The sequence below is a fragment of the Psammomys obesus genome, unplaced genomic scaffold (genome assembly GCF_907164565.1).
Source record: "Psammomys obesus unplaced genomic scaffold, mPsaObe1.curated_primary_1811, whole genome shotgun sequence".
In the NCBI taxonomy this organism is placed as follows: domain Eukaryota; kingdom Metazoa; phylum Chordata; class Mammalia; order Rodentia; family Muridae; genus Psammomys; species Psammomys obesus.
The window spans coordinates 2,269,351-2,341,439 of NW_026594263.1; positions in this window are offsets into that span (position 1 = coordinate 2,269,351).

Here is a 72,089-nt window from a genome sequence, read left to right on the forward strand (position 1 = left end):
CCAACAGCACAGGCACTAGGATCAACAATCAATAAATAGGACCTCATGAAATTTAAAAGCTTCTATAGGGTAAAGCACATTGTCATCCAAAAAAAAGGACAGCCAACAGACTGGAAAAGAATCTTCATCACTCCTGTATCTGAGAGAGGGTTAATGTCCAGAATAGATAAAGAACTCCAGAATCTAAAAAGCAACAAATCAAGTAATCCAATTAAAAAAGTATACAGAGGTAAATAGAGAATTCTCAGTAGAGGAATATAGAATGACAGAGAAACAATTAAAGAAATGTTCAAGGTTCTTAGTCATCAGGGAAATGCAAATCAAAATGATCCTGAGATTTTCTCTTACACCCATCAGAATGGCTAAGATCAAAGAGTCAAGTGACCATACATGCTGGAGAAGTTGTGGAGAATGGGAAAGCCTCTTCCATTTTTGGTGGGAATGTAAACTTGTACAAGCACTTTATTTATCAATCTATCACTTTCTCAGAAAACTTGGAATAGTGCTTCCTCAAGACCCAGCTATACTACTTCTGGGCATATAATGCTCAGATGCTCAAGTATACAATGAGATTTGCTTAACCATGTACATAAAAGCTGTATTCATAATAGCCAATATCTGGAATCAACCCAAATGTCGCTCAGTGGAAGAATGGATATAGAAATTGTGGTACATTTACACAATGGAATACTGCTCAGTAATTAAAAACAAGGAAATCATAAAAATGGCAGGCAAATGGTGGGAAACCAGAGAAATCATCCTGAGTAAGGTATCCCAGAAGCAGAAAGATACAAATGGTATATACTCACTTATAAGTGGATATTAGAAATATAATATAGGATAAACATACCAAAATCTGTACACCTAAAGAAGCTAAGCAAGAAGGAGGTCCCTGGATAAGATGATCAATCCTCATTCAAAAAGGCAAACAGGATGGACATCAGAAGAGGGAGATAACAGGTAACAGTACAGTAGCCTGCCATAGAGGACCTTTGAAAGACTCTACCCCACAGGGTATTAAAGCAGATGCTGAGACTCATAACCAAACTCTGGGCAGGGCTCAGGGAATCACATGAAAGACGGGTTGATGAAAGACCTGGAGGGGACAGGTGTTCCACCAAGAGAGCAACAGAACCAAAAAATCTGGACCCAGGGATCTTTTCTGAGACTGATACTCAAACCAAGGGCCATGCATGGAGATAACCTAGAACCCCTGCACAGATGTAGCCCTTGGCAGCTCGGTATCCAAGTAAGGGGAACAGGGGCTATCTCTGATATGAACTCAGTGGCTGGCTCTTTGATCACCTCCCCCCTGGGGGGGGTAGCAGCCTTACTAGGCCACAAAGGAAGACAACGCAGTCCTGATGAGACCTGATAAGGTAGGATCAGATGGAAGGGGAATAGGAATAGGACCGCCCATATCAGTGGATATGGGGTGGGTCATGGGAGGAGAAGAGGGATGAAGAGTGGGATTGGGAGTGGATGATGGAGAGGGTTACAGCTGTGGTATGAAATGAATAAATTGTAATTAATTTAAATAATTTTAAAAATTAATATTCATTGGTCATTAATATTTCTAAATATCAGTGGACTTATTTCCCAATAGAAAGACACAGACTAAGAAATGGATGTGAAAAGAGGATCTATCCTGATGCATACAAGAAATACTCCTCAACATCAATGATAAATATTACCTCAGAGTAAAGGATTGGAAAAAGATTTTAGAAACAAATGGATCCTAGGGGCAAGCTGGCATAACAATTTTAATATTGAACAAATAGACTTTCAACCAAAATTACACAAAAATTAGGGTAGGGATCCTTCATACTCATAAAAGATAAAATGCACCAAGATGATGTCTCAATTCTGAATATCTATGACCAAAACCCAATGATGTTCACATTTGTAAAACAAAACACAACAAAAACAAAACCCCAAACCAATGAAACAAAAAGTTCACACATTGCAACCCACACATTAGTAGTTGGGGGTTGGTATGGTGCTGCTGTGTATTCAGATGCTGAATTCTGGCCCTCAAGATCTGGTTGACTAATGCATTCTCATGTACACAACTTTTTGTTGTGTAATCTTTGCTCCCTAATTATCTTCGATTTGTTAATAAGTTAGGCTGGACATCCTGTATTATGGCAGATGAGAAGAGAGATAAGGAAGAAGAAAGATGGAGCATAAGGAAGGGGCCTGATGGATCAGATCTAGCCTTGACAGGACAAATATTGGCAAGTAACTTCGTAACTTGAGAGGTAGCCAGACTAGTTTTAAAAATTAAGTAGAAATTGTACCTGTCAAGTTATAGGCTTAAAGCTTGTTAAATAAATCAGTAGATCTCTGTAGCAATTATTTGGGAGCTAGACAAGTTATAGAAGAACCTTCTAGAATTAAGACTCAACAACATAGAAAGTAAACATAAAATAATGGAACTAACAGATACCATTTTCACCCAAACAGAAAAAAAATATACATTTTTTTCTCAGCACCTCATTGAACCTTCTCCAAAACTGACCACATCCTTGCTCACAAAGCAAGTCTCAACGTATACAAGAAAGCTTAAATAACTCACTGCATCTTACCAGACTACGTGGATTAAAACTGGATTTCAACTAGAACAGAAAAAAAAGACAAAGCCTGTAAACTCAGGGAAACTGAACAACTCTCTACTGAATGACCACTGGGTCAAGGCAGAAATTAAAAAAAAAAAGGAATTATAGAATTTAATGAAGATGAAGGTACAGCGTACCTAAACTTATGGGAAACAATGGAAATAATGCAAAGAGGAAAGTTCATAGCACTAAGTGCCTTCATAAAGAACTTGGAGAGATCTGATACTAGCAATTTAACAGCACACCTGAAAATTCTAGAACACGCTCAAGAGGAGTAGATGATAGGAAATAATCGAACTCAGGGCTGAAGTCAATAAATTAGAAACAAAGAGAACAATACGAAAAAATCAACAAAATCAAGAGTTGGTTCTTTGAGAAAACCATCAAGTAGACAAACCCTTAGCCAAACTAACCAAAACACAGAGACAATATACAAATTGACAAGATCAAAAATGAAAAGGGTGATATAACAACAGACACTGAGAAATTCCAAAGAATCATTAAGTCTCAGTTCAAAAGCCTGTACTCTACAAAATTGGAAAACAAAATGATTTTTTTCTATATAAATACAAGTTAGCAAAGCTAAATTGAGATCAGTCAAACAATCTGAATAGACCTATAAAACCTAAGGAAAAAGAGCCATTAAAAGTCTCCCAACCAAAAATAAAACAAAACAAACAAAAAACCAGGGCCAGAAGGTTTTAGTGAAGAATTATACCAAACATTCAAAGAACGTTTACCTATACTTTTAAAATTATTTCACAAAGTAAAAATTGAATAAACACTGATAAATTATTTTATGAAGCCACAATCACCCTGATGCCCAAACCACCCGAAGACTCAACAAAGAAAGAATGACAGACTATTTTCCCTCATGACATTTGATGCAACAATACCTAATAAAATGCCATCAGGATGTAAAGTGAATATATAAATTAAAAATAAATTATTGAAAAAATAGAAGCAAACCAAATCCAAGAACACATCCAAAAGATTATCCACCATTATCAAGTAGGCTTCATTCTAGAGCTGCAAAAATGTTCAACATACGAAAATCTGTCAATTTAATCTACCATATAAACAAATTGAAAGAAAAAAATGCATGATTATCTCAGGACATACTGAAAAAGCCTTGGCCAAATCCTAACTCTCCTTCATGATAAAAATCTTAGAGAGCCAGGTGCTGTAACACACAGCTGTAATAATCCCAGGACTCAGGGAGGCAGAGGCAGGCGAATTTCTCTGACTTCAAGGCCAGCCTGGTCTAAAAATTGAGTACAGGGCAGCCAAGACTACACAGAGAAACCCTGTCTCTAAAATCAACACCAAAACCAAAAATGTCTTGGAGAGATCAGGGATATAAGGAACATACCTAAACATTTTAAATGCAATGTACAGAAAGCCTGTAACCAAAAGCAAATTAAATGGAGCAAATTAAATTAAAGCAATTCCACTAGGAAAACTCTTTCCCGCACCACCCAGGGACCAGTCAACATAACCCCTCCTGGCAGAGGGAAAGGGCAAAGAGGCAGCATGCAGGAAAGGTGGACACCGAGTCCTGTGGCCACAGTGTCACAGAGCTGACTGTTAGCCTACCCGTGCACTTCCGCAGCAGGACCAAAACAGAGAGTAGTGAGCAAGGGGAACCCCTGTGCATTCCAACTGGTCCTGCAAGAGAGTGAGTGAGCCTTCTAGGGAGAGATTGCCCCAGACCCAGGGCCTCTCCACAGAAGCAACCAGATCCCTGCCACCCACACTCCTAGTGTGGGCACCATAGGGATTCTTGGGATAGCGACCCCAACATTGAAGCCTCTGCCTTGCAGGTCCATCAGGGTAATCCAGGCAAACAATCCCTGGATCTCAGTCAGAACTGCGTAATAGTGGCTTGCAGGCCACTGCAATAGTCAGAGAATCCGCTCATGCACACTGCGCCCGCTAAAAGCGCATGCGAATAGCGCCAGCGTCACTTTCTTTACTTAGGCAAAACTGAAAACACAGTGCACACTCCCAAAGCAGTGAACCGCTCTCATCTCCCAAAAAAAAACATTCCAGAAAACAGAAAGAGAGGATCATAGTCCAAACTATAATCTCGAGGAACAACCAGTGAGGATTATAAATAACCAGATGGCTAGAGGCAGACGTAAGAACACTTCCAACAAAAATCAGGACATAATGACCTCACCAGCAACCCCACAAAACAATGGACACCTCAATTCACTAGATATACAAGAAAACAACCTCAAAACTATGTTTCTCCAGCTATTAGAGGCCCATAGAGATGAAATGAACAAAGCCCTCAGAGAAATAACCAAAGAAATCGAGACGAACCAAGAGGAAACAAATCGTGCTCTCAGAGAAATGACCACGAAAATTGAGGCAAACAGAGAAGAAATTCACAAAGCTCTCAAAGAAATGTCCACACAAATGAAGGCAAATAAAGAAGAAATAAACAAAGCTCTCATAGAAATACAGGCAATTATACCCAAAGAAGTAGAGGCACAATTAGTGATACATAGAAAGGAAACGGACAAAAAAATAGAAGCTATCATTGAAAAGCAGGAGTCCACATTCAAACAGATGAAGGAAATGGTGCAAGACATGAAAACAGAATTAGAATCAATAAAGAGAACACAAATAGAGAAAAACCAGGAGCTGGAGAACAAGAGAAAAGATCAGGCACTACAAAGGTAAGCATCACCAAAAGAACACAGGACATGGAAGAAAGAATCTCAGGAGCCGAAGATACACTTGCGGAAATTGACACGTCTCTCAAAGAAAAAAAAAAAATCAGAAAAGTTCCAAACACAAAACATCCAAGAAATCAAGGACACCATGAAAAGACAAAACCTAAGAATAATAGGAGTAGAAGAAAAAGAAGACATCAGGCTCAAAGGTCAGGAAAATATTTTCAAGAAAATTACAGAAGAAAACTTTCCCAACTTAAAGAAGGAGATGGTCATAAACATACAAGAGGCCGACAGAACACCAAGTAGACTAGACCAGAAAAGAAATTCTTCACGTCACATCATAGTCAAAACACTGAACCTACAAAACAAAGAAAAAATTCTAAAAGCAGCAAGGGAAAAAGGCCAAGTAACATATGAAGGTAGACCTATCAGAAACACACCAGATTTCTCAACAGAAACTATGAAAGCCAGAAGGGCCTGGACAGAAATCATACAGTCCTTAAGGGACCACAGATTCCAACCCAGACTACTATACCCAGCAAAACTTTCAATCAACATAGATGGAGAATTCAAGATATTCCAAGACAAAACCAAATTTAAACAATATCTACATAGTAACCCAGCTCTACAGAAGTTACTAGAAGGGAAACTCCAAACCAAAGAAAACAACTACATCGAAGGAAACAGAGGAAATAGATAACTACAAAAAAAAAAAAAGAAGACAAGCAATGAAACTCAGTGACACCACCAACACCACATCTAAAGTAAGTAACAATTGTTGGTCACTAGTTTCTATCAACATCAACGACTCAACTCCCCAATTAAAAGACACATTCTAACAGAATGGTTGCAGAAACAGGATCCATCATTCTGTTGCATCCAAGAAACACACCTATGCAACAAAGATAAACACTACCTCAGAGTAAAGGGCTAGAAAAATGTCTTTCAAGCAAATGGTTCCAGAAAACAAGCGGGAGTAGCCATCCTAATATCTAATAAAACAGACTTTCAACCCAAGTTAATCAAAAAAGAGAAGGACGGCCACTATATTCTCATCAAAGGAAAAATCCACCAAGAGGACATCACAATTTTGAATATCTATGCCCCAAATACAAGAGCACCTACATTCGTAAATGAAACAATATTAAAGCTTAAATCACACATTGATCCTAAAACCCTAATAGTGGGAGACTTCAACACTCCACTCTCACCAAGGGACAGATCAACTAGACAGAAAACAAATAGGGAAATAAAAACACTTACAGAGACCCTAAATCAAATGGACCTAATAGACGTCTACAGAACTTTTCATCCAAACTCAAAAGAGTATACCTTCTTTTCAGCACCGCATGGAACCTTCTCCAAAATAGACCATGTAGTTGGTCATAAAGAAAGCCTCAACAGATACAAAAAGATTGAAATAATCCCTTGTATTCTATCTGACCACCATGGACTTAAGCTGGACCTCAACAACAACAGAAATAACAAACAGCCTACACGCACATGGAAACTGAACAACCTGTTACTCAACGACAGCTGGGTTAAGGAAGAAATAAAGAAAGAAATTAAAGACTTCCTAGAATTCAATGAAAATGAAGGCACAACATACCCAAATTTATGGGACACATTGAAAGCGTTGCTCAGGGGAAAATTTGTAGCACTAAGTGCCTGCAAGAAGAAATTCGTAACATCACATATAAACAACTTAATGGCCCAACTGAAAACCCTAGATCAAAAAGAAGCAGATACACCTAAGAGGAGCAGAAGGCTGGAAATAATCAAACTCAGGGCTGAAATCAATCAATTAGAAACAAATAAAACTATTCAAAGAATCAATGAAACAAAAAGCTGGTTCTTTAAGAAAATCAATAAGATAGACAAACCCTTAGCCAAACTAACTGAAAAAGCAGAGAGAATCTATACAAATCAACAAAATCAGAGATGAAAAGCGTGACATAACTACAGACACAGAGGAAATTCAAACAATCATTAGGTCATACTACAAAAGCCTATATGCCACAAAATTTGAAAACCTAAATGAAATGGATAACTTTCTTGATAGATTCCATCTTCCAACATTAAGTCAAGATCAGGTAGAAAGACTGAATAGTCCTATATCTCCCAAGGAAATTGAAGCAGTCATTAACAGTCTCCCCTCCAAAAAAAGCCCTGGACCAGATGGCTTCAGTGCAGAATTCTACAAGACCTTCAAAGAAGTGCTCACATCAATTCTCCTCAAACTATTGCACAAAATAGAAACAGAAGGTACATTAACAAACTCATTCTATGAAGCAACAGTCACCCTGATACCTAAACCACACAAAGACCCAACAAAAAAAGAGAACTTCAAACCTATCTCTCTTATGAACATTGACGCAAAAATACTCAATAAAATACTTGCAAACCGAATCCAAGAGCACATCAAAGCTATCATCCACCATGACCAAGTAGGCTTCATCCCAGTCATGCAAGGGTGGTTCAACATACGGAAATCCATCAATGTAATCCACCACATAAACAAACTGAAGGAGAAAAACCACATGATCATCTCCTTAGATGCTGAAAAAGCATTTGACAAAGTCCAACACCCATTCATGTTTAAAGTCTTGGAGAGATCAGGAATACAAGGCACATACCTAAAAATAGTAAAGGCAATATACAGCAAGCCTATAGCCAACATCAAACTCAATGGAGAGAAACTTAAATCAATCCCACAGAAATCAGGGACAAGACAAGGCTACCCACTCTCTCCCTACCTCTTCAACATAGTACTTGAAGTCCTAGCCAGAGCAATAAGACAACTAAAGGAGATCAAGGGGATACAAATCGGAAAAGAAGAGGTCAAAGTGTCACTATTCGCAAATGATATGATAGTATATATGAGCGACCCCAAGAATTCAACCAGAGAGCTCCTCAAGTTAATAAACACCTTCAGCAAAGTGGCAGGATACAAAATCAATTCAAAAAAATCAGAAGCCCTCCTGTATACCAAAGACAAAATGGCCGAGAAAGAAATTAGGGAAACAACACCCATCACAATAGCCACTAACCACATAAAGTACCTTGGGGTGACACTAACCAAGCAAGTGAAAGACTTGTTTGAGAAAATCTTCAAGTCTCTGAAGAAAGAAATTGAAGAAGATCTCAGAAGATGGAAAGATCTCCCATGCTCATGGATTGGTAGGAATAACATTGTGAAATTGGCCATCCTGCCAAAAGCAATCTACAGATTCAATGCAATTCCCATCAAAACACCTACTCAATTCTTTACAGACCTTGAAAAAAAGATTCTCAGCTTCATATGGAGAAACAAAACACCCAGAATCTCCAAAACGATCCTGTACAACAACAGATCATCTGGAGGTATCTCCATCCCTGATCTCAAGTTGTACTACAGAGCAATAGTAATAAAAACTGCATGGTATTGGCATAAAAACAGAAAGGAGGATCAATGGAACCGCATAGAAGACCCAGAAATAAACCCACACACCTATGAATACTCGATTTTTGACAAAGAAGCCAAAACCATTCAATGGAAAAAAGACAGCATCTTCAACAAATGGTGCTGGTCCAACTGGATGTCTACATGCAGAAAAATGAAAATAGATCTATATTTATCACCCTACACAAATCTAAAGTCCAAGTGGATCAAGGACCTCAACATAAAACCAGATACTCTAAATCTGTTAGAAGAAAAAGTAGGGAACAGCCTAGAAGTCATTGGCACAGGAGACAACTTCCTGAACAGAACACCAACAGCACAGGCTCTAAGAGCAACAATCAATAAATGGGACCTCATGACACTGAAAAGCTTTTGTAAAGCAAAGGACACTGTCATCAAAACAAAACGCCTGCCTACAGATTGGGAAAGAATCCTCACTAACCCTTTATCTGACAGAGGACTAATATCGAGTATATACAAAGAACTAAAGAAGCTGAAAAGCAGCAAACCAAGTAATCCAATTAAAAAATGGGGAACAGAGCTAAACAGAGAATTCTCTACAGAGGAATATCGAATGGCAGAGAAACACTTAAAGAAATGCTCATCCTCATTAGCCATTAGGGAAATGCAAATCAAAACGACCCTGAGATATCACCTTACACCCATCAGAATGGCCAAGATGAAAAACTCAAGGGACAACACATGCTGGAGAGGTTGTGGAGAAAGGGGAACCCTCCTCCACTGCTGGTGGGAATGTAAGCTGGTACAACCACTCTGGAAATCTATCTGGCACTTTCTAAGACAATTAGGAATAGTGTTTCCTCAAGACCCAGCTCTACCACTGCTAGGTATATACCCAAAGTTTGCTCAAGTACACAAAAGGGATATTTGCTCAACCATGTATATAGCAGCTTTATTTGTAATAGCCAGAACCTGGAGACAACCCAAATGTCCATCAACGGAGGAATGGGTACAGAAATTGTGGTATTTTTACACAATGGAATACTACTCAGCAATCAAAAGGGAGGAAATCATGAAATTTGCAGGCAAATGGTGGGATCTAGAAAAGATCATCCTGAGTGAAATATCCCAGAAGGAGAAAGACAAACACGGTATATACTCACTTTATAGATCTATAAGATATGATAAACATAATGAATTCTATACACCTAAAAAAGATAATCAAGAGAGCGGACATGGGGTAAGATTATCAATTCTCGTGTTGAAAGACAGAGGGGATGCACATTGAACATTGACAGGAGTCTACTGAAGGCATCTGAAAGACTCTACCTAGCAGTGTTTTCAAAGCAAAGACTCATGACCAAACCTTTGGCAGAGTACAGGGAATCATAAAAAAGAAGGGGAGTTAGTCTGATTAGGAAAGAATAGGAGCTCCACACGGATCAAATATATCTGGGCACAGGGTCTTTTCTGAGACTGACATGCAACCAAGGACCATGTATGAATGTAACCTAGAACCCCTGCTCAGATGTAACCTGTGGTATCTCAGTAACCAATTAGTTTCCCATAGTGAGGGGAACAAGGACTATTTCTAACAGGAACTCAAGGACTGGCTCTTTGGCCTCTCCACCTCCCAAGGGAGGAGCAGTCCTGTTAGGCCACAGAGGAGAGCTTTGCAGCCAGTCCTGAAGATACCTGATAAAACAGGATCAGATAAATGGGGAGGAGGTCCCCCCTATCAGTGGACTTGGCAAGGGGCACAGTGGAGATGAGGGAGGGAGGGAGGGACTGGGAGGGAATGAGGGATGGGGACATGGCTGGGATACAGAGTTAATAAAATGTAACTGATAAGAAAAAAATAAAATTCAAAAAAAAAAAGAAAAGAAAGTAGGGAATAGCCTTGAATTCATTGGCATAGGAGACAACTTCCTGAACAGAACACCAATAGAGCAAGCAGTAAGATCAACAATTAATAAATGGGAAACTGAAAATCTTCCATAAGGCAAAGGACATCATTAATAGGACAAAATGACAGCCTACAGAATGGGAAAACTTATCCACCAACCCCACATCTGCCAGAGGGCTAATATCCAAAATATATTTAAAAACTCAAGAAAATAGACATCAACAAACTAAATACTCCAATTTAAAATTGGGTTACAGAGCTAAACAGAATTCTCAGTGGAGGAGTCCCAAATGGCCAATAATAACTTAAGGAAAAGTTCAACATCCTTAGCTATCAGGGCAATGCAAATCAAAATGACTCTGAGATTCTATCTTAAACTTGTGAGAATGGCTAAGATCAAATCACAAGTGACTGCAAATGTTGATGAAGATGTGGAGCAAGATCAATACTCCTCTATTGCTGCTGATACCAGCAATGTACAAATTGGTACCAACTTGTACAATTATTTTGGAAGTCAAACTAGTTGTTTCTCAAAATATAGGGAATCAATGTAGTCCAGACTCAGCTATGTCACTTCTGTACATATACCCAAAGGAGACTTCATCATACCACAAGGACACTTGCTCAACTATGTTCATAGCAGCTTTATTCGTGATAATCAGAAAGTGGAAACAACCCAGATGTCCCTCAACTGAAAGATAAATTTAAAAAAATGTGGCACATTTACAGAATGGAAAATTCCTCAGCTGTTACAAACAATGACACCATGAAAATTGCAGGCAAATGGAACTAAGAAAGAATCATCCTGAATGAGGTTACTCATATCGAGAAAGACAAACATGGTATGTACTCACTTATAAATGGATATTAGCTGTAAAGTAAAAGATAGCCATGCTACAATCCACAGATGCAGTGAGGCTAAAAAAATTAGGAAATACTCTAGGGAGAAATGCATGAATCTTCCAAGGAAGGGGAAATAGAGCATCATAGTTCTGGGTATAGAGGGAGGGGTTGGGAACAGGAAAGATCAGGTCAGGAGAGGATGTAGAAAGAGTACTGGGAGGAACAACTGGTATTAGGGGGCTTCTCGAGAATGAGCTATAAACCTAGTGCAATGGAAAATCCTAGGAATCTATGAGGGTGACCCTATCTAAGACTCCTAGCAATGGGGGATTTGGAGCCTGAACTGGCCATCTTCTATAACCAGGCAAGACTTCCAGTAGAGGAAACAACACCAACCCAGCCACATAACCTTCAACCTACAATTCATCCTGCCTACAAGTTGCGGTAACGATGGCACAGAAATTTTTGGGAATGGCCAACAAATGAGTGGTCTATCTTGAGACCCATGCTATGAGAGGGGGCCCACCCCTGACATTGCCTGGAGAGTCAGGACCCAGGGTCTGGATGAACCAGAGACCTAGGATAGAATTAAACAAGACTGGCAAAAAAGTCAATAAAATGATGCTTAATTATATTTTCATATAATCATCAATTGTCTAGCCCAATTATTATCAGAGAGGCTTTAACCAGCAACTGACAGGAGCAGATGCAAAGACCCACAGTTGGAGAATCCTTCAGAAGAAGGAAAGGCTTGTAGGACCCCAAGAGGTCAAGATAACATTAAAAAACTCACAGAATCCACTAACTTTGGTTCATAGGGACTCACAGAGACTGAAAGGACAGTCAGGAAGCCTGCATGGATCTGACAAATGCCCTTTGCACATATGTTATAGTTGTGTAGCTTGATGTTTTTGTAGGACTGCTAACAATAGCAGCAGGGGCTGTCTCTGACTGTTTTGCCTGCTTTAGGAACTCTTTTACTGGCTTACATTTTACAGGTTTAACAAGAGGTTGGGGAGGGGTGTGCCTAGTCTGACTGCAACTTGATATGCCATATTTGGTTGATATCCCCGGAATGTCTTCCTTTTCTGAATAGAGACAGAGGAGTGGACAGAAGTGGGGGAGGACAGAGGGAAAGTGGAGGGGATTGGGAGGATAGAAGGTGAAAGCATGGTTGACACTTCAAAAAATAACATTTTAATTATTCAATGATCGATTATTTTTTTAAATTTACTTATTTTTATTAATTGGTTTATTCAATTTGTATCCCAGTTGTAGGCCCCTCCCTCATTTCCTCCTAATCCCACCTTCTCTCCCTCATCTCCTCCCATACCCCTCCTCAAGCCCAGTGATAGGGGTGGTCCTCCTCCCTTTCCCTCTGACCCTAGTCTTTCAGGTTTAATCAGGACTGGCTGGACTGTCTTCCTCTGTGGCCTGTTAAGGCTGCTCCCCTATCAGGGGGAGGTGATCAAAGAGCCAGCCACTGAGTTCATATCAGAGACAGCCTCTGTTCCCCGTACTAGAAACCCATTTGGAAACTGAGCTTCCATGGGCTACATCTGTGAGGGGGTTCTAAGTTTACTCTATGCATGAACATTGGTTGGAGTATCAGTCTCAGAAATAACCCTGGGCCCAGAATTTTGGTTCTGTTGCTCTCCTTGTGGAGCTCCTGTCCTCTCAAGTTTTGCTATCTTCCCTTTTTTTTTTTCATGAAATTCCCAGCACCCTGCCCAAAGTTTGGTTATGAGTCTCAGCATCTGCTTTGATACCTTGTTGGGTACAGTCTTTCAGAGAAGTAGTAAGGGGCAAATGATGCCCAAGTGGCCTCTCTTCAGTGCCTACACACTTGGTCGACTTGCTACTGTATCTGTATCTGTGGTAAGCTCCTGTCCTGTTCCCTGTTTTCTAAACCCTCTTCTGATGTCAATCCTATTTGCCTTTCTGAATGAGAATTGATCATCTTACTCAGGGTCCTCCTTCTTGCTTAGCTTCTTTAGGTGTACAGATTTTTCCTATGATTATCCTATATTATTATATATCTAATATATATTAGATATATAATATATATTAGATATATAAGATATAATATTTATTATATTATATATCTAATATATAATTATTATATATCCACTTATAAGTGAGTATATCCCATATGTGTCTTTCTGCTTCTGGGATACCTCACTCAGGATAATCTTTTCTAGTTCCCACCATTTGCCTACAAATGTCACGATTTCCTTGTTTTTAATTGCTGAGTAGTATTCCATTGTGTAAATGTACCACAATTTCTGCATCCATTCCTCAACTGAGGAACATCTGGGTTGTTTCCAGACTGGGAAAGGATCTTCAACAACTGTATATCCGACAGAGGGCTAATTTCCAGAATATATAAAGAACTCAAGAAGTTAAAAAGCAACAAATCAAGTAATCCAATTAAAAAGGTGTAAAGAGGTAAATAGAGAATTCTCAGTAGAGGAATATAAAATAGAAGAGAAACACTTAAAGAAATGCTCAAGGTTCTTAGTCATTAGGGAAATGTAAATGAAATCTACCCTGAGATTTCACCTTACATCCATCAGAATGGCTAATATCAAAGACTCAAGTGACAATACCTGCTGGAGCAGATGTGGAGAAAGGGGAACTCTCCTCCATTGCTGGTAATGTAAACTTGTACAACCACTTTGGAAATCAATCTAACACTTTTTCAGACACCTAGAAATAGTGCTACCTCAAGATCCAGCTATACCTCTCCTAGGCATATACCCAAAAGATGCTCAAGAATACAAGGACATTTGCTCAACCATGTTCATAGCAGCTTTATTCATAACAGCCAGAACTATGACCAATTATTTTTAAGGGATAGGAAATTCAGGCTTGGCTATTGTATGACTTTCTCAACACAGTAAGTCAAATACCAGAGTTGGGAAAGCCCCAGATTGCTTTCCAGAGTGGTTGTACAAGTTTACATTCCCACCAGCAGTGGAGGAGGGTTCCCCTTTCTCCACAACCTCTCCAGCATGTGTTGTCTCTTGAGTTTTTTATCTTAACCATTCTGATGGGTATAAGGTGAAATCTTAGGGTCGTTTTTGATTTGCATTTTCCTGATGGCTAATGAGGTTGAGCATTTGTCAATCTGGCGCTTTCTCAGACAACTAGGAATAGCGCTTCCTCAAGATCCAGCTATACCACTCCTAGGCATATATCCAAAAGACTCTCAAGTACACAATAAGGACATTTGCTCAACCATATTTGTAGCAGCCTTATTTGTAATAGCCAGAAGCTGGAAACAGCCCAGATGCCCCTCAGTGGAGGAATGGTTGCACAAATTGTGGTATACAAATTATCGAAGATTACTCAGCAATAAAAAACAAGGAAATCATGAAATTTGCAGGTAAATGGTGGGATATGGAAAAGATCATCATGAATGAGCTATCCCAGAAGCAGAAAGATAAACACGGTATATACTCACTCATATAGACATATAATATAGGATAAACCTAATAAAATCTGTACACCTAAAGAAACTAATTAAGAGGGAGGACTCTTGCTAAAATGCTCAATTCCTATCCAGAAAGGTAAAGAGGATGGACATCAGAAGAAGAAGAAAAGAGGAAACAAGTCAGGAGCCTGACACAGAGGACCTCTGTAAAGCTCTGCCCTGCAGACTATCAATGCAGACGCTGAGATTTATGGGCAACCTTTGGGCAGAGTGCAGGGAATCTTAGGAAAGAAGTGGGAAACAGTAAGATCTGGAGAGGACAGGAACTCCACAAGGAGAGCAACAGAACCAAAAAATCTGAGCACAGGGGTCTTTCCTGAGACTGATACTCCAACCAAGGACTATGCATGGAGATAACCTAAGACCCCTGCACAGATGTAGTCCATGGCAGTGCAGTATCCAAGTGGGTTCCATTGTAATAGGAACAGGGACTGTCTCTGACATTAACTGATTGGCCTGCTCTTTAATTACCTCCCCCTGAGGGGGAAGCAGCATTACCAGGCCACAGAAGAAGACAATGCAGCCACTCCTGATGAGACCTAATTGACTAGGATCAGAAGGAAGGAAAAGAAGTCCTCCCTTATCAGTGGACTTGGGGAGGGGCATGCATGCAGAGGGTGGAGGAAGGAAGGGATTGGGATGGGAGGAGGAAGGAAACCACAGGGGGGATACAAAGTGAATAAAGTGTAATTAATAAAGAAAAAATGAAATAAATAAATAACCATGGATTAAAGCTGGAACTCAGAAACAACAGAAAGCATACAGACTCATGGAAACTAAACAACTCCCTACTCAATGACAGCTAGGTCAGGGTAGAAATAAAGAACGAAATTAAAGACTTTCTAGTATGTCACAAAAATGAAAGCACAACATAATCAAACTTATGGGACACAATGGAAGGATAGCCAACAGGAAAGTTCATAGCACGAAGTACCTTCATAAAGAAATTGGAGAGATCCCATACTAGTAATTTAGCAGAACACCTGAAAGCTCCAGCACAGAGGGAAACAGACACACCAAAGAGGAGCAGATGACAGGAAATAATCAAACTCAGGGCTGAAATAAAAAAAAAATGGAAACAAAGAGAACAATACAAATAATCAATGAAACCAAGAATTGGTTCTTTGAGAAAAATCAACAAGATAGACAAACCCTTAGCCAAACTGACTAAAAGGCAGAGGGAGAGTACCCAAATGAACAAAATCAGAAATGAAAAGGGAGACATAACAACAGACACTTTAGAAATCCAAAAAAAAAAAATCATTAGGTCTTACTTCAAAAGCCTACATTCCACAAAACTGGAAAATGTAAAGGAAATGGATGATTTTATGGATATATTTCACTAAAGCTAAATCAAGATCAGTCCTATAACCCCTAAGGAAATAAAAGCAGTCATCAAAAGTCTCCTAACCAAAAAATGCTCAGGTCCAGATAGTTTTAATGCAGAATTCTACCAAATACTCAAAGAAAAGGGAATACCAATACTCCTCAAACTATCCCACAAAACAGAAACTGAAGGAACATTGTTGAATTCATTCTATGAAGCCATAGTCACCTTGATACCTAAACCACACAAATACTTAACAAAGAAAGAACATTTCAGACCAATCTCCTGTATGAACATTGATGTAAAAATACTCAATAAAATACTTACAAACTGAATCCAAGAACACATTAAATATATTATCCAACATGATCAATTTGGCTTTATTCCAAGGATGCAGAAATGGTTCAACATATGAAAAGCCATCAAGGTAATCAACCATATAAACAAACTCAAAGAAAAAAAATCTCATGATCATCTCATTAGATGCAGAAAAGCCTTTGACAAAATCCAACATTCCTTCACTCCTTCTGTGCCCAATTTAAAAAATGGAGCACAGAACTAAACAGAGAATTCTCAAAAGAGGAATCTCAAATGGCTGAGAAACACTTAAAGAAGTGCTCAACATCCTTAGTCATCAGGAAATAGTGGAAGGAAAGAGAAAAGGACCCAGGAAAGGATCCAAAAGCAAAACAACTTATCAGGGCCCAGAGGGGTTTGTTGAGATTAAAGCATCATCCAAGGACCATGCATGAACTGGACCTAGGTCTCCTACAAAGATGTAGCATATGGAAAGCTTACAGTGGGTTCTCTAGTAAGGAAATGGGGATTATGTTGGACATGGACCCACTTGCCAGCTTTTAGGAAAACAGGGAGGGGGAGGGGTGGATGGTGGGATTGGAATGGGAGGAGGGAATGGGCTACAAGAATGTAAAGTGAATAAAATAAATAAATGAGAAAAATTGGGGTACAGAGCTCTAAATTAATTAATTAATTAATTAATTAATTAATTAATCAATTAATTAATTAATTAATAAAATATCAGAGTTGGCATAAGACACCAGGTATTTCTTTCAACAGTCCCTCTCTTTTTTTCTCTTGGTCTTTTTTTGCCATTAACTCCACGATTAATGTGAAAATGAACAGCCAGGGAAAACAAGGGAGATTGATAGATATATTTTTATGCTGTTATCAACATTACATTAGATATTTCACATTATCACCTTACCATTATTGCATTTGCTAGAAAACCTTTATATATGAGTTGTGAAACTACTTTTGGAACGAAATAATTTCTTTTTTATGGTTAAGATTATGTTTATTTTTTAATTACATTTTATTCATTTTATATCCCACCATCAGCCCCTCTCTCCTCCCCTCCCGGTCCCACCCTTTCTACCCCTTCTTCATGCATGCCTCTCCCTCCACTGATAGGGGAGGTCCTCTTCTCCTTCTTTCTGATCTTAGTCTATCAGTTCATATCAGGAGTGGCTGCATTGTCATCTTCTGTGGCCTGGTAAGGCTGTTCCCCCCTCAGGGGGAGGTGATCAAAGAGCAGGCCAATCAGATTATGTCAGAAGCAGTCCCTCTTCCCATTATTTTGTGACCCACTTAGACACTAAACTGCTATGGACTACATCTGTGCAGGGGTTCTAGGTTATCTCCATACCTGGTATTTGGTTGGAGTATGAGTCTCTGGGAAGACCCCTGTGTTCAAGTTTTCTGATTCTGTTGCTCTCCTTGTGGGGTTCCTGTCCCCTCCAGATCTTACTATTTCCCACTTCTTACATAAGATTCCATGCACTCTGCCCAACAGTTGGCCATAAGTCTCAGCGTCTGCTTTGATAGTTTGCAGGGCAGAGCCATTCAGAGGCCCTCTGTGGCAGGTTTCTAGGTTGTTTCCTGTTTTCTTCTTCTTCTGATGTCCATTCTTTTTACCTTTCAGGACGGGGATTGTGCATTTTAGTCAGGGTCCTTTCTCTTGATTAGTTTCTTTAGATGTACAGATTTTAGTCGGTTTGCCCAAGTACACAATAAGGACATTTGCTCAACCATGTTTGTAGCAGCCTTATTTGTAATAGCCAGAAGCTGGAAACAGCCCAAATGCCCCTCAACTGAAGAACGGATGCAGAAATTGTGGTACATCTACTTAATGGAGTATTACTCTGCAATGAAAAATAAAGAGATCATGAAATTTGCAGGTAAATGATGGTAAACCTGAAAAGGATCATCCTGAGTGAGCTGTCCCAGAAGCAAAAAGACACACACGCTCTATACTCACTCATACAGACATATAACATAGGATAAACCTACTAAAATCTTTACATCTAAAGAATTTCTATTTGGCCATTTTCTAAAATTAAAAAACATGAACACTTAAGTTTCAAAGATGGTGCCTTTTGTCACATAGGGGACAAATAAAGACTTAAAGTTAGACCTTCTCATTCCAATACACAGCTAAGTGTGTAGAAGAGGAAGATTCAATATCAAGACAGTAAGATACTCTTTAATAATATCCATTCTCTGATGATGGGCCCACAGTCCAAGAATCAAGAGAAGCTTCTCTGAGTTCATTGACATATTTCTGGGGCCACATTTATCAGCATTGCTGGCATCTGCAATGCACAAAAGTAAATAGTTCATTTTTTTTATCACATTAAACTGTCCTACCTACACTATGGGGCACATACACTTACTATCATTTTTCACAGAAGAGAAAACTGAGGAGGAGGAGGAGTTAAGCTGGTCACAAGGTTTCAATTCCAAGTATGGTTCCAAATCTCAGAGCTTTTCCTCTAAATCAGATCCCCTTTAACATCACACTACAGTTTCTCAACATTGTACTAAGCATACAGAGAAGTCCAAAATGACTTTTAACAGCTCTAAAGCAAATTCTGCTCAATGAAACATAAACAAAAACACAAGTTAAACCACACTGAGTTCTGTCCCAGGTTTAATGTGCGTTTTCCTTTGAAAAAAAGTTCCCCATGATTTTACGAATGAAAGACTGAGAAGAGAATGAAGCAAGCTTTGGGAGCTGGCTCCCACCAGAAGGACTTGTCACCTGCATTTTGTCTTAAAGAAGGAGCTGACACTTGACACTGCTGAGAGATTCTGAAAGGTACTTCCCTCTAACATCAGCTCAAGTGTATTTATATCATACGCAAACATAATAGGCAGGGACAGGGATTTGGAGAGAACTGAGCATTCTGTATAGAATAGGAAAAGCTCTCCATATCCAGAATGAAGTAGGACCTGTAGGGATATAGCATTCCCACCAGCAGTGGAGGAGGGTTCCCCTTTCTCCACAACCTCTCCAGCATGTGTTGTCCCTTGAGTTTTTCATCTTGGCCATTCTCATGGATGTAAGGTGAAATCTCAGGGTCGTTTTGATTTGTGTTTCCCTAATGACTAAGGACGTTGAGCATTTCTTAAAGTGTTTCTCTGACATTCTATATTCCTCTACAGAGAGTTCTCTGTTTAGCTCTGTTCCCCATTTTTTAATTGGATTATTTTATTTGTTGGTGTCTAACTTCGTGAGTTCTTTATATATTCTTGATATTATCCCTCTGTCAGATGTAGGGTTGGTGAAAATTCTTTCCCAGTCTGTAGGCTGTTGTTTTGTTCTGTTGACAGTGTCCTTTGCTTTACAGAAGCTTTTCAGTTTCACAAGGTCCCATTTATTGATTGCTGATCTTAGAGCTTGTGCTGTTGGTGTTCTGTTCAGGAAGTTGTCTACTGTGCCAATGAGTTCAAGGCTTTTCCCCACTTTTTCTTTTAACTGATCTAGTGTGTCTGGTTTTATCTTGATATCATTGATCCGTTTGGACTTTAGTTTTGTGCAGGGTGATAAATATGGATCTATTTGCATTTTCTGCAAGTAGACATCCAATTAGACCAGAACCATTTGTTGTAGATGTTGTCTTTTTTCCATTGTATGGTCTTGGATTCTTTGTAAAAAATCAAGTATCTGTAGGTGTATGGGTTTATTTCTGGGTCTTCTGTTCTGTTCCTTTGATTCACCATTCTATTTCTATGCCAATACCATGCAGTTTTTATTACTATTGCTCTGTAGTTCAGCTTGAGATCAGGGTTGGAGATACCTCCAGACGATCTGTTGTTGTACAGAATTGTTTGTAACAATTCTGGGTTTTCTTGTTTTTCCATATGAAGTTGACAATTGTTCTCTCAATGTCTGTAAAGAATTGTGTTGGTATTATGATAGGAATTGCATTGAATCTGTAGATTGTTCTTGGCAAGATGGGCATTTTCACTATTTTAATCCTACCGATCCAAGAGCATAGGAGATCTTTCCATCTTCTGATGTCTTCTTCAATTTCTTTCTTTAGAAACTTGAATTTTTTTTCAAACAGTGTTTCACTTGCTTGGTTAGAGTCACCCCAAGGTACTTTTTGTTATTAGTGGCTATTGTGAATGGTGTTGTTTCCCTAATTTCTATCTCGAGCCTTTTGTCTTTGGTATACAGGAGGGTTACTGATTTTTTTTTTTTTTTAGTTAATTTTATATCCAACCACTTTGCTGAAGGTGTTTATCAGTTGAAGGAGTTCTCTTGCTGAATTTTTGGGGTCGCTCATGTATGCTATCATATCATCTGTGAAAAATGACACTTTGACTTCTTTCTTTCCAATTTGTGTCCCCTTGATCTACTTTAGTTGTCTTATTGCTCTAGCTCGAACTTCAAGTACTATATTGAAGAGGTATGGAGAGAGTGGGCAGCCTTGCCTTTTCTTGATTTCTGTTTGATTGATTTAATTTTCTCTCCATTGAGTTTGATGTTGGCTATAGACTTGCTATATATTGCCTTTACTATGTTTAGTTAAGTGCCTTGTATCCTGATCTCTCCAAGACTTTAAACATGAATGGATGTTGGATTTTGTCGAATGCTTTGTTGGCATCTAAGGAGATGATCATATGGTTTTTCTCCTTCAACTTGTTTATATGGTGGATTACATTGATGGATTTCAGTACATTGAACCACCTTTGCATGTCTGGAATGAAACCCTCTTGGTCATGGTGTACGATATCTTTAATGTGTTCTTGGATTCAGTTTGTAAGTATTTGATTGAGTATTTTTGCATCAATGTTCATGAGGGAGATAGTTCTGAAGTTCTCTTTTTTTGGGGGGGGGTCTTTGTGTGGTTTAGTTATCAATGTGACTGTAGCTTCATAGAATGAGTTTGGTAATGTTCCTTCTGTTGTGTGTGTGTGTGTGTGTGTGTGTGTGTGTGTGTGTGTGTGTGTGTAATAATTTGAAGAGAATTGGAATTAGCTCTTCTTTGAAGATCTGGTAGAATTCTGTGCTGAAAACATCTGGCCCTGGGGTTTTTTTTTTGGAAGGGAGACTTTTGATGTTTTTCCAGAGGACCTGAATCCACTCTCCAGTACCCACATGGCAGTTCCCAATTGTCTGTAAGTTTAAGATCTGACACCCCCTCACACAGAGGGTGCCATCAAAAACCCCAATTCACAGAAAATAAAATTAAATCATTTCCAGAAAAAAAAGAACACCACCCAGGAACTATAATACCAATAAGCGAATTAATTATCATGAAAATAAGAAAGTGAGAAACATCAGTGAAGAAGGTAAACTCATATTTCTAAAACTTAGATGTGTTCATGTCTTTTCTTCTCTCAAAAATATCTGATTAGTACCTGCTTCCTTCAAAGTTTGAAACCAAAGTTTGAAGACCTCTAAACTAGGTTTGACTTAATATTGCAGACCCATCTCTGACCTCCTATGTTCTGGTCCTAGGGGTCTGTGGTTCTTTGATTTAGAAATGACCCTGTTGGCCTTTGTATTTAAATACTTAGTTGGTGGTGCTGTTTAGGAGGAGTATTCTTGCTGGAGAAAGGACTTCACTGGGGATGGGATTTGAGAGTGTATATCCTTGTCTCACTTCTAGTTTGCTCTTTCCTTTGTTGTTATGATTAAAAAATATGGTCTCCACGTAGTATTTCATTGTGCAAATGTGCTACAATTTTGAATCCGTTCTTTGGTGAGGAACATCTAGGTTGTTTCCAGATTCTGGCTATTACAAATAAAGCTACTTTGAACATAGTAGAGCAAATGTCCTTGTTGAATAGTGGAACATCTTTTGGATATATTCCCAGGAGTGATATAGAGGGATCTTGAGGTAATGCTATTCCAAATTTTCTGAGAAAGTGCCAGGTTGACATTCAAAGTGGTTGTACAAGTTTGCACACCCACCAACAATGGAGGAGGGTTCCACTTTCTCCACATCCTCTCTAGCATGTATTGTCACTCGAGTTTTTTTTTTTTTAATCTTAGCCATTCTGATGGGATTAATACTACTCAGCTATTAAAAACACGTAAATCATGAAATTTGTAGGCAAATGCATGGCCTTAGGAAAGGTCATCATGAGTGAGGTAACCCAGAACCAGAAAGACATGCATGGTATATAGTTACTTGTTAGCCGTATAATATAGGATAAACATACTAAAATCTATAGAGCTAAAGAAGCTAAACAATAGGAGAAACCCTAGGGTGGTTGTTTAATTCTCATTCTGAAGGGCAAACAGGTTAGACACCAGAAGCGGTGGGGTAGAAGAGAGGGAATAGGACAGGAACCTACCATAGAGATCCTCTGAAAGGCTACACCCAGTAGGGGAATGAAGCATATGAAGAGAGACTCACAGTCAAATTTTAGGGTAAGTACCAGGGAGTCTTATGAAAGAAGTGGGTGGATAAGAGGACCCTGAGGAGACAGGATCTCCACAAGGAGACCAACAAAACCCCCCAAAAAAACCTGGGCCCAGGGGTTGAAGGTGGACTTCAGAGACTGATGCACCAACCAAGGACCATGCATGGAGAGGACCTAAACTCCCTTGCTCAGATGTAGCTGATTGGCAGCTCAGTCTCCATGTGGGTTCCCTAGTAAACAGAGCAGGGGATGTCTCTGACATGAACTTGGTTGCCTGCTCTTTGATCAGTTGCCTCTGGTGGGGTGAACTTGGCAGCCCATAGAGGAAGCAGAACCAGACAATCCTGATGAGACTTGATAGGCTAGGGTCAGGTAGTAGGGGAGGAGGATTCCCCCTTTCAGAGAAGTATGAAAGAGGGATAGGGGAGGAAGAGGGACAGAGAGTGAGACTGGGAGAAAATGAGGGAGGGGTTACAGTCAGGATATAAAATGAATAAATTGAAAAAATAGATTAAAATAAAAAAGTGAGATCTTTGCTTCTAGCTCCACCTACCTGCCACCATGCCTCCTGCACCATTATTGACTCTCCTTCTGAACCATAAGCTGGAAGATGCCCTTCCTTCTTTAAATTACATAGCTTATGTGGTTTTAGCATTGCAACAGAAAAGTAATAAAAATTACCTATTGACCAGCTATTAATTTTCCTAGAATACTTTTCATATCCAGTCACTGCTTGGGAAATCTTAGTCATGTTTTCCCCTTTTCAATTTTTTGGTAATAATTTTATTATAACAGTTTTATTGAGATATAAAAAATATACTACAGTTCTCACATTCTTTTTCATAGATTTAAAAATTTTTTCATTTATTATTTTATTATGATTTATTCACTTTGTATCCCAGCTATACCTCCTACTTTGTGCCTTCCCAATACCACCCTCCATCCTTCTCCCATGCCCTTCCCCCAGTCCACTGATAGGTGAGATGCTCCACCTCTTACATCTGGATCTAGCCTATCAGGTCTCATTAAGACTGTCTGCATTGTCTTCCACTGTGGCCTAACAAAACTGCACTCTCCTCAGGGGGAGGTGATCAAAGAGCCACCATCAAAGAGTTCATGTCAGCGACAGCCCCTGTTCCCCTCACTAGGGAATTCACTTGGACACTGAGCTGCCATGGACTACATCTGTACAGGGGATCTAGGTTATCTCCATGAATGGTCCTTGGTTGGAGTATCAGTCTCAGAAAAGACCCTGTGCCCAGTTTTTGGTTCTGTTGCTCTCCTTGTGGAGCTCCCGTCCCCTCCAAGTCTTTATTTCTCCCCCTTCTTTCCATAAGATTTTCTGCACTCTACCCAAAATTTGGCTATAAGTCTCAGCATCTGCTTTAATACCCTGCTGGATAGAGTCTTTCAGAAGCCCTCTGTGGTTGGCTCCTGTCCTGTTCCCTGTTTTCTCTCTATTTAGATATCTATCCCATTTGCTTTCTGAGAGAGCAACTACTGTAGGGTGCTCCTTCTTGTTTAGCTTCTTTAGGAGTATAGATTTAGTATGTTTATCCTATATTATATGACTAATATCCACTTATAAGTGAGTATATACCATGTATGTCTTTATGCTTCTGGGTTACCACACTCAGGATGATTTTTTTCTAGTTCCCACCATTTTCCTGCAAATTTCATGATTTCCTTGCTTTTAATTGCTGAGTAGTGTTCCATTGTGCAAATGTACCATAATTTCTGGATCTATTCCTCCGTTGAGGGACATACAGGTTGTTTCCATATTCTGGCTATTACAAATAAAGCTGCTACAAACATGATTGAGCAAATGTCCCTATTGTTTACTTGCATGAATTTTGGATATATGCCTAGGAGTGGTATAGCTGGATCTTGAGGAAGCGCTATTCCTAATTGTCTGAGAAAGTGCCATGTGATTTACAAAGTGGTTGTACATGTTTATATTTCCACCAGCAATGGATGAGGGTTCCCCTTTCTCCACATACCTTCCAGCATGTGTTGTCACTTGAGTTTTAGACCTTAGACATTCTGATAGTTGTATGGTGAAATCTCAGGGTCATTTTGATTTGCATTTCCCTGATGACTAGGGATATTGAGCATTTCTTTAAGCATTTCTCTGCCATCCTATAGTCCTCTAATGAGAATTCTCTGTTTAGCTCTGTATCCCATTTTTTAATTGGATTACTTGATTTGTTGCTTTTTAACTACCTGAATTCTTTATATATTCCAGATATTAGCCCTCTGTTAGATATAGGGTTGGTGAAGATCCTTTCCCAATCTGCTGGCAGTCATTTTGTTCTAATGACAGTGTTCTTTGCTTTACAGAAGTTTTCAGTTTCATGAGGTTCCATTTATTGATTGTTGATCTTAGATCGTATGCTGTTAGTGTTCTTTTCAGGAAGTTGTCTCTTGTGCCAAAGAGTTCAGGGCTCTTTCCCACTTTTTTTTTTAACAGGTTTAGTGTGTCTGGTTTTATGTTGATCCACTTGGACTTTAGTGCAAAGTGATAAATATGGATCTATTTGCATTTTTCTACCTGTAGACATCCAGTTATACCAGCACTATTTGTTGAAGATGCTGTCTTTTCTCCATTGTATGTTTTTGGCTTCTTTGTCAAAAATCAAGTAGCCATAGGGTGTGTGTTTATTTATGGGTCTTCTATTTGATGCCAATGATCCACCAGTTTGTTTCTATGCCAGTACCATGGAGGTTTTTTTTTTATTATTATTATTACTATTGCTCTGTAGTTCAGCTTGAGATCAGGGATGGAGATACTTCAAGAAGCTCTTTTATTGTACAGGATTGTTTTAGCAATTCTGGGGGTTTTTTGTTTTTCTATATGAAATTGAGAATTGTTCTTTCAAATTCTGTAAAGAATTGTGTTGGTATTTTGATGGGAATTACATTGAATCTGTAGATTTCTTTTGGTAAGATGGCCATTTTTGCTATGTTAATCTTACTGATCCTGTTAGCATGGAAGATCTTTCTTTCTTCTGACACCTTCTTCAATTTCTTTCTTCAGAGACTTGTATTTTTTTTCATGCAAATCTTTGACTTGTTTGGTTAGAGTCACACCAAGGTACTTTTTGTTATTTCTGGCTATTTTAAAGGGTGATGATTCCCTAAATTCTTTCTCAGCTTTTTTGTCCTTTGTACACAGGAGGGCTACTGATTTTTTTATACAGTGTTCTGTCTGCATGAACACCTGCATGCCAGAAGAGGGCACGAGGTCTCATTATAGATGGCTGTGAGCCACCATGTGGTTTCTGTGAATTGAACTCAGGACCTTTGGAAGAGCAACCAGTGCTCTTAACCCCTTAGCCCTGCTACTGATTTTGTTTTTTCGAGTTAATTTTGTATCCAGCCACTTTGCTGAAGGTGTTTATCAGCTGAAGGAGTTCTCTGGTAGAATTTTTGGGTCACTCATGTATACTATCATATCATCTCTGAAAAGTGATACTTTGACTTCTTTCTTTCCAATTATATCCCTGTGATCCTCTTTGGTTGTCTTATTGCTCTAACAAGGACTTCAAGTACTATGTTGAAGAGATACGGAGAGAGTGGGCAGCCTTGCCTTGTTCCTAATTTTAGTGGGATTGATTTATGTTTCTCTCAATTAAGTTTGATATTGGTTATAGGCTTGCTGTTTGTTGTCTTTACTATGTTTAACTATGTCCCTTGCAACCATGATCATTCCAATATTTTAGACATGAATGGGTGTTGGATTTTTGTCAACTGCTTTTTCGGCATATAAGTAGATGTCATGTGGTTTTTCTCCTTCAGTGTGTTTATATGGTAGATTACACTGATAGATTTCAGTACATTCAACCACCCTTGCATGCCTGGGATAAAGCCTACTTAATCCCATTGTGGATAACATCATTTATGTATTCTTGGATTCTGTTTGCAAGTGTTTGACTGAGTATTTTTGTATCAATGCTCATAAGAGAGATATGTCCAAATTTCTCTTTTTTGTTGTTGGGCCTTTGTGTGGTTTTAGGTATCAAGGTGACTGCGGACTCATAGAATGAGTTTGGTAAAATTCCTTCTGTTTCTATTTTGTGGAATAGTTTAAAGATAATTGGAGTTAGCACTTCTTTTTAAGGTGTGGTATAATTCTGAGCTGCAACCACGTGTCACAGTATTTTTTTAGGAAGGGAGATTTTGATGACTGCTTCTATTTCCTTGGGGGATATAGGACTATTTAATCTATTTACCTAAACTTGATTTAATTTTGGTAAATGGAATCTTTCAAGAAAATCGTCCATTTCATTTAAGTTTTCAAATTTTGTGCAATATAGGCTTTTGTAGTAAGGCCTAATGACTGTTTGGATTTCCTCAGTGTCTGTTGTTATGTTCCCTTTTTAATTCCTGTTTTTGCTGATTTGGATAGTTTTTCTCTGCCTTTTGGTTAGTTTGGCTAAGTGTTTGTCCATCTTGTTGATTTTATCATAGAACCAGCTCTTGGATTCATTGATTCTTTGAACTGTTTCATTTGTTTCTAATTCATTGATTTCAGCTTCGAGTTTGATCATTTCCAGCATTCTACTCCTCTTGGGTGTGTTTGCTTCTTTTTTTTCCCTAGGCCTTTTAGGTGTGCCATTACACTGTTTGTATGAGATGTCTTGAACTTCTTTCTGAAGACACTTAGTGCTATGAGCTTTTCTCTTAGCAGTGCTTTCATTGTGTCCCATAAGTTTGGGTAAATTGTGGCTTCCTTTTCATTGAATTTCGGAAGTCTCTAATTTCTTTTTTTTTTTTTTTATTTCTTCCCTGACTCAGCTGTCATTGAGTAGAGAATTGTTTAGTTTCAATGTTTATGTAGGCTTTTTACATTTCTGTTGTTGTTAAAGTCTAGTTTTAGGCCATTGTGGTCTGATAGGTTACAAGGGATTATTTCAATCTTCTTGTATCTGCTGAGGCTTGCTTTTTCCCTGACTGTATAGTCAATTTTGGAGATGATTCTGTGAGGTGCTGAGAAGAAGGTAAACTCTTTTTAGTTTGTGTGAAAAGGTCTATAGACGTCTATTAAGTCCATTTAATTTAGAACCTCTGTAATTTCATTGTTTCTCTATTTAGTTTCTATCTAGATGGTCTTTCCTTTGTTAAGAGTGGTGTGTTGTTGTCTCCCACTATTAAGATGTTGGGGTCCATGTAGGATTTAAGATTTAATGTTTCATTTACAAATGCAGGTGCTCTTGTATTTGGGGAGTTCAGGATTGTGATGTCCTCATGGTGGATTTTTCCTTTGATGAGAATGAAGATTCCCTCTTCAACTTTTTTGATTAATTTTGGTTGAAAGTATATTCTATTAGATATTAGGATAGCTACTTCAGCTTATTTTCTGGGTCTGTTTGCTTGAATAGCATTTTTCCAGCCCTTTACTCTGAGGTAGTGTTTATCTTTGTTGCAGAAGTGTGTTTCTTGGATGCACTGGAATGATGGTTGGATCCTGTTTCTGCAAACAATTTGTTAATTTGTGTCTTTACACTGGAGAGTTGAGTCCGTTGATGTTGGTAGATAATAGTGACTGATGAATGTTAGCTAGTATTATTGTTGAGTTGGAGGTGAAAGTGTGTTTGTGTGATTGTTTTCTTTTGATTTTTTTGTTTTTAAGTTATCTATGTCCTGTGTTTCTTTCGCTGATAGTTGATTTCTTTAGATTGGGGTTTTCCTTCTGTTATTTTCTGTAGGGCTGTGTTGCTGTGTTGTTATTGTTAAGTTTAGTTTTGTCATGGAATATTTTGTTTTCTCCATCAATGTTGATTAAAATTTTGCTGGATACAGCAGTCTATGTTAGCATCTGTGGTCTCTTAGAGTCTTCATGACATCTGCCCAGGCTCTTCTTGCTTTCATAGTTTCTGTTGAGAAGTCTCATGTGATTTTAATACACCTACCTTTAAATGTTACTTGGCCTTTTTCCTTTGCTGCTTTTAATATTCTTTCTTTGTTCTGTAGATTTAGTGTTTTGCCTTTTGTGTGACGTGAGGGTTTTCTTTTCTGGCCTAGTCTGTTTGGTGTTCTGTAAGCCTCTTGTATGTTTATGGACATCTCTTTCGTTTAGCTGGGAAATTTTTCTTCTATGATGTTCTCAAAAATATTTTCTGGATCTTGGAGCCTGGAATCTTCTTTTTCATGTATTCCTATTATTCTTAGCTCTCATCTTCTCATGGTGTCCTTGAATTCTTGGATGTTTTATGTTTGGAACTTTTCTGATTTTACTTTTTCTTTGAGAGATATATCAATTTCTACAAGTGTATCTTCAGTGCCTGAGATTCTCTCTTCCATCTCTTGTATTCTGTTGGTGATGCTTACTTTCATGGTTCCTGATCTATTCTTCATTGAGTTCTTCAGCTCCAGGGTTTTCTCAGTTTGTGTTTTCTTTATTGATTCTAATTCTGTTTTGATGTCTTGCACCATTTCCTTCATCTGTTTGAATGTGGATTCCTGTGTTTCCATGATGGTCTCTATTTTTTTTTGTTCATTATCTCTCTATATGGCACTTAATGTGGCTGTACATGTGCCTCTATTTGTTTGGCTTTATATGCCTGTATTTCTTTGAGAGGTTTGTTCATTTCCTCTTTATGTGCCCCTAATACCTGGTAATCATATATTTGAGATAATTTTCCTGTGTTTCAGATTAATTGAAATTGATTTTGGGGGTTTCAGGTGAAATCATGATGTCCTGATTTTTGTTGGATGTCTTCTTATGCCTGCCTTTAGCCATCTGCTTCTCAGTAACCTTTGTTGTTTGTTCCTGGAATCTATACTTCAGCTGGTGTCATCTGTCTTTAGAGTCTGTAGTATTCTTCAGGAAGATGAGAGAGGTCCACAGGTTTGAGATTGGATGTTAGTGTTTCACCTGTAGCTAAGGGAGGAAGGTTTCAGGCATATGTTCTCAAGCACGGGAGTGTGTGTGGAAGTGTGCCTTGGAGGACCAGGTGCTAGTGGGTATAGCTACCTAGAAGGGTACATCATAAGTGTAAGTAGGGGTGCTGGTGCATTTAACGCAGTGTTCATGTGCAGGTGCTCTTTAATGCCTCAGTGGCCCACAGGCCTGTCATAATGTCCTCCAGGCACTCTGATCTGTCTGGGTTGTACCATTTTGGCTCCAGGAACTTTTTGCCCAACTCCACTGGTAGACCCCAGAACAGTGACTTGAATGTTGAGAACACTGTCCCATGCATCCTTATGTTACCCACAGTGGAAGTGTGGGTGAGAGGGATCTTCTGTCTGTCTGCTAGTATAGAGTAATCTTGGATCTAGGGCTCTGCGTGCACTCAATTGAAGTCTCACTCACTCACTTGCAGGCCTAATCAGAAAACACTGGGGTTCCTCTGGTTCTCTAGGTTCTCTATTCTCAGATTTGGACCCCCAAGTGCAAATGAAAGTGTAGGAGTTCTGTGAATGGTGTCCACTGTTTGCCACCATGCAGGGAGTCCCTTAGTTGGGGCTGCCTCTGCCTTCTTAGTCATGGGGCACAGAGGCTCCTGCTTGGGGCAGTGGCCGCCTGCAGCAGCAGCTGGGCAAGGACTCCAGTACTTGTGACTGCCTCTGCTGTCTCAGTCACAGAGCCAGTAAGCCTGTACAGCTATAGCCTCTGCCAGCGCAACCACCAAGCTGGGAGTCTCCTACTTCCTCTGCCTCTGCTGTCTCAGTTACTGAGCAGGGAGGCTCATGCTTGTGGTAGGGGTAGCCACTCAGCAGCAGCCAAGAAGGGAAGCCCGTGCCGTGCCTGCATCCAAATTGTCCCAGCTCACAGATTGTCCTCTCTAACCCAGGAAACCTCAATATCAATGTTCTGGCTTTAGCCACCCCTCCACTCACCAGTTTCTGAATTTCAGATCTTCTGCTCCTCAAATATGGTGCATGTTGGTTCCTGCCATCTGGAGCCCCTTTCACACATTCTTATATGTCATCTTCTTTTCCAGCAACTTTCAATGTTTAATTAAAGAATCCATCACTCTCACTAATAATCGACACTTTTGAGTACTTCAGAAAAATTGTGCTGATTATTTTCCAACTAAAACATACAAAATTATTTTAGGTGGTTAGACTGAGTTGTTTTCTCAGCTGTGCAATGTGTGGAATGGCTGTGCATGCTCTTCTACACCCTGTGAGCTTATCTTGCTACTGCTAGACTTTATTTACTTGGTAAATTTCATGTGCTTTAGTGGTTTGGCCAAGAGCATTACTGCTCATTTGTTATATGATGCCCTTAGGAAAACTTGTGGCAAGTTGAAAACACAATCCTTTACTATTTCTAGATGAGGCTTATGTTAGGACAGACGACTTAACTATCTCTCCATGAGGTGAAAAATATCCTATAGAAACAGGGAAGACTGGGATTCCAGAACAGGCTGTTTCCTCTGTTCTTAAGACCAAATGGCCAAGGACACTGCCATTTCTGCCTTTTGTATCAGGAGGGAAAAATCTAATGAATGTCTATGAAACAAACAGGCTGTCCAAGTTTAGTATCAGGATACTGATGGCGAGACAAACTAGGTTATTTCTGTGAAGATACTGAGCTCATGATGGGATAATTTATAAGTCTTGTAAGTTTAGAGAAAGCTAAAGGAATTTCAGCTTGCTCAGAGATAGAGAAAGATGCCACTGCAAAGGGACTCTGATACAGAAAAACAAAATGGCTCATGGGAAATCCATCCCTTACCCTTATAAACTGTTGGTAGTGATATGAAGTACTTCAGTCATTATAGAAATCGGTATGGAACTTCCCTAAAAGTAAGATAGGACTACCATGAACCAACTTTGAGTGTATTTACCTAAAGGAAAGGAATCCAGTATAATTAAGTCACATCATAGACAACTGTACACCTAGGGATAATATAGCACTATTCAAAACAACAAGTTTTAGAACGAGTGTAAATGTTCTCAACAGACAAATGAATAAAGGAAATGTGGCATATATACAGAATGGAGAATTACCCAGCTGTTGAAGACTGAAATTGTATCAGCTACAGGAAAATGAAACTGGAGATAATCGTATTAGACAAAAGAAGCCAGATCAGGAAATAATAAAAAAAATACATATTGTTTCTTATATACAGAATCTAGATTTTCCTAAGAAATGATAGTCAAAGGGATAAAGGGGAGGTGAATGTAATAAAAGTATATTATGTACATGATAAATTTGTGTAATTGATATACCATGAGTATGGTGATGATGGAAACCAAATCCATTTCTCATGAATTTGAGGGGATAAAAGAAAGTTTTAAAGAAATCACACAAATGGGATAGCTAAAACAATCCTGAGAAAATGTTGGAGGTCTCATGAATTTCTGGAACTGCTGGAGGTCTCTCAATTTTTTATTTCAAGTTGTACTACAGGACAATAAATAAAAACAGCATTGTGTTAGCATAAAAAAACCTATGGGTTGATCAATGCAATTAAATTGAAGCCCAGACATAAATCCAAACATGTATAACATGTATGGACACCTGATTTTTATTTTTTAAAAAGCCAAAAAATACATACTGGGAATAAGACAGCATCTTCAACATGTTGGGCTGGTTGAACTGGAGGGCTGTGTGTCTAATAATACAAATAAATCCATATTTATCACAAGTCCAAGTAGATCAGACAACTTAGCAAAAAACCATATACAGTGAACCCAATGGAAGAGAAAGTGGAGAATAGCCTTGAAGGCATTGGCACAGGAGATAATTTTCTGAACAGAACACCACTACTAGAGGCAGTAATATCAACAATTAATAAATGGGACCTCATGAAACTGAACAGGTTCTGTAAGGCAAAGGACATTGTCAATTAGAAAAAGTGGCAGCCTACAGAATGGAAAAAAAAAGATTTTTACTAACACCACATCCAAAAAAGGACTAATATCCAAAATAAATAAAGAACTCATGAAACTAGATATAAAAAGATCTAGTTAAAATGGATTGCAGAATCTAAACAGAGAATTCTTAATTGAGAAATCTCTAGTGACCAAGAAGCACTTAAAGAAATGTGGAATATCCTGAGCCATCAGGGAAACACAAATCAAAATGATTCTGAGATTCCATCTTACAACTGTCAGAATGATCAGATTAAAAACAAAAATGAAAGATTATGTTGGTGAGGATGTAGAATAAGGGAAACATACCTCCATTGCTGGTGCAAACTTGTACAACCACTTTGAAAGTCAATCTGGTGCTTTCTCAGAAAACTGGGAATAGCTCTACCTTGAGACCCAGGTATACTATTCTTGGGCACATGCTCAAAGGACACTTTATCCTACCACAAGGACACTTGCTCTACTATGTTCATTGTAGCTTTTTCATGATAAAGAAACTGGAAATTAAAAACAACCTAGACGTCCCTCAACAAAAGAATGGCAAAGAAAATGTGGTACATTTATACAACAGAGTATTATTCAATTATTTAAAAGAAATGAGATCATGAAATTTTCAGGCAAATGTAACTAGAAAAAAAAATAACCCTGAGTGAAGTAATCCAGACCCAGAAAGGTAAATATGGAATATATTCACTTATTGGTTATTAGCCATTAAGTCAATGATAACCAAGCTACAATTTAAATTCCCAGAGAGGTTAGGTAAAGACGAGAGGTCTAAAGGGAACACACGTATCTCTCTGAAAAGGGAAAATAGAATAGATTTTACTAGTGGACTGGGAGAAATTGGGGATAGCCATGGGGAGATCAGGTGTTGGGAGAGGTGTGCTAGAGGGAGACAGTGTGGGAAGAGATTGCTAGAATTTGGACTGGGTGACATTTGGGAGGTAGTGTAGAAATCTAGTGCAGTGGAAACTTCCTGGAATGTATGATGGTGACCCTAGTAAGGACTCACAGTAATGTGGGATACAGAGTTTCAACTGGCCATCTCTTGTTTCTAGGAGAGTCTTTCAGGGGCAGGACTGGGTTCCATTCTATTGAGTTGTTGCCCAAGGGGTTCCCATGGAACTCTCTAAACAACCCAGACTGTTGCTAAGACAAAAGGTCACTCTCCACAAACTGACAGCAGGGCCCCATTGCTGACAACAATGCCCATACAACTCAATGAACACTGAGAAGTTGAGGTGCTGCCTACATGGACCCTTCACACCTATGTCCTAGTTTCTTTGATACAGGAAAATATTCTGCAGGCTACCAATAGAGAAATATAAATTACAACCCAGCAATGAAACCTTTGACCAACAATCTGTTCTCCCTGTAAAACGTGCTAGAAGAATTGTGGCACAGAACCTCTAGGAGTAGCCAAGCAATTTCGCATTTGAATTAAAGAACTCTTCACCAGAAAAAAAAAATCTATTACCTGATACTGCTTAGGTAACCAAGAACCAGAGACTAGATATCCCAGAGACCTAGTGTAAAAACCAAACATCGCTGTTCTAAAAAAGTATCAATAAAATGAGTCCTAATGATGTCATTCTATGCTCATATATCAGTGCCTTATCCAGTCATCATCAAAGAGGCTTACTATGGCAGTAGATGGGAACAGATACAGAGACCCACAGCCAGACATTGTACAGATAAGGAAGGAGGTCACCATAAAATTCCTCTACTCAGAGCTAAGTGAACAGCATGGAAGAGGAAGGAGAGTCTTAGAACTGGAAACCCTGGAGGACATCAGGGAAACAAGGCCCTCTGAATCAACTACAATGGCACATATGAACTCACAGAGACTGAAGCAGCAAGTACTGAGCCTATATAGGTCTACACCAGGTCCTCTGTGTATATGCTATAGCTATTAGCTTGGTATTTTTATGGAACTCTTGACTGTGAAAACGAGTGAGTCTCTACTCTTGTGACTGCTCTTGGAATTATTTTTGTCTTGTTGGTTTACCATGTCCTACTTCATTATGATAGTTTTTGTTTCATGTTATTATATTTTATTTCCTCATGTTTTGTTGTTATCTCTTGGAAGCCTATTTATTTTCTAATGAGAGACAGAAAGGGAGTGGATACAGAGGTGAGGTGGGGTGGAAAGGAACTTGGAGGAGCAAAGGAAGAGAAAACTACAATCAAGATATATTGTATGAGAAAAGAAACGATTTTCAATAAAAGGGGGAAAATCACACAAAGCACAAAACCCAGTCCATAGATGAACAAGACCTCAACCATTATTTGCCAAGATCATAAATTTATTTCTACTTCATTTTATGGCTCTAGTTTTAAGACAATTTTTTTTCAGAAGTGAAGTTAGGCAAACCAACTTGTCACATATACCTGGATATCTAAAATTAGTAGAAACAGCTCTAATCCCCTCTCATTTGCAGAAAATAGAAACTAGTCAAGGATTCTGCTTTGTTAGTGGGAAAAAGCATCTCTGTCTCTGTCTCTGTCTTTCTCTCATACACACAAAACCCTCATACACAAATTATTAAATGTCAAAGACAAAGTTCATACTTCAGTTAAAACATTTTGGAATTAGTCAACCCTCCATACAAAGGAGTGGTCCAGTATTTCTTTCTCTCATTCTGTGGCATGACTATAAATCTTATCTACTTTTCTTTCTATCCCTAGGCAAAGTGTCATAAGAAAATCTGACTTTAGAAAGCCAGTTTCTGGTAAAGCTCGAGTTATGTCTTTTGTTATTTTTTTCACAAAACACAGAATACAAAATCTCACTAAAGAAAAAAAAGTAATGTGGAAAGTGCTTTACCTATCAAGGAAATTGAACTGAGAGTTAAAAAAAATCTCCATAATGGAAACATCTGGGCAATATGGCTTCTGTATTTGTTTCTCTCAAGTATCCAGGAAAAATACCAATCCTACAAAAATTCTGCCACAAACATGTCTGTAAGGGACTGCTTTCTATTTTACTGATACAAGTATCACTATTACAGAGCAATATGTTTTAGAAATAACTCATGTCTTATCCTAAATGCAATGGCAAATGGTTTCATGTTGGTGGGAAACTCTATTTTCAATTTTAAATGATAATTTTTCTGCATATCTAACTATATGGAGATTAGTTGTTTTTGTTTGTCTCACTCAAATTACAGTCCCATTTCTTCTGAGCATCTGTAGCCTGTAATGCTTGGATGTGCATGTGATATACGTGTGGCTGTGGCTGGCAAAATTTTTAAGATATATAGGTAAAGAGTTTTAAACACAAATTTAGATTTTAAGTTCAGCAACATACAAACATGATGGACATTATAAACAAATGTAATTTTTTTCCAGGTAGTGTAAGTTGGCTTTTGCCATTAATATTGAGAGGAAGATGAAAATCTCTACATTTCAATCTATTTTCCATTTTCACTCAACATGGTCCTGGCTCTCCCCAGTGCTATGAAGCATGCAGAGAAGATAGGTTCAGAATTGAAAGGAAAAAAGTACCAAAGTCATTGTTTACAGTTGATATAAACTACAGAAATGATAGTACGGAATCTACCAAAAGAGTTGTCATATATTCATTGCAATGGAAATGAAAATTGCCTAGCATAGTTAAACTACTTTGGCATGGGGGAGCTGTAAGACTTAGAGGATCAGCCAGGTATGTTGGCTCATGCCTATAATTCCTGAGTTTGAGGCTGGTTTGGTCTATGAAGTGAGTCCAGGACAGCGAGGGCCACAAAGAGAAACTCTATCTTGAATCACCCTCCAACATAAAAGTTACAGGACCTGAGTTTAAAAGTAATGTCAGTGAAGATATCTGTGCTAGTCATTGCTTCATTGCTGTAATAAAATATACAAGAACAATAATTTAAAAGAGCCATTTTTTTTTGGCTCACAGTTTTCAATAATCAGTCACTTCATGGTCACTTTATTCCATTACTATAGGCTTGTATTGATGCAGAATATCGGAGTGTAAATAGTGTCATAGGACAAAGCCCCTTATTTCATGGTGGAAGAAGGGGAGGAGATTGGAGAGGTAGAAAGAGGGGGCTGACTTAGTTTCTCCAACTAGCTACCACTTAACTTATTTTTCCACTTGTAAATAATGTCATCACATTATGAGTTCATCAATGGATGAAACCACAGGTGATTAATATTAACTTGTACAAGATCAATGAAATGATTGTATTTTTATACTAGAGTACCCTCATGATATAGTCATTGCACAAAGCCCATCAGCTGGCACCCTTGCCTTCAAAACACAACTGGTCATGGACATTTAAGATTCAAACCACAGCAACAGTACCAGTCTAAAGACTGACATATAAATCAGTGGAACAGAACAGATAAACATATCCACATGCACATTGGCAATTGGATTGTCTAAAGATGCAAAGGTAATCCAGAAAACAATCAACAAATGCTGCTAGAACAGGTAGACATTCACATACATAATAAACAAGTAATGGCTTTTTATCTGCACCTCATGCTATGCACAAAGTCAGTTCAAACCAGATTGCAAGCATAAAAATGTAAGTACAAAGCCTTAAAACTTTCAGTAAAAATTGGAAAAAAAAACATTTTTGCCTTCTTATATTAGACAAAGATGTTTTATATAACATCAAAAATGATATATGAGATAAACTGAGAAATTGGACATCATACAATTAAAAAATAGTTGTGCAAGATCTGCCTATTAATCTTTGTTATAAACTTGACTGAGCTTTGAATCATCATGGAAAGAGCCCTCTGTGTGTACCTATTATGGTATTTCCAGAAAGGCTTAATTGAGGAGGCAAAAAACCTACCCTAAATACAGATGACACCATCCCATGGGCTGTGCTGGCTAGTTTTTGTGCACTTGACACAAGTAGTGTCATTTGGGAAGAGGAAACCTCATTTGAGGAATTCTGTCTGTCAGATGGTCCATGGGCATGTCTGTGGGGCATTTTCTTATGGACCATTGACACAGGAAGCCAAACCTACCATGTGTAGAGGTATGCCACTGTCCCTCCCTGAGCCTGAACAGGAAGTCATGGGTTGAATTAGAATGCCATAGGAGCAAGCCAGTAAGCAGCACCTCTTCATGGCCTCTGCATCAGTTCCTGCCTCCAAGTTCTTGCCCTGTTTGAGTTCCTGTCCTAAATTCCCTGGATGATGGGAAGTTAAAATAAACCCTTTTCGCCTCAAATTGCTTTTGGTAGTGGTATTTATCACAGCAACAGAGAAGCAAACAAATATAGCTGAATCCTGAAGTGAATGGAAAGAAGAAAACAAGCTGAGAAACCGTGCTCACCTGTTTTTTCTCACTGTAGCCACAATGTGACCAGCTATCTCATGCACCCTCTACCATACCATGACCTTCCTGTCATGGTGGACTATATCCTTAAACTCTAAACCAAAATTAACCCTACTTCATCCCTGCTTCTTGCCAGGTATTTCATTACAGCAACAAGAAGAAATTAATAGGGAAGCATTCGAATGTAAAATACAGAAAATATTTACAAATCATCAATAAAGTTACAGGGAACATCATGAATAAATATTAAAACAATTATATTGAGCAAAAGAAGTTAGAAAAGAAAGCATACGCACTTTCAATTTCGACACATAGGAATCTAGAACACTGAAAAGCAGAATTTTTATTATTCCAGGACTGAGGGAAGTGTAGAGTTACGAGGGGAGGATTACAAAGAAACGTGGAAGTTTGACAGATCAGTCCATTTCCTTGACTACGATGATTCCTTCATGACTATGTGCATGTGACTAAACTTGTGAAATTAATTTGATGAACAGTGTACTGTAATTCAGTAATACTGTAAAAACACAACAAAAAGTGTGTGGGTCAAAGGGAGGCAAAAGCTCATCCGGCCAAGCAGTAATAATGTGAAAGATAAGAATATCTGTAGTTAATGAAATTATTACAATGTTAATGACTTTAGAAGCTCATTTTAGTGCACTCCCTGCACACACACACACACACACATGTACATGCACACACGCACACACACACACAAACATATAAACACACATATACATTGTCACATGCATGTACCAGTCATTTCTGGTAAACGGTAAAAGTTAATTTTTAAAGGCCTTTTAAAAGGCAATGGAATCAAGCATTTCTCTTGATTTGCCTCACTGAACTAAATAACTCAAAGTAAATCATAAAAATTAATGAAGAACTGTTTTCCTAAAATGAAGTGTTCAACGAGGCATAAGAAAAGACAGAATTATAGAAGCAACATTAATGAAGCAATGAGTTAGGCAATAAATATCAACAGTTGTTAACATTACTGAAAGGAGAACAAATAGATATCACAGAAATTTTGCCCACTGATAATGATGAAAGTCTATAGAACCAATGTGTGCAATTGTCTAGTAGAGAGAGTGGACTGATTGTGACTTTTTGAAATTCAGAGTTCTGTGCATCCTAGACACCCCTAAATTTCCAATTTTTTATTGTATTTTAATTACATCTAATTAATTTTGTGTGTTTGTGTATGTGTGTGCAGGTGCATATGAAGGTCAGAGGACATTCTGGAGAAATTGGCTGTCTCCTTCCACCATGTGGGTGGGTTCTGGGGAATTCCACACAGGTTGTCAGGCTCAGTGGCAGAAGCCTTTACTAGGTGAGTCATCTCACTGGTACTATTGTTATTTTTCATAACTAGCTTACAAAGTAACAGGTTTCCATATACCATTTTGTTACATATTTCATTTTGTTTGGTTGTCTCCCCTCACCTTGCTTCCCCCTTATGTCCCTATCTCTATTTTTCACTGTAGCCATTTGTGCCTCAGTATTCCACTTTGTACTTAGTTACTTTGTCTTTCACACTCCACTGCCTTACAGCTTAGCTTTCCAGTCTCCCGGGATCCTTTCCTGAACCTTAGGTACATTTACTCAACCGGATAAACATATTTAACAGAGGCTGAGCTCTACCTCTGAGCAAGAACACATGACCTGAGATACCTTAATATAATGCTTTCTGGGTCAGTCCTGTTTCCCGCAAATTTTATAATTTTATTTTTTCTTTATAACTGAATATCATAAAACTGTACATTTATATTATGTTTTATTTTTCATTCATGTGTCAGTGGACATATATGATGGTCTCATTTCTCAGTTATCATGTATTGACAGAGCAACCATAAACATTCACGTGAAAGTATCTCTGTAGTGTGAGGTAGAGTCACTCATACAGATAAGTGCCTAGAAATGGCATAGATGACATACATGTTAGAGGTCAGAGGACAACTTTTAGAAGTCAGTTCTCTTCTTCCACCTTATTGAGAGAGGGTCACTCTTGTTTAGGTAGCTGGACTGAAAACTCTAAGCTAAATGGCCTATGAGCTTCTAGACTATTCTCTCCTGTTTATGCCTCCTATCTTGCCTTAGGAGTATTAGATTACAGATGCCTGCCACTGCACAGTGCTTTTTAAACGTGGGTTCTAAGATATCAAACTCAGATCATCATGCTTGCATGCCAAGTGCTTTTACATAGTGAGTATTCTTGCTGGCCTTGCAACCATATTTTGGAAGCAAAATTTCTTTTTCCTCAGGAAATTCTTCAGGCATTCAAATGATTAAATGTGGCCTAAGCAAAGGTTAAAAACTCAAGTGACAACACATGCTGGAGAGGTTGTGGAGAAAGGGGAACCCTCCTCCACTGTTGGTGGGAATATAAACTTACACAATCACTTTGGAAATCAACTTGGCGCTTTGTCAGACAATTAGGAATAGTGCTTCCTCAAGATCCAGATATACCACTGCTAGGCATATACCAAAAAGAAGCTCAAATACACAACAAGGACATTTGTTCAACCATGTTTGTAGCAGCTTTATTTGTAATAGCCAGAACCTGAAAACAACACAGATGTCCATCAATGGAGGAATGGATACAGAAATTGTGGTATGTTTACACAATGGAATACTATTCAGCAATTAAAAACAAGGAAATCATTAAATTTAAAGGGAAATGGTGGGATCTAGAAAAGATCATCCTGAGTGAGGTACCCCAGGAGCAGAAAGACACACTCACTTATATAGACCTATAAGATAGGATAAACATACTAAAATATGTGCACCTAACGAAGATAAACAAGAAGGAGGACCCAGAGTAAGATGATCAATCCTCACTTAGAAAGACAAATGGGATGGACATGGGAAGTAGGAGAAAACAAGTAACAGGACAGAAACCTACTGCAGAGGGCCTCTGAAAGATTAGCAGTGTATCAAAGCAGATGCAGAGACTCATAACCAAACCTTTGGCAGAGTGCAGGGAATCATATGAAAGAAGGGGGAGTTAGTATGACCTAGAGAGGACAGGAGCTCCACAAAGACCAAATATATCAGGATACAGGGGCCCTCTATGACACTGTTTCTCCAACCAAAGAGCATGTAAGGATATAACCTAGAACCCTTGCTCGAATGTAGCCCATGGTAGCTCAGTAACCAAGTGGGTTCTCTAGTAAGGAGAACAGGAACTATTTCTGACATGAACCCAACGACTGGCTCTTCCCCCTCCCCCCCCGAGGGAGAAACAGTCTTGCTAGACCACAGAGGAGGACATGGCAACCAGTCCTGAAGAGACCTGATAAGCTAGGGTCAGATGGAAGGGGAGGAAGACCTCCTCTACCTGTGATTAATATTAAAAATAAAAATTAATAAAAACAAACAAACAAGCAAACAAACAAATAAATATTTAGAAGAAAAAAAGAGGTCCTAAAGTAAAAAATAAATTTGGCCTACCCACCTCACAGAGAGTGGTCTGCTTTACTCAAAGTCTACCAGTTTAAATATTCATTCTTCTAAAGAATATCTTTACAGAAACATATAGACTGCTGTTTAACTTAATATCTGTGACCTAAAGCCTACTGGACTGAATGCATAAAACTCCCCACCACAGTGGTTAATATTTATTAATAAGGGAGGACTAAAACCACCTGTGGACTGCTTATGCTTATGTATTGTCTTATGAGTAAGCTTAAAGTGGATGGGAAATAAAGGACTTCCAAATGGAATAAATGAAGGTATGGGAGGAGCTTATTTTTAGACTTTCTCCAATCTTTTAATCATCTTTAAAACCAATGAACCATTGCATGATTCATCCACTCAGAGGCAAGAAAGTATCAAGAGCTGGTATTCATTGAACAGGTTTCTTGTCTCTGCTTTATTATTAACTCTGGGAAGTTGGCTTTTCATTTCTTGATGTCTGTTTTAGCAACAGCAAACGACTCTTGAATTCTTTAAGGCAAATGTGGTCCAGAAAGTTGAAAAATCTTGGTTCAAATTCTGCTTCTGATATTGACTAGTTCTGAGCAAGTTCTTGCAGCAACAAAGTAGGAATAGTACCTCACAGCAGAACTGTTCGAAGCTCAAATAAGACAAATTGAGTGCACAGGGTAAGAGATGTTTACACGAAGGAAACATCTGTATAGATGGAAAGTTAATCCCTCTTAGAAAAACATAATTTCCAACAGAGACTATTAAGTAAGAAACTGAAAAGCTCCATTTGAGAGTTGTGCACTTTTCTTAGGGTGAAAATTCATTTCATTTGGAAGGAATATTTATGATCATTTGATATTATTTCAGGTTTAGATGAAGTCCCTTGGCTCTTTAATTCCCATGGGCCACTGATGGTTTGTGTGATGTGGGAAACAAGGTCAGTCCAAGTCATGGGAATTTCTGCAGCACCAGAGAGAGGGTGACACTTTTGCTATGGGATTACCAGTAAGATGTGGCTATCTTATTGAAGACTGACAAAAACAATTAGCAAAGATAGGTATTATGAGCCATCACTTCATATTTGCATATGAGGAAACTAAGACTCAGAGGGTGGCTGAGGTAAATTGTCCAGGAATATGCAGCTACTAAACTCTGAGGTAGAGTTTACTCCTATGTCTGCTGAGAACATGTGCTGTTCACTAGCAGACTGCATTGCTTCTTCTTGAATAGTGAATTCTTTCCTCTTTAAACACAGCCACACAGGTTTTTGAGATATGTAAAGATTTTGTCATTGGAGAACTATTGTGTATGTGATATGTGTGCACATACATGTAAGTACATATACTCACATACAGAAAGTCCAATGACTAAAACATTATGGAGCTAAAGAACCAGAACAGATCATTTTTTCTTGAAATTCAAATTACCTCCTGAGTTCTGGAATGGGGTGGGGCAAGAATAAGTAGAAAAATCACTAAGAGGGCTCTGGATCCACCTAACTGGGATCCTTGAGTGCATATCATATTTTAAATGAGGCTTGCAAAATTAATTTTAGTAGTTGTCATGTATTTAATGTTTACAAGTGTTTTCAGGTGGTTGTGGGTTCTTCTAGGCACCGCACCATATAGTACCCCAAATAACCTTATTCAGCAGATGAGACAGATGAGAGGTCATATCCTCCCTCCCTCCCTCCCTCCTTTTCTCCCTCCTTCCCTCCTTGCTTTCCTTTCTTTTTTTTCTTTTCTCCTCCTCCCTCCATACCTCTTTCTTTACTTTTTAAAACAGCAATTTACTTTCTCTGCACTTCCTATCCCCTGGTTTGATCATACAGCTCTTCAAAAGAGAGTGTTGTAGGAAGGCTCAAAGCCAGGATTCAATCCAAAGCTCAGAGCATTTGTTTCAAACCTACTGAATGGATTTTCTGAGAAATGTGGCAGTTCCTCAGTAAGCCACACATAGAATGACTATGCAGACCAACAATTCTACTGCTAGGTGTATGTGCCCAAACAACTGGAAATAAGTATATAGGAACAATCTTATAAAGCCAAACCTCAGAAGTTTTATTGTGAAAGGTGAAAACAACCCAATTGTCTGTAATTGCTGGATGTCATGTCTTCAATGAAATAGTACTCATCCATGAAAAGAATGGTATATGTTATAGTATGGAAGAAAGGTGAAACCATTATGCTAAATTGAAAGAATATTATATGTAGATATAGATATAGATATAGATATAGATATAGATAGATATTTTTTTCTGTCAGCCTAACATAAACTAGCCTCATTGTAGAGGAGGGACTCTCAATTGAAAACAAAAATGCCTCCGTAAGATTGGCCTGTAGACAAGACAATGGAGCATTTCTTCAATTGATAATTAATGGGGAGAGCGAAGCCCCAGCTCCTTATTGGTGGTGCTATCTCTGGGCAAGCACTCCTGAGAGGTAAAAAGAAAGGCAGCTGACTATGAGCCTCAGGAGCTCCTCTGTGTTTCTGCTTTAGTTCCTTCCTCCAGGATCCTGCCTTGAGTTCCTTCCCTGAAACATGTAAGCCAAATAAAGCCTTTCTTCCCCACGTTGGTTTGGTCATAACCTTTACCACAGTAGTAGAAACCAAATTAGGATATGTAGCTATGTGAAATATTTAGTACCGATGAATTTATGAAGACATTGATCATGGAGATCATGAGGAAGAGGTAATGGTGAGTGACTGCCTGATGCTTTCCTATTTTGGAAGATGAAAAGTTCTAGAATTATATAATGGAAATATTTGCAAAATAGTGTGAGTATTCTTTTTATTATTATTATTATTATTATTATTATTATTATTAATTACACTTTATTCATTTTGTATTTCCCATAAGCCCCTCCCTCCTCCCCTCCTGATCCCACCCTACCTCCCCTTTCTTCATGCATGCAACTCCCCACGTCCACTGATAGGGGAGGTCCTCCTCTCCTTCCTTCTGATCTTAGTCTATCAGATCACATCAGGAATGGCTGCATTGTCTTCTTCTGTGGCCTGGTAAGGCTGCTCCCCCCTCAGGGGGAGGTGATCAAAGAGCAGGCCAATCAGTTTATGTCAGAGGCAGTCCCTCTTCCCATCACTATGTAAGCCACTTGGACATTAAACTGCCATGGGCTACATCTGTGCAGGGGTTCTAGGTTATCTCCATGAATAGTCCTTGGTTGGAGTTCCCTGTGTTCAAATTTTCTTGTTCTGTTGCTCTCCTTGTGGAGTTCCTGTCCTCTCCAGCTCTTGCTATTTCCCACTTCTTACCTAAAATTCCATTCACTCTGCCCACCAGTTGGCCATCAGGCTCAGCATCTGTTTTGATAGTCTGCAGGGCAGAGGCTTTCAGATGCCCTCTGTTCCTAGGTTGTTTCCTGTTTTCTTCTTCTGGCTTTCAGAGGCCCTCTGTAGCAGATTCCTAGTTGTTTCGTGTTTTCTTCTTCTTCTTCTGATGTCCATCATCTTTGCCTTTCAGGATGGGGATTGAGCGTTTTAGTTAGGGCTCTCTCTTTTGCTTAGTTTGTTTAGATGTACCGATTTTAGTGGGTTTATCCTATGTTGTATGTTTATTTGAGTGAGTATATACCGTGTGTGTCTTTTTGCTTCTGGGACAACTCACTCAGGATGATCCTTTCCAGGTCCCACCCTTAATGCCAGTGAATCATACTCTTTAAAACTTTTCAAATGTAGAACGCCTGCACAGGTGTAGCCTGTGGCAGCTCAGTATCCAAGTGGATTCCTAGTAAGGAGAACAGGGGCTGTCTCTGACTTTAACTCAGTGTCTGTCTCTTTGATCACCTCTCCTAAGGTTGGGGGCAGCCTTACCAGGCCAGAGAGGATGGCAATACAGCCAGTCCTGGTGAGACCTTATAGGTTAGGGTCAGATGGAAGGGGAGGAGGACCTCCCCTATCAGTGGACTTGGGGAGGGGCAAGGAAGGAGATGAGGGAGAGAGGGTAGGATGAGAGGGGACCAATGAGGGGGCTACACCTGGGATACAAAGTGGATAAACTGTAATTAATTAAAAATAAATAAATTAAATTTTTTTTCAAATGTTTGAGTTCTTGGTTCCCAGGTGGTGGCTGTGGAGGGATTAAAAGGTATGGCCTTAATGGAAGAATTATGCTACTCGAGTCAGGCTTTCAAGTTTCAAAAGGCTCACTACATTTCAAGTTCTCTCTGCTTCCTGCTTGTTCTTTGAAATATAAGCTTGCATCTGTCCCTCACATCATACCTTCAATCCACCATTATGAACGCTAACCCTATGAAACTGTAATCCCAATTAGACACTTTTTATTTATAAAATATAAAATAAAACTGTTTAAATGGTATTTTTATCACAATAAAGCTAAATCAAGAACACAATTAATTATGCCATTGGTTTCTGACTTTCTCTATGCCTAATGGTTATACTTAAAGTTTTACAAGTGTCTCCTCTCTGCTGGTTCTCTGAATTCCTTTTGTTCTTTCTGTCTGGCTCTTTTGGTCCTTTCCCTATTATTCCTAATACCAAGAGTTTCTGAATCCTGAATATTATCCTTCCTTCACAGTCAAGCTTGCCTATCCAGACTTCACTGATTGTTTCTTGAATCAAGAGACCCAGGGCCAGATGTTGTGGTGCATGCCTATATGCTCATCACTCACAAATCTAAGAGGATCATGAGTTTGAGGCAAAAAAGAAATTCACAACAACCAAAGTTAGGCCCCTTTAACAGTATCTTTTTTTTGGCAACTCTTCAGTGTTTCTTGTAAAACTTAAGATTTGTTAAATGAGTTGGCACATACACCCCCCCCCCACACACACACACAAAGAAAGATTCTTCTTTGCTTTGATTATTGTTTCAAAAGTGGGCACCAGTTTGATAGTCTGATGATTCGGTTTTAAAACAACCAGATCACATAGTAATTCTGTGTTTAATTTATTGAGGAACTTCCATATTGCCCCTTTGGTTATGGAAAGGGTTTTATTAGTCATACTTCTTTGGTTATATATTCTTCAATGGCATTTCCTATTTCTTTTATTACTTTCAATCGCATTTCCATGTGATGGCACATAATAGATTCCCAGTAAATATTTTTGGTAAGAGATCTACAAATTTACACAATGGGCCCCATATCATTGCTGGAATGTCAAGTAAGACTTTATAGTTCAGTTCCATCATAAAAGAAACAGTCTAGCATTTTCAGTTTTCAGTAAATTAAAATGAGATGATCCCCTGTTATTTCAGCTTAGGAGTAGACAGACAAGTTCTTAGAGGAGGCAAGAACATATATTCTGAATCAAAAGAGACATGGGAGTAAACTCCAACTCAGGGTTTACAAGCTGTGCAATCCTGGGAAACCTACTCCCACTCTCTGAGCTTTAATTTATTCACTTGGGAACATTAGAGTATGAATGATAGTACCAACATCACTGATTTCTTGTGAATAGCTGCCGTGTAGAAGCCTTTCTGTTGAGTTAGGAACAATGTGACAAGGACCACAGTGTATATTATATATTGGTATATATTATATATTATATATATTATTATTATAAATATAATATTATTATATATTATACCAATATATACAAATATGTTATATATACACTTGGTATAACAAGTGTATATTATAACACTCAATAATGAATTGCAGGAAATTGTAGGATGATGCTGTAACACTGTAATTATGACCTTATATCTCCAATGAGCTGTGCCAGCCAGATTCCTTTTGGAATGGCTGTGGCATTCCTAACCCTAAGAACAAAAGTAGGACTTGAAAAAAGGGTTAGTTTGCATTCTGGCAGATGAACAAGGGATCTGCTGGTGGCTTTCCAGCTGATAATAGAAAAATCCGTGGACTGGAATGACATGGCATTCCCAGTGTTTAACCATAAGCATAAGCCTTTAATTCCCTAAGCCCTGTGGATCTCTCAGACACATGGTTAGTCATCAATTTACTTTGGACATTTGATTGCTCATGCATGCCAAGAGAGCTGTCCACATTTCAGTAGACTGGCTCATGCCTGAGCACTGGAATTGGAGGCTAAAGAGTGAAATTACATGAGGTGGAAAAAAATAAGTAGAGTCATAACAAGAAATGGCCTTGGGAATAACGATCTGCAATTTTTGTAAAGAATTAACAGTGCACACACATAGTGTTTTCAAATTGGTCTTGCCCAAGAATTTAAGCTTCCTGTCAGTATACCTGAAGGGATTAGAGTAACATTGAAAGGGAGTCCTAGATGAGTGTCAAATGTAATGCTGGTATAGTATTGACTGCTCTAATAGTGCCCAAACCCTACTTCTAGGATTATTGTCTTAAGAATGACTTCTCTGCTCTGTTGGGTGGACTGTTTCTAGCCCTATCTACTATACTGTGATTTCAAAATCCATGGTTCAAAATGAGTTTGGACTACAGTAAACAGCTGCAGATACGTTTTTATTTGCTCTAGTTCTTGAAATTTGTTTCAAAAAATGAACACTAATATGAACAACATTGTGTGAAAACAGATTAAAAATGTAAGTAAATTTTAGGTTTCTATAATATATAAAAAAGTAATTCAGAGAGGATTTTATTTCCAGGGGAAACTGCAAGAAATGAGAGTAACATCAGCCAGTTTGCTTCATTCATGGGTTTGAAAATGGCCACATCTAATATTCTGTTTATATTCAATTTCTTCTGTGGTTAAAAACTTGCCACCACAACCAAGAAATGTTGGGAAACAGATTTTTTAAATTGTTACTTCTAACTCTGAGTGAGTAAGTTGTAGAATAAGTTGTAGAAGAGAGCTAAAGAGGCTTTCAGGAGAATTAGGAGTGCACAGTAGAGTATCTCACAAAACGGGGCAGAAGCCTGGAGCTTCAGTTCTCTAGTTTCTGTCTAAATTAGCCCCACTAGTTTCTGAATTTTATACCACATCCCTGTTGAAAACAATCACACACACACATATGAACACATATATACATATACATATATACATATACAAATATACATATATATACACACACACATATATATATATATATACATACATATAATTTACAACTAACATTAAGACCTCTTATGATTTCCCTCTTAATATATTTACTCTGTGACCAAACTTTGCCTTTGTTATCTTTTTATTTCTTTGCCCTTTGATAGGTTCTTCTTTTAGCACACTTGCTCTCTTTGGTATTTTACTCTGCCTAGAGTCATTACTCTCAGAAATGCAGTTCTTAGCCCAGTTAAAGCCACAGCCTTTGAAATTGTTTAAACTACTTGTGGTAGGAGCCAAATCCTATTCTTCCATGTACTTACAGATAACTCTGTTTAACCACAGTGTCCAGTAAAAGTGTACAAGTCTCCCTTCTTATGAGAGTGAGCAATATAATTAGGAAATGAACAGATTTTTATCTTAGGAATGAAAATTTGCCCAGCCCTTAAGTTCTGGAGTCCAGGATTCAGATGCCTTCAGGTAGTTCAATGTTCCTGTCCTCAGCTGCTCTTTCTGACCTGCTCTCTACCCTCCTGGCCTCCTTCTAATCTTTTTGGCTTCTGACCTCCTTACTTACTTTCCCTGCTCAGTATTGGAATGGATTTGATTATTGCTACAGCTTTTCTGTTTCCGACCTATCTGATTTCTTCTTCTGTAATTATTGTAACTCTTTCTCTTGCTATGATACAGTCCATGACCCTGTGCCAACACCCTAATCAGCTCTCCAAACTTTTGAGCACAACCCAAGTACTCTGCTCAAATTACTGTTCTAAAACAGTATTGTGATTATTACTGGAACACATTTTAGATTTTTCAAATGGCTTTGTAATTCTGTACTTTTGTATTAATTCATCCATTCATCCATCCATCCATTCATTCAATAGTAAATTATTTTATGGTAATTCATGCTTAAGAATAGACATAAAACAATTATTGAGAGTGGCATTGGAGAGTTCAATAGAACCTTCTGTGATCATAGAAGTTCTCTGTAAGTATGCTGTTCCACTAGCTAACCACTAGCCACTTCTGGCCATTAACATCTGACATGTGACTGGAAAAACGGGAGAACTATATTTACATTTGAAATACTTTGGTGGTACTAGGAAATAAATCCAGATCTTTGTGTATGCCAGGCAAGTACTCTACCAGATCTCCAACTCTCAATAATCTTTATTTTGAAATTTTTTTTGTTTTGTTTTGTTTTTTGAAGACAGGGTTTCTCTGTGTAACAGAGCCCTATCTTTCCTGACATCCCTTTTTAAACTAGGCTGGCCTCATAATGCTCAGAAACCCACCTGCCTCTGCACTTTAATCTAAGTGCTGGGATTAAAGGTGTGTGCCACCACACCCAGCTTTGAACTGATTTTTGTCCCAAGTGGGAGTGATCTTGTTTCATTGTTTTTTACATGTATACATTCAGTTTTCCTGGAATCACTTGTTGAAGAGGCTATCTTTTTCTTTTCTGTCTGTTTTGTAATTTTATTATCACTGTCTAAAATCAGGTACATGTGGTTATGTGGGGTTATTTCTGAGACCTTCATTCTATCATATTTGTCAGTGTTTCTGTTTTTGTGTCAGACCATGGTAGTTTTGTTACTATGGGTATGTAGTTTGATAAAAAGTATTATGATTCCTCTAGCATTGTTCTTTTTGATCAAGATTGCTCTGAATATTCAAAACTTGTGATTTCACAAGAATTTTAGAATCATATGTGCCATTTATTCTTTTTTAATTGATGTATATTTGTGGGCATTCCTGGCAAAGGAACATTAGGGCTCATAGTCTGGGTTCTGGAGATGCCATATCGCTTTGGCTTTTGTTGGTTGTGCTTTTATTCTGGCCTCTACCCATCTGGCTGTCTTAGGTGTTGGTTGTTAGTTTCTGGTGCCTGGGATGGGGAATATCCCCTTGGCAAGAAGATGATTGCTTCTGAAGGAGGCTTTTTCTGCTTTTTGGGTATGGTCACCAAATGGCAGGTGCTTCTCAGGTATTGCCATAGCTCACCTCAGGCATATGGACCTGTGTGGTAACTGTGGTCACTGGTAGTCAGGGGGGCTCTCCTCTCACCAGAAGTCCTGGAGACAGCTGCCCTGCTGCTGAGTTTCTTGCTCTGAATTTAGTGAGCTCTTGCTTCTCTTACACTGTGTTTGCTGGGCACGGCCCTCTTGTAGAACCAGGGAACTCTGCAGTTTTGTTAGTTTGGCTAGGGAGACAGGTTGCACCTTGGAGCAGTGTCTGGGGGTTGATACCGTGCATCCCAGGCTTCTGTAGGTCTAAGGTTGGAGCTCTGTGCCCAAGTACTCAAGTGATAATCAGTGGCAGATGAGAGCAGCACTCATTTGTGTGGCAGGAGACTAGAGCCTGGAGAGTGTGAGGACCCAAGAACTTTTCCCAGGATTAGCTGGGTGTCCTGAGGTCTGAGGTGATGTTTTCCCTACCGCGGGCTTTCCTACCAACAGGGAGACCCTGTCTGTGGTGTTTGGGTATCTGCAGTTCAGTCTGGGATGGTGAGTAAAGCCCACAGGTGCAGGGGAATGGTTTTGCACTGGCGACTGGGTGCCTGCAGGGACCCAGAAACTCTTCCTAAGAACTCTTGGGTGGGAGGGGTTCTGCTGGGTGCCCTGAGGTTGGACCTGTTGTTTCCTCAACTGTGGCATTTTCTCCCAACAGGAAAACTCAGTCTCTGGTGCTTTGGGGCCCACAGTTCTGCCTGGGATGGTGAGTCAGGTGCGCAGATGGGTCTCTGTGCTGGTGGCTGAGCACCTGCCAGAGTCCAGTACCTTTTTCAGGGCTTGTCTGGTTGATCTGAGGTCGGTCCTGGTTGCTTCCTTCACTGTGGGGTTTTCTCTGACTGGAAAACCCAGATCATTTTGGGATCATGATCAGAACACACAGGCATGTGGCTCTGGGCTGGTGACTGAGCACCTGAGGGTACCAGGAAACTCTTCAAGGGTTTATCTTGGTGACTTGAAAATGGACTGGATTGCTTCCTACACCATGGGATATCCTCTCACCTGGGAAACACAATCGCTCCTGGTTTAGGACCCAGAGTTCAGACTCTTGTTCACTCTGCAGTCACTGCTATCCTGCTCATCTGACAGTGTCCTCTTGGCATCATCATCTTGTATTCTCTATTTTATATATTTTGAATGTGGATATACAAGGCTGTTCTGTGGCTGATTGATAATGGCACCCTAATACCAAAGATAATTATTCTTAAGTGACTTGGGAAGATCCAATTACTTATGTGAGTTGTCCTCTAATTTCTACATGCACACCCATAGCCTGTTTGTGTGCACATGCACACAAACACACACAGAGATGCACACACAGTAAATAAATGTAATAAACATATTTTGAAAAAGGAATCACTGGTCTCATGGGATTATCATGAAGAGCCAGTGAAATGAATGTGTAACAAGCATATGAGTCTTGTTCCTTGAGCAGCAACTGCCCAGTTTTGGAGGCAGCCATGAAATATATCTACTTTCCAGTGCTGTAAGCCAAGTTGAGTAGGGCAGAAGTGGGGATTTAGATGTGATGGGGTTATGAAAATTAAGACTGAGAGCAGAGACACTCTGCTTCCATAGGCAGCACAGTGATATATGGCTGCCCTTAGCCTTATGAAAGTTCTCTACATATTGTCAAACTTAGAATTATGGTTTGCTAATCATTCCTGATGCTAAGATACATACATTTGTTATTATTACATAACTGTGACACAAAGCCCAAGAGAAAAGGGGAGGAAGGATTTATTCTTAGATTTTCAGAGAGCTTTGTCTATAATTTTTGGTTTCATATTTCTTGGCCTATGGTGAGATAGCAGCATGTCATGGAGGTGATAGGTGACAAAAGTTGTTCATTTAGTGATGGCAAGGAAGCAGAAAGAGATTGGAAGGATATAGCACTAAAGGGCAACTCTCCTAGCATCCTACTTTTGCTGTTTCCATCACCTTGCATTTTTGTGCTACCAGTTAGGGCCCCATAATCCTGTTTGAGAGACTTTATATGTAAACCATTAAGACACATGATACTGCATTGGAAAATTCATTACAAACCTGGCACTGTGTTAGGCACTGGTTGTTTTAGATGGTCAAGATTCATTTGTCTACAAAAGCTGTACCTCTAAGAACAGTAAAACTTAGTCATCCTTATACAACAAATATTCATTGTGGATCTACTGTGTACTTGGCACTGTTCTGTTTGTTGATGATACACTAGTGCCAAACAAATTTAAAAGATTACTGTCCACACATAGTTTGTATCAGTCAAGAAAAGATTACTACCACACATCTTAGAATACAGAATGATATCTCAATTGTCATCATCAAGGTGCAAAGAAAGAACATTCTGTGGATTCCATTAGTGGCAACAGGACAAACAATAGCCTGGTACAATGGGATGAGCACAAGTTTTGGAGATGACCTATATCCAAGCTTATATTCTTATTATATTACTTTAGTGCAGTGGTTCCCAACCTTCCTAATGCTGCAACAGTTCCTTGTCTTGGGTAACTCCCAACCATATAAATGGTTTCATTGCTATGCCATAATTTTGGTACTGTTATAAATTGTAATGTAAATATCTGATATTCAGGATATCTGATACTCTAGCCCAGAAGGGATTGTGACCCACAGGTTGAAAGCCACTGATTTAGTGGCATATACCTTCGATAAGGAACTTACCTTTGCTTTGCTCAATCTTTGAAATGAGGATAAAGGATGTGAACTTCTCTGGATTTGGTGAGAAGGTGTGTTGACTCATGCACAACTCTTTATACACTCTAAACCACTAACTCTACCACTATCTTATTCCTTTATAATTTTCACATATTTGAACTAAAATTTAAAACAAAATAGAAAAGATGTTTAACATTCCTGAATTTCAACTTGTTTACCTGTACACTGGGGATCATAGAAATGTTCAATAAATTATCATTTTGTTTGTTTATTCTTTTTACTTTGTGTAGGTCATCAACATACTCAATAGTGAGGATTGAAAAGTCCCTGAGGGGCTGTTAAAGACAGCTCTTCCGAAGGACATGGGTTAGATATGCAGATCCTACAACAGGTGACTTACAGTCATGAATAATTCCAGTTTATGTAATTTTTGGCCATCTTCTGAGTCATGAAGGCACCTGGAAACATGTGGTGCACACAAAGATATGCAGGCATACAAATAAATACACATAAATTAAAAAAAAACAAGGTCATTCAGAAAACTCAACTATAAGGTATTGCTGTTAAAAATAAACTTGGCATTAATATTAAGAGAATTAAAGAAAACTTGGCATTCATGTTTCTGCTCTGCTGCCCACATATAAATAAAAATTCATTTTCCCTTTCCGAAAGTGTTTACCTCTCTAGAGGTGGTAGCACCTGGAAGAATGAAGCTGATAAATGAGGTGGACTCAAATTTCATGAAACAGCCAACTTTATTCAGGACACCAGACAATTTATACTCTGGTGTTAAAAAGGATCACATGAGTAAAGTGTATAATCACAAGGGCAAAGTAGCAAGTGGCAAAACATGATTTTTTATAGAAGCATATAAACAAATAACAATAGCCCACTGTAGTGAGTAATCTGAAGTAAACTCACTCTTATTTGTTACACCTGGCTGAAGCACAAAAACACATTCCAAGAACAATTTCATGTTTTAAAGAAACTGAAGTCACAAGACTCCTGTCTTGTTTTCTTGGAGTTTTCTCAAAATCAGAATTCTTCTTGCATGATTCCATTCTTGGATTGTGCTCCAACACTGAAGAAATCTAATTTTTTTTCCTAAGGCAGCTGTTTGGAAAATCTTGTACAGGTTGAGTATGAGAATCCGGATTAGGGTCAACAAGGCAATGAAGAGAAGACACACACACACACACACACACACACACACACACACACACACACTCCATACATAAAGAAGAGCTGGGGCTGGGAAAGCTGGGCTCTCTGGCTCTCTGGTGAAGAAGCTGAAGCCCCCTGGAAGCTCAGTGTGTTTAGTATATTCAATTGGGCAGGGAGGCAAAGTGACTACATACAGCAGAACAAGGAGGCAGGGTTTACGGTAAACAACTGGATCAAGAAGATAGGTTCAGATAATTACATCTGAACAATGTCTGTATGGCAGAAGTCTCCAGCATTTGAGAGACAAAAGCCACAATGTACATTTCCTGCGTGCACTGTCAGGTAGTGTTCTTCAGACCACGATCATGCTCATATCAAACAGTACATTCTCATAGAACTTAACTTACTACCTACAACACTACAGTGAGTGGTTCACAAGGCTTGGTTATATTAAACCAAAAGCTATAGGAAGTTCCTGGTTACCAAGGACGAAAGAAGAAGAAAAAAAAAAAAACAAAAAACAAACAAACAAAAAAAAAGTAACAGTGGACCAGAGACAGGAACAAAGTATCTAAAAGGCAGAGGCTGGAACCATTGGGTCACAATTAAGAATCTCTAATGTTCATGTTTCTGTTTAATGGTGTTGGGGATTGAACACAAGTCTTTGTACATGTTTGGTAAGCACTCTACCACTGAGCTGCATCATCAGTTTTGGCACACTTAACTTTTAAAACAAATACATGTATTTTAGTTTCTACAGTTGTGATTACCAGTAGTGAGACTATATAAAAATTAAAGAATCCCTTTCCTGTAGACATACACACCAAAGTATTTCTGACTGAACTGCTAAAGAATTATCAGAAATTTTTATTTAAACTTTTAGCATTTTTATTGTTTGACAATGCATATGTTTATTTAACTAATGGGTTTTAGTCATATCACCTTTCTTTTAAACTCCCCTCTCTACCTCCTGATTTTGATTGTTATTAAACCTTTAAATTTGAGGATGCTTTGATAGTATTCTAGTTTTGAACAAAATATGCCAAGTCCAATTGTTGTATCCCAAAACCATAAATTTATTTATAAGCTTATGCTCTAGACAAGTTTTTAATATAGTTCTCATCTTATTCCAATCCAAACACTCTTTATTTCTACGTCTACCAGGGTTTTACTGAACAGTAAACTTCACATACATGGTGCAAATTGGTTTTGACAATGTGTTTAGAAGCTACAAGTATACTCAATTCAATTTAAACAAAATATTTTTTTTATAACACATTAAAATAAGACTCTTTCCTTTCTGCCCTGTAAGTTGAAAAACAACACTATGGAAAAAAATCAGAGTTGTAGATGACAAAGAAAACAATTTATGGCATTCAGATTCTTCAGGCCTGCCTTTGGCTGGATTAGAGTCAAATTCTAAAACAAAACTTATTAAATAAACCCTCTTTTAATAAGTAATGTAACTAAAGAAATGTTAACAAAAGTGGAGAGCTGTTAGAACCAGAAGGCCCATGTAAACTTCCAGAGGAAAAAAAAAAGCCACCAAGAGTCCTACCCAGCTATGATGCCTATGAACCACAACAACGGACCATCAACATGGCAAGATAACCCCTAGGGGTGCAAAAGTAGAATGTATTTATTTATTTATTTTTTAATTTTTATTATTTACAGTTTATTCACTTTGTATCCCAGCTATAGCCCCCTCCTCCATCCATTCCCAATCCTACCTTCCCTCCCTGGACCATGCAGGATAACTTGGAACCCCTGCACAGCTCAAGGCAGCTCAGTGTCCAACAGTGTTCCGCAATAATAGGACCAGAGACCAACTCTGACATTAACTCAGTAGCTGGCTCTTTGATCACCTCCCCTGAGGGGAGAGCAGCCATACCAGTCCACAGAGGAAGACAAAAAAACATTTCTTAACGGTAGCCTACAGCTCTCTAATTGGACCTAGAACCCTCTCAGTAACAGGGAAATTGTGCCTAGTATTGGAAACCTAGCCAACTACTTAGGGCTAATGAAGTCATGGAACTCACAGGACACACTACAATAACCAGTTTACTAACAAAGCATCATATCAAATTACATTCTAAATATTTGTTATTATACCCACAGAAAAGTGCATTCCTTACTCCTCATCAAGGAAACTTCTTTTTGTAACAGACAGACAATTATAAAAAACCACAACAGACTAAAACACAAAGAACAAGGAATCCTGTGGTGCAAAGTCCCAGATAATACAATACAATTCCTGCACTAGAGGCTCAGAGATAATTGTAGAAGAGTGGGTAGGAAGATTGTAAGAGCCAGAGAATTTAACAGCTTGCCGTGAGATTGTGTTAATTCCTCATTTGTCAGAGATGCCAAACTCACAGTCTTATCAACATGACTGACTAGGCAGGAAGTGGACAATGAAGATACCAATGAACTTAACATCAAATGGGGAAACCTCAACACTAGAGAGAGAACTATGGGCAACTGAGGAATGCTGAGATTGGGAGAAATGTTTTTCTCAAAGAAGGGCCACCTAGTTGGTTAGCCAGTAGGAAGCCATCACTTCTAAGATGGTATACAAACAAGTAACATTATATGGATTGAGCGGGTTGTATTTACATACTTAAGAATGTATCTTAAGTAAGATATATATTATATATCTATAATATACATATATAATATTAATATTAAAATATTCATATTTTAACATTATTATAATATGACTAGTATAATATATGAATATATTACTATAATATAATATATGAGTATATTATAACACAAATATTATAATATATTACATATATTATATAATATATAATTATAATATGCATTTTATATGAATATAATATTATATTATGAATATTATAAGAATATATGTATATATAATATCTAAAGAAAAGGAGGCCATAAATTTGAGAGAAAGCAAGGGCAAAGGGTTCATGGGAGGGATTGAAGGGAGAAGTGACTATCATTTCAAAAAATTAAAATTATGTAATAAATTTACAATAATATTATTAAAAATAAAGTAGGAATAATGCATCCATCATAGGAGTGCTACAAAGATGAAATGAGAGGAGAAACATGAGGCATTTCATACACATTGCTTTATATATAGAACATATAATCCTCATTAATATTGCCTTTTAAATCCAAGAGGAAGGTAACACCTACCTGCCACCCAAGTTTATGGTTGCCTGTAAAGGACTCAGCTGATCCTCTAGTTAAGTGTTGGTGTCCTCGGGCCTCCGGAGATCCTTTATTGTAGTAATCACATTTTGGACCCATGTTTTTCAGTCTTGACTGCACATTGAAATTAGAGTCAGAAGATTTAAAAGATGTGTATCTGACCTCTATTTTCCCACCTCCATGAAATCTGACTTTACTCGTATACTGTGGGATCTGGGCTGGGCAATGGGATTTTTCAACCCCTCTTTCCTGTGATTCTAATGTGTAGCCAGACTTGATGATTCCTTGATTTCAGACAGATGCTGCACATCTATACAGAGATGATGACTATCCAAACTATCCTATTGAAGTAGACACAATACCACCACAGCATCCTTGATCCTGGATCCCTCACAAATGTCTTGACATAGGGTAATGATCACTAATCCACGAAATTTATGTTGGTCTCCACCTGTAGTTAACAAATATCACCCGTCCATACTGTGCACTTTTCCACTAAATATATTCAGCTGGTGCTGGGGGTGGGGGAGTGGAATTAAAGAGCTTATACCTGGCCTCATAATGAGGCTGAATAATATACCAAGGTAGTCTAAGAGTTAATCTAATTAATACTGATCTCCTATGCTTGGGCTGTTGGCTGTTGTTCAGCTTTTATTAATTTAGGCTTCAACATGTATCTGCCTTGTCCATGATTCCAGATGGTGCTATAACTCATGCCCTTCTGTCAGTTCCAGAAGATGATTACATGTGTTTTATTTAGATAAACTGTAATTATGCTGACTTTGAGCTGTTTGGGTAATTTTGGTCCATTTGTGGGTGATAAGTGGTAAAATCCACTCTTCATTATTACACACTGAAAATCATCTGAAAACAGATTGATTTTCATTAATGAAGTCTCATAGGATGGAGCTGGGGTTGGGGGAAGGGAATCCAGTACTTATTATTACTTCTACTCATTAAACTAGAGTTTAATAAGCATAGATTAATAAAACAAGTAACACAAATTTTGTGGATTTTCTTGAGTCAGGATTTCTCTGTGTAGGTCTGGCTGTCCTGGTACTCACTCTGTAGACCAGGCTGGCCTGGAACTCACAGAGATCTGCCTGCCTCTTCTTCCCAAGTGCCAGGATTAAAAGTGTGCATCACCACTGCCTGGTTAAGTAACACAACTTTTATTTGCATAGAAGGCCTTTGGGCAAAGCCAGGGGAAAAAACCCTACCTTAAGAGAGCACCAGTTATGAATAGGTCTCTAACCACTATGTCCATAAGGCGTTCAGGATTGGTTGAGGCACTTACTCCAGGTCAGGGTTTATTAGTAATGCAGGAACATTCATTGCCTCCACTTGAAGTGGTATTTGTCTAGAGAACAACCCTAACTTGTAGTTGATTTCAATGCCAAATGGAGCTATAAATCATATCCACTCAAATACTTGCGTTTCTTCCTAAATTATTTCCTTTGAAGGTCTCATAGCTTTGCTCTGCCAACTTTTATTAGTTAAAAAAAAACATTAATATACAAGCTTGGTATAGTGCTGCACACCTTTAATCCCAGCACTTGGGAGACAGAGGTAGGTAGAGTTCTGTGAGTTTGAAGCCAGCCTGGTCTATATAGTGAGGACACACAGAGTTACATAGTGAGAACCTGTCTCACTATCACCAACAAACATATTTTTTTCTCTTAACTATTCATTAGAAATAAATTATTGATACATAGCTCTTAATGTGGACTACAGTTGCTCAAATATGTTAAAGGTATTCTTTTTAAATGTCAAAAATATAAAAGCCTCTTAGAAGGGCCTTGAGTACTAAGCCTCTGCAAAATTAAAGTTTTATCTCATTCAAAATGTTTCAATACCCTCCCCTAAGCTCTGAGATTCTGCCAAATAAGATAAAGAAAACAGAATGGGGGAATAGTTGAGATTTAATTTATTTGTAAAGCTGTTCCTCCTTTCTTGTTTATTCTTGGTAGCCAGGTGAGATGTCCTGGGTCACTTTGTTCTTTGGCTGAGATCACTACCTTACTACTTAAAGGGCTTTTGAAAGCTTTTCTCAGTTTCCTTGAAGCAAAAAGCAAAAGCAACTTGTGCTTTTAAGCACATTCTCAGCAGAAACTAATATCCTGGAGGTTCTTAGGGGCTGGCTTTAAGCACTAGGAGGTATTTTGAATATACATCTGAACCCTCAAGAAACATTTCTTTTGGTAGTGAAGTTGTTTCTATTCTTGGGGTTTGAGAAAATAGATATCATAATTACTAACTATAATCAGCAAAAAGTAGATCTTTACAGAGAGAGCAACCATAAAAAAAGAAAACACCAAAAAAACAAAACAAACAAAAAACTATGCCATTGTACTTTTCCTTGTCATTTTTTGATAGATGGCAGAGGCTTTCTAATCAATTTGAGTATTGTCACTCTTTTGTGCTGCCTTATTGGGTCACTTTTGGTTGATGGATATGTATGTTTAAATGGAAAGCAACACACCTTTCTCCAAGTCTTCTTTCCCCTGCTTTTTCATCTATATTTTTACAAGAAAATGTTTGCCTTTGAAGCCAGAGTAACTGGCAAATTGTGTTCATATTTACCCTAATTTGTAAGAGAAAGACAAAAAGATAGCATTCCTTTCTGGGATTTCAGTCTCTAGGAACATATACTGAGTATCTGATTAGTAAATTCTATTAAATTTTCAACCAAGAGTTAATTCAACAGCAAAATCAAACTTAAAACTTAAGGTTCCTAGATTCTGGCTATTACAAATAAGGCTGCTACAAACATGGTTGATCAAAATGTCCTTATTGTGTACTTCAGCCTCTTTAGGATATATGTCTACGAGTGGTATAGCTGCATCTTGAAGAAGCACTATTCCTAGTTGTCTGAGAAAGTGCCAGATTGCTTTCCCGAGTGGTTGTACAAGTTTACAGTTCCACCAGCAGTGGAAGAAGGTTCCCCTTTCTCCACAACCTCTCAAGCATGTGTTCTCTCTTGAGTTTTTGATCTTAGCCATTCTGATGGGAGTAAGGTGAAATCTTAAGGTCATTATGATTTGCATTTCCCTGATGGTTAATGAGGTTGAGCATTTCTTTAGGTGTTTCTTTGCCATTCTATATTCCTCTATTGAGAATTCTGTTTAACTCTGTACTCCATTTTTAATTGGATTAGTTGATTTTTTTGCTGCTTAACTTCTTTAGTTCTTTATATATGCTGGATATTAGTCCTCTTCAGATATAGGGTTGGTGAAGATCCTTTCCCAATCTGTAGGCTGTTGTTTTGTTCTGATGACAGTGTCCTTTGCTTTACAGAAGCTTTTCAGTTTCATGAAGGTCCCATTTATTGATTGTTGCTCTTAGAGCCTGTGCTGTTGGTGTTCTGTTCAGGAAGTTGTCTCCTGTGCCAATGAGTTCAAGGCTCTTCCCCACTTTTTCTTCTAAGTGGTTTAGTGTGTCTGGTTTTATGTTGATGCCCCTCAGTGGAGGAATGGATGCACAAATTGTGGTATATCTACACAATGGAATATTACTCAGCAATAAAAAATAAGGAAATCATGAAATTTGCAGGTAAATGGTGGGACCTGGAAAAGATCATCATGAGTGAGCTATCCCAGAAGCAGAAAGATGCACACAGTATATTCTTGCTCATATACACATATAATGTAGGATAAACTTACTAAAATCTGTACACCTAAGGAAACTAATCAAGAGGGAGATACTCTTGTTAAAATGCTCAATTCTTATCCAGAAAGGCAAAGAGGATGGACATCAGAAGGAGAAAAGAGGGAACAAGTCAGGAGCCTGACACAGAGGACCTCTGAAAGGCTCTGCCCTGCAGACTATCAATGCAGATGCTGAGACTTATGAGCAACTTTTGAGCAGAGTGCAGGGAATCTTATGAAAGAAGTGGGAAACAGTAAGGTCTGGAGAGTACAGGAACTCCACAAGGAGAGCAACAGAACCAAAAAATCTGAACACAGGGGTCTATCCTGAGACTGATACTCCAACCAAGGACTATTCATGGAGATATCCTAAGACCCCTGCACAGATGTAGCCCATGGCAGTGCAGTATCCAAGTGGGTTCCATTGTAATAGGAACAGGGACTGTCTCTGACATGAACTGATTGGTCTGCTCTTTGATCACCCTTCTCTGAGGGGGAAGCAGCATTACCAGGCCACAGAAGAAGACAATGCAGCCACTCCTGATGAGACCTAATTGACTAGGATCAGAAGGAAGGAAAAGAAGACCTCCCCTATTATTGGACTTGGGGAGGGGCATGCATGTAGAGGGTGGAGGAAGGGAGGGATTGGGATGGGAGGAGGGAGGGAACCACAGGGGGGATACAAAGTGAATGAAGTGTAATTAATAATTGAAAAAAAAAAAGAAAAGAAAAGAAAAAAGAAACTTAAGGTTCCCTTCCATTTCCCAAATCTTGTTTATTTCTTATCCTGAACTTAATTCTTAGGGACGTTCATTATTTTTTTAACTGTACAGAATAACATTTTATTTATTTTCTACAGTTTCTATTTTTTTAAAATAATATATTTGCATCATTTCCCCCTTCCCTATCCTCCCCTTAACTGTCTTGTTCTCTCTCAAATTCATACCCACCTTTCCTTAATTGTTTATTTGTATTCTTGATATATATTCCTAAGCAAATAAACACAGCCTGTTCAGTCCATATATGTATGCTTGCATGTATACTAGCTCAGGGATGACCATTTCCTATTGGATGAATATTTAGATTGTAGTAAGGGATTAAGCTGATTTAGTAAACTGGCACCTGTAGCTTTATCTTCAAGATCCATGACTTCACCAGCCCCAGGGAATTGGCTAGGTTTCCATTACCAGACATCATTTCTCTGGGTTGAGTGGATCTTCAGTACAGTTAGACAGTTGTTGATTACTGCCAAGTTACAGGTGCCACTATTGCACCCTTAGACCTATCAGGCCATGCTGTCCATTGTTGTGTTTTATAGGCATCTGTGGTGGTTTGAATGATTATGCCCAGCTCCTATGCTCATATGTTGCAATACTTGGTCCCCAATCAGTAGAACTTTTTGGGAAGGGTTAAGAAGCACAGTCATGTTGAAGAAGGTGTGTCACTGAAGTTGGGCTTTGAGGTTCAAAAAAGCCCAGGCCATTTCAAATTAATTCTTATAACCTTGTGCTATGTCTCGAGGTGTAAGCTCTCAGCTAATACTCTAAGGTTATGCTTGCCTGGTTTCTGTCATGCTTCCTTATAAGCTCCCAATAAACTCTCTGTAAGTAATCTTGGTCATAGTGTTTTGTCACAATAATAGAAGAGTAACTAAAGTAGCAGCATAGCTGGGTAAAACTGTTGGATTCTTCCTTTCTTTGGAAGCTTGCATGGAGCTTTCTGGTATCATGTAAGCTAGTCCTCAGGGAGGAGGCTTTTGGTCAGATTCAGTTCAGGTCCTCTGGGTCCTGTGTCTGTAATGTATGGTGTCCTCAGCAATAGGGACTTAATTTTCACTTAGTCAGGGCATCCGAGGGCAATAACAATGGCTTGCTATGTTGGTGGAGTCTCCTAGACATTTCTGAACAATAAATTAGAAGAAGTTGGGATTTTTTGTTAGATGGTCTGTGACTCTTGTGGGAGTGGAATATTGTGAGCCCAGATGAGAAAATTTCACTTAAACTAATTTTTAAATATTTAATTTAATTGTGTATGTTCATGCTTGTGCATGTATGTGCCATGGCATGTTTGTGGAGGTAGGAGGATAGCTTGTGGGAGTCAGTCCATTGTATATGCATTAGTGATCAAACTTAGGTAATCAGTCTTAGAAGTAAGCTCCCTTTAAATGCCTAGTTGCCTTGTTGGCTGCACATTGTTGCTATGTTTTTACTGAGGAGGAAAAAGAAACAGGGGCAGGTGAGATGATTTGCAAGTACTGTGAGTACTGCTGGAAAGAACCAAAATCAACAACAAAAACACAAACAAACAAACAAACAAACTCTTCAACTATTTGAACTGTTCAAAGACTTGGGTTCTCTTTTGTTACATTTTTTTCTCAATCAAGAAGGTTTCTGTTTTCTAGACATAACTCTTACCAAAACCAAAACAACAGTGCTCTATACCAAAAATATCAGTGTTAATAGACCAAATACTACTGACATATGCACACATAATTTACTGTAATTTTAAAGTAACTATTTATCAAGAATTATACTTCTTCACACTTGTTGTTATCTGTGTTTTAGCCTTCAGGGAAGAAGAACGCTGGAAACATGTCAGAGGAGGAACTGTCAAGGAAATCCATGCTAAAGAGTAAAGCAAATATTTCAAAGAGGTCTATCCATAGCTTGGGCCACTATTCTCAGGTTCAGGAAGAATGTCTCCTTCAGAAAGAAACATTAATTTCCCAGGGTCACTCAGCATGCATTGTATTATGACTGCCACATTTTTCTCCTGTATTGTTTCACTAAAATCAAGAGCAAGTTGAGGGAACGAACAAATTCCATTTCTACCAGTGCCCCACTGGGCTGGGCATGGATGAAGAATGGATGGACCCTGGATACCAGATCAGGCCTTGTATAGTGGGACAACCCCAAGCAGGGAAGGCAGAAGAAAATCCATTAAAGCAGCTCTGAAGCCCATTTCAAACAATAGAGCCAGGCTGCAGGCAATGAGGGAAATAAGCAGCAGGCAGGCAGGCAGACAGGCCTGCCTATAGCAATAAGGGAATGCAGGAGGCAGTTGTTTTTTGAGTTCTGGGGTGACCTGGGACTGGTGGAGGTGGGCTTAGAATCTGAGTCTCAATTAACCACCCTATCAACACAGTGGCGACTGTAACTCAAATTCAATCTCTATGTATAGTGGTCTATGGAGTGGAAAGGGCTGAGATTGCTTCTTAGGTCTTTTTCACCCCATCTGTACTCATAGATAAACATCCCCATTAGTTGTATTATCTTCAAATGCACATGGAACATCAGCATAAATGTAGCTAACATCCCATTTCCATGAATACAAATATAGTAACAGGACCTGTACAGAGAGGATAATAATCAATGATAGCTTTTCATTTTGTAAATGTACTTCTTTCGTTGTATGTTGTGCCCAATTCGCAAGACTCAAAAGACCACCAGGAGTTGAATCTGTTGCAAAACACATAAGGATCTTTTTATTACAAGCTATAGTTTAGGCTCAAACCCTCACCGACTCAGCTGTTGAGGGTAGAGCCTAGTGCTCAGGATAGGTGGTTGATTTAAAGATTCCAGTCTCTTCCAGAACACCCAAAGGAGGGGAATTCCTGCCTGGCAGGTGTCTATTGGTTGAAACACAAAAGGGGATATTGCATTTTGAATTGACTATAGGAAAAACCCCAAACCATTAATGGTCTGGCTTCCCTTGCTTGGCTGTCTTAGGGGAGAAGGGGGATCTGGGCCAGTTTGCTAGCAACTGTATCTCTAGTGGGCAGGAAAAGAATGCAGTAAGGCTGGTTCCTCTCCACAGATGGCTAAACATGTCTCCACCTGTCTGACCTTTGCTCGGGCTTGTGCTTTAAACTTTAAACCAATAACTCAAAAAACGAATTTTTAATTCTTTGGTCCCTTACCTTCAGAGATAGCTGTTTTTCTTTTTCTTTTTTTTCATATATATTTCTTTTTTTATTAATTACACTTTATTCACTTTGTATCCCGCAATAAGCCCCTCCCTCCTCTCCTCCCAATCCCACCCTCCCACCCCCTTCTTCACGCATGCCCCTCCCCAAGTCCACTGATAGGGGAGATCCTCCTCTCTTTTCTTCTGATCTTAGTCTATCAGATCTCATCAGGAGTGGCTGCATTGTCATCTTCTGTGGCCTGGTAAGGCTGCTCTCCCCTCAGGTGATCAAAGAGCAGCCCAATCAGATTATGTCAGAAGCAGTTCCTCTTCCCATTACTATGTAACCCACTTGGATACTAAACTGCCATGGGCTACATCTGTGCAGGGGCTCTAGGTTATCTCCATGCATGGTACTTGGTTGGAATAGGAGTCTCTGGAAAGACCCCTGTGTTCAAATTTCTGGTTCTGTTGCTCTCCTTGTGGAGTTCCTGTACTCTCCAGACCTTACTGTTTCCCACTTCTTACATAAGATTCCCTGCACTTTGCCCAACATTTGGCCATAAGTCTCAACATCTGCTTTGATAGTCTGCAGGGCAGAGCCTTTCAGAGGCCCTCCGTGGCGGGTTTCTAGCTTGTTTCCTGTTTTCTTCTTCTTCTGATGTCCTTCCTCTTTGCCTTTTGGGATGGGGATTGAGCAGTTTTAGTCAGGGTCCTCTCTCTTGATTATTTTCTTTAGATGTACAGATTTTAGTAGGTTTATCCTATATTATATGTCTATATGAATGAGAATATACTGTGTGTGTCTTTCTGCTTCTGGGACAGATCACTCAGGATGATTTTTTCCACGTCCTACCATTTACCTGCAAATTTCATGATTTCCTTATTTTTTATTGCTGAGTGAAGAGCTTAAGATAGCCTGAATATAACTCCATTTTGAAATAAAGATCTTGACTGGGAACTGAATTCAGGTACTAGGAAATATCACAGAATGTACACCTGGCAGAAAACAAAGTTAACTCTCCTAGCAACAGCCTCCAGGAAATATAACAGAATAAATGCGTCATAGAAAATAGAGACAAACTCCCTGGCAATAATCAATGGGAATCGGTTGAGAATCGGGTAGGAAAATTCTCCCCAATGTTTCAGATATGGTTTAGAAAAATAGCCATTGTGATTATATGCCTTAGCCATTGTGATTATGTGCCTCAGAAAAGGTCACCCCACCCTGCTAAACTTCACCCAATTCTGTAACGCCAAGGCTTGTGCCCCCCTGCTTGCTGCCATGGAAACCCCCAGCTCACAGACTTTCCCTTTAAAAATCCTATTCACTCAGAGCTCGGGGTCCCACTTCTCTACTGCTGCGCCAGTGAGCCTTGGGTCCCGAGTTCGATCGCTCTCGTAATAAAGCTCTCTTGCAATTGCATCGAGTCGTCTCCTGGTGGTCTCTGAGGGTCCCGTGAACCTGGCATAACATGAGTAATATTCAGATGCCCCTGAACTGAAGAATGGATGCAGAAAGTGTGGTACTTCTACACAATGGAGTATTACTCAGCAATGAAAAATACGGAAATCATGTGATAGCTGTTTTTCAAAGAAGATATCTGCATAGAGGAAGAGAAAAGTATGAGATGGCTCTGTAGAGTCATGTCAGTTGTTTGTCCCTAGAACTTCAAAGAACAAGTGTCCTTAAAATTTGTTTTCTTTCTTTTCTTTTTTTTCCTGTTTGCTTGTGTTTCCCAATTTTTTAGAAATCAATAAATTTTCTAGAAATAAATACAAATTTAGAATTTTTATGTTGCTGAAATTAAAAATAAAAAACAAAGCTCTTTAGGAGTGTTTTAATTTATGCCCATAAAAATCATTTCAGACAAGAGATTAACATTTCTAAAGATAGAACATGACATGACTTATTTATGTAACCATTGTGGAAAAAAGATTCTATAAATTAGGTCTAATTTGGCGGGGCTGAATATTATTAATAGAGTCAGTCCTAAACTCTAAAAGAAGAGTTAACTAGAATTCCGATTGCACTTTTTTTTTTTTTACAATTTATTCGGTTTTTTTTATTTTTCATTTTTATTATTAGTTACATTTTATTAACTCTGTATCCCAGCTGTATCCTACTCCCTTATTCCCTCCCAATGCTACCTTCCCTCCCTCATCTCCTCCCTGCCCCTTTCCAAGTCCACTGATAGGGGAGGACCTCCTCCCTTTTTGTCTGACCCTGTTTTATCAGGTATCTTCAGGACTGCCTGCAAAGTCCTCCTCTGTGGCCTAGCAGGGCTGCTCCTCCCTTGGCGGGTGGGGAGGTCAAAGAGACTGACATTGAGTTCCTGTCAGAAATAGTCCCTGTTCCCCTTACTAGGGTAACCCACTTGGTTACTGAGCTACCACATTGTACTTAAGGTCATAATCCTGGTGTATAACAAACAATCATTTATTTTTCTTCCCTGTCAGAAGGTTAGTTTGGATCAATACTCAGGGCTTTTGTCAGCCATTCTCTGCAAGGACCAGAGCAGTAGAATACTAGACTCTCACACAAGCTCTAAGCACTACAGTGCCCACATCTCAGCCTCCCTTGTAGTCACATGGGGAGCTCACAGTTAATCTAGGCTAGAGTATTTATACCTTGCAAATTAAGGAATGCTACAAAGCAAGGCTTTTCCTCCTCCCTCAGAAAGCTGAGTTAAATATGCAAATATTGAGCCATCCCTTCTCCCCTGCACCGCCCACTTCTAGTCAGCAGAACTAGCCTATACAGAGAAATCAGAAATCTTACCTTACAAACAAAATAAGAAAGCACATGAAAGAGAGAGAAAGAGACCTAAAAGGAATCTTAAAGTTCTAGCAAGCCTCATACAATAACCAGCGAGAATTGCCTACCTTGTTGGAGGAGGGAGTGAAAATTTTAATTTGTACCAAAGCAATGTTTTGTTGCTGTAAAAACTGAAGGGTGTTGGATCTAACCCAAGTTTAGCTTTTGGCTTTGCCATTTGTGAGCTGAGGAATCTCACTCTCAGGCATTGGCTTCTGTTCTTTCATCTCTACTTATGAGAGAACAGAGAAAATTATTCTGAACTGGAGAGGCAAGCTTCATTAGGATTGTAGACTTTGGAAAAAAAGAGAGCCTTTGTTTTAAATATTGGCTCAGTATTTATGAGCATCTGTGTGACCTCAGGAACTCTCTGGGCCTCCATTCTCTCATCCATAAAATAATAGTAATAATACCTTTATTATAGGGCTGTCATTAGGATTAGATGAGTGCATTCTTGCTAATCACAGTGCCAGACAACAATACATGTTTGTTATATTTATTAAACTCGTTCCTGCTTTTTCTTGACACATAATGTCATAGAACCATGAGGTGAATCTTGGTTTGCTAAGATATCTGTAAGATACTGCCTATGATCTGTTAGGGAGACATTTAAAGTTATCACAAGTAACTCAACATTGGACATAGTGGCAAGTAGCTCATGCAACATAAATGTGTAGAATACAAGGGACTAGGTGAAGCCTAAGAAATCTAGTGTCCTATGCTAGGCCTTTTATTCACTTCTTAGTTTGTTTAATGCTCATGCTCCTTGGGTGACCTCTATATTTCTCTGTTTGGGTTGATTTTGTTTGCTTTGTTTTCTTTTCTTTCACAGATGTAGACATTGGAGTTCTGAGATATTAGATAACTTTTTCAAAGACCCACAGCTGTTAATTTGCAGAGCCAAAATTCCCTCCCAAGAGAACAGCAGGATACCACTGAGGAGAGAGGGAAATGGTATCTTCTGAAAAGACAAACATGGTGAATACTCAGATTCACTTGATTAAACAAAATGTAGGAAGCTAGGTTTGATGACAAAACACATACACATGGACACACACACACACACACACACACACACACACACACACACACAGGAATATCCAGCACTCTGGAATCCTGAGTCAGGTGGACTGCTGAGAGTTTGAGCATTGCCTAACTTACAGAGGGACTACTACTACAGACAGGGCTACATAACAAAACCAAGACAGTTGCAAAGAAAAACCCCCAAATGAAAACCAAATCAACCTAAACCATCTATCCATCCATCCATCCATCCATCCATCCATCCATCCATCCATCCAAAAGAAACAAAACATTCACATGTTGGGCAGAGTAAATAGCTCAGTGGTAGAGTGTTTGCTTACCATATCCTGGGTGTGGTGTTGACCATAGCAAAACAGAAACTGACAAACCAACCAATCAGCCAGATGTGGAGGTCCACACCTGCGATCCCAGCACTCTCCTGGCAGAGAAAAGGGTGCCCTGAATTTAAGGTCAGCGTGGTTACATATTGAAAGCTTTTTTTTAAAAAAATTTTTTTTTTAAAAAACAAGCAGAAAATGAATAGCTAAAAAGGAACCTTGGAACAAAAACAGTATCATAGACTGAAAATAAAACCCTTAATAGGCAAAAAGTATTGGGCTGCTCTTGATAAATCTGTTAATTCTCTACAAGAGTTAACACAAATCAGGAATGTTTTAGAATATTCAGCTTCATCTTTATCTACCTCTTTTTGGATTGGACCTTACCTTCCCTAGATAGTTTTGTAAAAATCTGATAAAACAGGATCAGATGAATGGGGAGGAGGTCCCCCCTATCAGTGGACTTGGAAAGGGGCACGGTGGAGATGAGGGGGGGAGGGAGGGACTGGGAGGGAATGAGGGATCAGGACATGGCTGGGATACAGAGTTAATAAAATGTAACTGATAAGAAAAAAAATAAAATTCAAAAAAAAAAAAAAAAAAGAAACTTGTGTGAAATTCTAATTCACAGACTGCCTACCCCAGACCTACTATATCAGGAAGTCTGTTACCAGCACTACACTTGTATGTTCAGCCCAGTGTTATACCCAGTTCGCGAGCCCCCAAAAGATCTACAGGAATCGACTCCGTTGCAAAACACATGAGGGTCTTTTTATTGTAAATTACAAGCTGCAGCTTGGGCCAACACAGCCAGCCTCACCACCTAAGCGGTGGGAGCTGAGCGCGCCATCCCCAGGTTAGTTGGGTCATTTATAGATTCTGGTCCCTCCCAGCATGTCCAAGGCAGGGACAATTCCTGCCTGGCAAGCATCTATTGGTCAAGATGCTACATTTTGAATCGATTGGCTATAGGAAGGTTCCCGGCCATTGACGATGACCAGGTGTCCCTCCTTACTGGGAGGGTCTAGTTTCCTAGCAACTGTATCTCTAGTGAGTGGGGAAAGAATGCAGTGAGGTAGCTCTCCCCCTCAGGGCATTACTAACTTTTTTACCGCACCTACTCTAGATCTTAATGATACTTTATCCTTTGGTCTCTCACCAGCAGGGGCTACTGAGGCAAATTACCACTTGAGAAGCCGAGATGTAGAAGATAGATGGAATGAATGAAAGTTAAATTCTATTCAAATGTCTATATAAACCATTCTGTGTAAATCCAGTGCCTTGACATGTTTTTGGCCAGTGATAATATACTTGAATATTTAAAATGCTTCCACTTCAAGGAAAACTTAAATCATCATCTTTCCATAACTAACAACTACTTTTACAGAAGACCGACCTTCATGTTTGTTTACTACACAGGCAAAGCAAAATTTGTTTCCAAAAATAGTGCAATCTTTAAAGGACCTTACTTAGCATGGAGGATGGACTCCACTTTTTGTTTGAGGGCAATGAAAGGAAGTGAGGAAGTGTAGTTGACTGTCAAAATAAAACCCTTTCTTAAGAACCAGGACTCTGGTTTAGCCAGTAATAAGCAGGGGAAGTTTTGCTTATGCTACTGAGCCTGGGTAATGACAAGTAATCCTTATAAAATGGTTTCTGTTCTAACGTTTAAGTCTGTGTTCTTTCCACAGTGAATTCTGCCAGAGCCAGGATGAACCTCAGAGTTCCCAGTCAGGCATGTATGTTGGCATCTTGACTTTGCTTTGTTTCAAGTCACATCACTACCATCCCCCAAACAATTGTGCCCTACCAACAATTTCCTTTTCATTACTGAAGGGAAATTAAATGAATCTATGCTCTGCAAAGATAGAAGTATTGACGGTGGCTATTTCCAGGTAATGAAATGCCCTTTGTTTCTCTTCATAATTACTTACATTTTTCTGATTTTAAAATAAATTATTTTAACAATATGTATGTTTTCATGTTTAATTTGGAAATTTTAGGTTTGTTAATAACAAAGGCAAAGACAGTAGTGTGGGTCTGTGTGTATGTTAAAATGATATCTTGGAAAGAACCTCACAGGCATAAATTTAGCAAATAAAACCCAATTTCTGTGATCTACTGACTGTCTGGTCTCTGTGAAATCTCAGAAACAGTAACAGCATTACCAGATTGGACCCTGAATTTAAAGTCAGATATTTCAAGATTCACCAGGAAGCTTTGCTCATAGAAGACCAGAACAAAGGAGATAAAGCCAACAATGACAGAAAAAGTAACTTCCAACTAGAGGTGGTAATATTACATGCAAAGCAAATCCACTGAAGCTGTACCTTTTCAGGCAACAAGAAACATAAGCACACAGTTGATCATGCACATGAACACACACAGAGGCAAGATGGCAAGCTATCTGTACAGACTTCTGAGAGTACAACTAAATATCATTTAAAAAGAAAAACATACTACCTTCATGGCAACCTGAATATCTGAGAAGGAGCCCACCTTGAAATCACCAAACAATAGTCTCCTTGAGGAATCTCTAGGGTTAAACAATCTATTAAGAGAGTTGGCTGCTTTTAATGTATCCACTTTTCAAACCTACCACTTAACATTCTGTTGCAGATGGTCACTTTTCTTTCCAGAGTGCACTGAAAAAAGTTTGTGATGCTAAAGGACTCAGGCTCATCTACAGAGTAGGCAATTATTGTGTAGCCATTTTGTGCATATCACTTTGCTAAGTACTCTACAGATAGCACAATAAAAATGACAAAAGAAATCATATCCTTTGAGATACTAAGATCTGCCCATAATGTCCCTCGAGAATGGGAACAGGAGTGGCCTACTTGATTCC